General features: G+C 38.7%; 2 protein-coding genes and 1 long non-coding RNA gene across 4 annotated transcripts; 2 read left to right on the top strand and 1 right to left on the bottom strand.

Annotated features, from left to right (window-relative positions):
* Window positions 1-6097: 6097 nt before the first annotated feature.
* cbln4 (cerebellin 4 precursor) lies at window positions 6098-13607 on the top strand. 2 transcript variants are annotated; one of them, XM_031742024.2, is made up of 4 exons: window positions 6098-6233; window positions 6358-6753; window positions 8053-8169; window positions 12139-13607. In XM_031742024.2, the coding sequence occupies exons 2-4, from the start codon at window positions 6487-6489 to the stop codon at window positions 12334-12336; spliced, it is 582 nt and encodes a 193-aa protein (XP_031597884.1). In that variant the 5' UTR covers window positions 6098-6233; window positions 6358-6486; the 3' UTR covers window positions 12337-13607. The 2 variants fall into 2 exon arrangements, with proteins under 2 accessions (XP_031597884.1, XP_039460765.1); XM_039604831.1 differs by having other exon boundaries at window positions 6098-6753.
* A 3552-nt stretch (window positions 13608-17159) lies between these two features.
* On the top strand, window positions 17160-24449 carry LOC120435112. The gene is made up of 4 exons (XR_005609524.1): window positions 17160-17285; window positions 19852-19967; window positions 23149-23263; window positions 24256-24449. It is a non-coding gene; the product is annotated as an uncharacterized LOC120435112 (long non-coding RNA).
* Window positions 24450-55389: 30940 nt separating this feature from the next.
* Window positions 55390-56967, bottom strand: LOC116321972 (probable N-acetyltransferase camello). Its single transcript, XM_031741920.2, has 2 exons — window positions 56817-56967; window positions 55390-56269 (listed from the first exon to the last, which is right to left on the bottom strand). Exons 1-2 carry the CDS (start codon window positions 56833-56835, stop codon window positions 55518-55520), a joined length of 771 nt encoding a protein of 256 aa, XP_031597780.2. The 5' UTR covers window positions 56836-56967; the 3' UTR covers window positions 55390-55517.
* Between the last annotated feature and the right edge of the window lie 15122 nt (window positions 56968-72089).

Genomic DNA, 72089 nt, shown 5'->3' with positions numbered 1-72089 from the left:
TAAAGAATTTAAAGAACATCTGAAAGAAAGGTGAACATTTAAATTCCATTTAAAAAAAAAAACCCAGAAACTAGCTTTGAGCAAATGGTCATAACATTAATTTCACTGTGGTGTTAAAAGGTTCTTGTTCTGTACCAAGAGGGACAAAAACTACGATTATAGGGTTGGGTTTTTATAATGATTAAGCAGCTAGCATCGCTGCTAATCAAAGTTATTTTTACACAAAAATTGTGTCCCATGAAAGCACACGAGGCAGGCACTCGAGTCACACGGCCTAAACAAATGCCTGCTAATGATTGAGAGATACATGCCGTGCATTTAATCACACTTTGATAAATATAAGTGGTTTGAGAGTTGTTGTTTTTTTTCCCTGCATGTTAAAAAGAACACACAGTCCTGAAAATCCAGGTTGATAATAGCTTCCCACTTCTCCACGAAGGAGCAATCTGAAGACATTTCGCTGCTACCCTTTAAGTTTACAAGGTTCAAGACTCAAAAGAACACTGAATAGTGTGTCTGGCTGATATTGATTTGGAGACATATACTCCTAAATTGTTGATACAACCTCAGAAAAATATCCTCAGACAAATGTTAAAAGATCGCTGACAGACCCAGGCGGCCTCTGTTAGTGACTGACAGCTCAGATCCCTGATCGCCTCTGGCCTGCTGCCTATTTTATTACTTTGAAAAGTGGCATATTTATGCTTAATTAGTTTTATATTATATGTAATGACAAATGAACATGAACTTTTCTGAAGAGTAACAAAGTGGTTCCTTGTGTGCGACAGGACTGTTCAGAAGTGTCAATACAGTAGCTTAAATTCAGAGTACATACTCTCTTTTTGACGACTAATTAATTTCCTTAGAGACATTTTTAAAGACCCACTGGTGGGACTTTTTTTTAAATGTATTTTTCCATGTCTGATAATGTAACAATTTGAGTCCCCTATAGACAGCATTTGTTTAAAAGGAAACAATTGCTGTAAGAGACAGGTAAAATATTAATGTGATTTAACCCTATAATGCCCTTTTTTCATTTTTGCTACATGAGTTTCTGAGATCTCTATCTCATCAATATGATCAAGACTTGCCATAATTGCAAAATGTTATGGACAAAACTCTTTTTTTGCCTAAAATTAACATTGTTGTTAACAAAAAGTTGCCAAAAACACCCAATGTATCAAATGCGATACAAAAAATGGATGAGTGACGAAACATTTCTCCCACTGAAACGCTACGTCCAGATGAACAGAATCAACCTTTTGGGATATCCTTACCTGGATGATTGAGCATGCATAAAGACAAGGGTTAATAAACATCTCAGTTCCAAAAAAATCTGAATTTTCTGGCTATTTTTTGATGGGTTGGGTCTTACAGGGTTAAGCATTTGTAGAGACATCTTCTCATCTTTGGGGTGAGTTTAGTTGCACCGTGGTCTGCTGAAACGGATGAAAAGTGTTTTAGATTCGTCAGGTTTTTCTAACACTGAATTACTGAAGTTCATCTCTGCCTGACACCGATTTACAACATGACACGTTTGAGATAATGTTATGTGTGTTCCATTGTGAAGGGCTTTTCACAGCAGGAGCACGGCCATCACTACTGATGGGAACAGCAAGGTCAGACCCAAGGTACTCTAATAGCTGCTGGTGATTTTCCCCCCTCCACAGATGACTGACTGAAAGACAAAGGCTGTATACAGTTATTTCCGAAAATTTGATTCTTTTTCCACAACATTTACACATTCAAATGCTTCTTCAATCAAATTTACAATTATGTTCCAGCGAACAAAGATAGGGCCTTGAGTCTCTTGACCTTGGAGGTCTTGGTTTTATTCCGCTGACAGAGACACTTGAAAAGATTTTTCTTGGATATCCAACAAAATATACAATAATTCATTTTCTCGAAAATAATTTAGAAATCATCGTGGCGAGAAAGTGAAAGAAGGATTATGAGAGCAATCATGAGTTCCACTTCTCATAAAAAGCAAAAATTCTAATTCAAATAATTCACACTGGAGAGGTGACACAGATGTTTCGAACACGAATCTCTGAGAGAACATCCACACAGTCACTTGTGTGCACAGCCTGCACAAAGATAGCTTCAGCTTTAAGCTCGGTGACTGGATGTTTACGTGAAGACTTTACCTTTGGCTTTTTATTTAAAGAAGTAGATATATTCTGATGTAGCTTTTGTGATCATTTAACCAGGAGACTTTTCATGCCAATCCAAACTATCGAAGTGATCCAACTGTGAGTCATGTGGCATTGCAAGAAAGAAATATATTGAACATTTAGTTCCATATACAGGCCCACTCAAATTCACCCTCTGCTTTGCATCTCAGTGGCAAAGTTACTCGACAGTGTTAACCTATGTGGGAATGGAGAGTGCAAACTAGAGGAAGCTACTAACTAACTCGTTAACTGTGTGTCACCGACATTTTTGTTTTATTCACAATGTGTAAACAGCTTCATAAACAGGGAGCGCTTTGAGGACACTTATGAGACAATAACACTTCGGCTTATTTTTAATAAACTGTGTGAACTCGAAATTCCATTAACAAACAAGCCAACAGGTCTGCTAGTTAGTAAGCAGCCAACAAAATCATTAGCCCAGGGAGGTTTTTTTTGTTTGCTTTTTTTGTTCTTTGCATAAATTCTTAATGGAATAAAAAGGGGGCGGATATGGATAGGATTTTATTGACGCCAATGCCATTATTCGTTTAAATACTTTATTAAGAATTGAAAAGAGAGAGCATACAAGGCTTTCTGCAGAAATATCACTGCTGTTTCAGAACTACAGTCATTTATAAACACAGGTTACGATTTTTAGAGGTTCTAGTAAATGCAGTTTTTTTCTTCGCCGCAGCAGATCAGCTGACTCCATCTTACCTCATCCTCCTTTTGTCATACCAACCGTCTGCGTGTCCTCCTGCACTACATCTTCTGTGTAATCTGCCTTTATCTAATCATCCTTTATCTAATATATGCACTGCCCATCTCAGCTTTTCCTTTAACTTTGTTTCCAAACTGCTTAACCTGAGCTGACCCTCTGACATACTCATTTCCAATCCTGTTCGTCCATTGGTCATTCCCAATGAAAATCTTATGTTAACCTTTTAAAACGTAAACCTGCCAGAAATCTTTAATTTTTTGATAATGGAGTGTTTGTTGAACCTTTAGACAAAATATATAAAAAAATATATCAAATTTTAATCTGCATATATGAGTTTTACATTAACCATATTTTTGCAATTTAGTCATTAAAAATTTGTCATGCAATTTATATCATTTTTTGATGATGCAGAAGTCTCAAAAACTCACAAAAACACATGTATCAAATACCATATGTTTGGCTTTAAAGGGTTAATCCACTTGAATTAAAGCTGAAAGTATCCACTTTCATCAAGTCTTTATTTTTTGAGAACAAAATAAAGACCCATTACTTTAAATTAAAATTACAGAAAGATTAAATTAAATAAAAAAATATGGCACCTAGGCAGCTGATCCGTCTCTGACAGCGTTATACGTTCAGTATTTGTATTATTATTAATAATAGTTTGGGGAGAAAGTAGCATGAAATGGGATTTTTACAACATTCACATGCACAGATGTACTTTGAATATTTAGCTCACTGAAGCTTGACTATACACAGCACATTCTCTGACTTTATGCTGATCATTTGTATCTGCAGTTGCTTTTTTCATAATTTCTATAAAAAGATATCTGCATACAAATATTTAGAACTGAGCAACGAAGTACAGAAAGATTTCTGGTTTCTGTTTATACTCTGAGTTGACCAAACATGTTTAAGAAGGCTAATGAAGCTTTATTTTAATAAGTGCTTTTTTCATAATGTATCTACATTTGTTAACAGTGACTGTTGGTTAAAACACAAATCATTTGCCCAAATATCCGCTGATAGACCGGAAGCCCTGAAATATTGGACAATGCCTCCAGAGGCCAAACGATGTTTTCTTCATAATATGATGCACTGGAGTTGTATTTCACAGCTCTTTATTAAAATTTTCATCATGCTAAAGTAACCCGAAGCTCCTTTTAGTTCATAAATTCACTTCAGGTATTAATGGCTGAAGTTGGAGTCTCGGGCCTGTCAACAGAAAATCTGGACAACTTTGCTGCCTAGTGAAAGATTTCAAAGGAAAGTGGTTCTTAGCACATTACAAGCCATCCTCTCCCAGCTCTGCAAACTCCATTGCCATGGAAACATATTGACATGCACGACATTTGGCACGCAACCATTTGTCAGAGCTTGGTGATGACACAAATCTCACACAATGGCAGCTACTACTCAGGTTAGGGTAGTGATGTCCTCAGGTTGTCAAATGGACTGATGCCCAAAATGCCTGACAGGTAAAGACAGATTCATCTGCATTCACAGATCTACGGCTTTCAGTCCAGACAGCAAATATTTCAGTCCGTTTTCAGATTTTAAAAACACAGACGGTGTCACCATGCTCTTTTGTGTTGTAAAACTGTCCAAAACAAAACCAGATCATATTTTTTTTTCCATTTGTTCCACTAGCAGAACACATGTTATTAATATCTGCTTTTTCCATGTGCATTGCACCTGAAATCTGTCAATGACAAGCTCTCAGCATGTTCTGTTTTTAAGCAGCATTAATATGTTAAACACTTGTCACCATATTGTCTATTAGAGCGGGCTGATTTGTTTCAGGGTTCAGCTCCATTTGGTTGCTGGATGCTTGCTTGATTTTACCATTTAATCATTTTTAACAGTGCAACCTTGTGATCTCTCGTTGTTCAGCCACAAAGATCAAAAAGCGGCTTTCATAAGCGAGGATTTAATGATAAAGCAAATGAAAGCCTAACACCAAATGTGCTTTTTAGAAGTCAGGCTTATTTTAGTTTAACGGCACTGTCTACAGCTTTCACTATCTAGCCGTCGCTCTGTGGTATATTGCAAGGCTACTGTCTGTAATGGTCTCAACTGATTCATTTTCTGTATAGTACTTTATCCATGTAGCTAAATTAATCAGTTTGCAAAGCCTGACTTGACTTATAAACCCTCACCTCAGAAAAATTCGAAACTAACTGAAACTCTAAGCTATTTATCGTTGACTTTTAAGGTGCAGCAAGCTCAATTAAAACTGAAAGAGACAGGCCATGTAACACTTTGTAAGTCAGAGGAAGGACGTTAAAATTGATCTGCTTTTTTATGGAGAGCATATAGTGACACAAGGACAGAGGTGACGTGCTCACATCTCTAATCTCTTGTCAATATTCTCTCAGGACACTTTGGGTGTCTTGTTGATTTAATGCAGCATACAAAAACAGACAAGTACAATTTTACATCAGATGATGCTGAGTGATAAATGTATGAAGCCCAAATCCTATTATACCAAATCAAAACAGCCATTCAGCTCACAAGAGATGCAGGTAAAATTAGTGAAATTAAAGTAGAGGTTTTTAATTAGGTGTGGAATGTTTTTGCCTTCCAGATTCAGAAATCAGTTGAATTTTATTTATTTACATATTTTAAAGCTGCAAGTAGTGAAGACAGCGCTGGATTCAAGAATGATAGCAACAACATAAAAGTCCCATCAATGACTTATGTGAAAGATCATAGTACCATGAGTCAAATTCAGCCCACCTGTGCAATGAGATTATGATGAGTCACCACATTACAGTGAAACCTGCAGCCGACTGGACAGGGAGATACCAGGGAAGTGAAACTCCTGCTTGGTGACAGATGCATGTACTTCCATCACAGAGTCATTTAAAACTGTGAAATCATCAGAAATATGTTTGGGGATAATTATTTAAGGAGTTTGTTTCTGGATCAGAGGAAAGGACCGGCGGAACTATCAATGTATGTTCAGTGTCTGTTCAGTTTTCATCATTAACACGGTCATTTCTTGAATGTATACTTTGCTTTGTGGTTATTTTATGAGGAATTAGAGGAATGAAAGCTATAGGGAATTTACGCAGCGACCGTTAATTATAACTTCTAGCACACGTGCGTGCGTAAAGTGGATGGCTGGGCGCGCACACAAGCAGCATATCACTGCGGGAACAGCTGTTGTCAGACGCGTTATTTGGAGTGGGAGTGAAGGCTATGGACGATTTATCGACTGATCCCCTCTCGCACTGGATCCACCTTCCATAGAACATCTCCTACGGTCTACTTTTGTCTGATCCACGAGCTTTTATTAAAGTCTACCTGAAAATGAGACGCATAGAAAACAATCGGTGATTTTTCGTGTTTTTCAGTTTTTTTGTTTTTGTTTTTTTCTTCAAAAGAAGATTTAGACTTTAAAGGGATTCTGCTTTTTTGTTTGTGTTTCACTTGGATATGGCATATCTCTGGATCCAGTAAGAGAATTTTACAGCGTCAGACGCGTCTGCAGCGGGGGAGAGCAGTGGAGGGACACGGAAACTTGTGTGGTGCAGGAGACGGTCTCTGAATCTGCGCTGCCACAGTTGTCACAGACAGAGAAGAGCCATGGTTACTTCACTCCTACTGATGCTCAGCTGGACTGTGATCTCTGAGGTTGTGAGAGCTCAGAATGACACGGAACCGATCGTCCTGGAGGGCAAATGTCTCGTGGTCTGCGACTCTAATCCGGCAACGGACTGGAAGGCTTCATCCTCTCCGCTCGGCATCTCGGTGCGCGCCGCCAACTCCAAGGTGGCTTTCTCTGCAGTCCGGAGCAACAACCATGAGCCATCGGAAATGAGCAACAAAACAAGAATAATCTACTTCGATCAGGTTAGGACCGTTTTTTAATTTTTATTTTTTTTTAATGAACAACACTAATGCCAAAAGTGGTTAAATACATATTAATATCACTTTCCAAACCTTCCCTGTCTTTTCCATAAAATTTCCAAATGAGCGAAGGTACTTGGGTCTATTGTTTTAGTACAAACATTTATCTTTAAGCGCAGTTTTGACTTTGACAGAACATGTTTGCAGCTTTAAGTATAGCTGCAGCTCAGTTTAGTTTAAAGCTGGCTTCAGTTGGCATCGGTTGGCATGTGGACACTGTTCAAGTGCACATAATCACACGCAAGCAGGTTTGAAAGTGACTGGATTATGTTTGAGGGCGGGCATCCTGCAGAGCCTGAACACGCACCCATCATTTTGCCTCAAGCTACCCCCGCCACGCACGCGCGCGCTCGACTACGCGCGCCATCCACACACATTCACCTACATAAATACACCCAAACAAATCAAGCAGCAGCGAAAACAACAAGAACTCGATTAGTCATGCATCGGTGGGCAGTGTAAGGTGTTTGTAACAGTATCACACAACTGATCCTCTGCCCTCTCATTTACATGACATTATATAACGTGATCTTTTGGTGTCATACTGCACTACCAGAGATATGATTGGTGTGGATCATGCATGCTGTTGCCATGAAAGCAACCCATGTCAAAGGTCCTGGCTGAGTCTGCATTGGTCTTAACAGGTGGAATTCAAGTGTATGAGATTCTGCAGGAGCCTTTCATGCCTACAGTGATAACCCAGTCAAGTTCACATTCCATATTATTTTAAATATTCTATGTTTATGACTGTAGGATGAAAATATCTCCTTCATATACCAGTGTGTTCATTTTGAATTGTTTTTAACATACAGAAGTAGCCAATGTTATTTCTACTGTATGTATCATATTAGAAGTAGTTTCTCAGTCACTTTAAATCTGAACAAAAGAATTTCTCTTGTTTTTTGTTGCTCCAAAGTGGAATTAATCTATAAAATCTGTTGTTGGGTTCTGGATATCATCTAGTTTACGCATCACTTGTTTTTTTGTGGAGTTGGAAATTCACTTGCCAGGTTTAGGTCTCTTGAGAAGGAAGCCTGAATTAAATGTTTTTTGAAGTGTGTCACACTCAGTTTGTGTCCGATCAGGAAAGCGACCTGGTAGCCACAACAATGAAGTGTGCTTGGCTGACTTCCTATTTAAATATTTAATCCCAAAGCCCATTTGAAATTAAAACCTTTATTGAAGTGCTGAGTATATAAACAGCTTTGTCGCATTCTTTGTTTTTCCCCCCTCCTTTCACAGGTTCTTGTGAATATAGGAAACTACTTCACATTTGAATCAGTATTTCTGTCCCCGAGGAAAGGAGTCTACAGTTTTAACTTCCACGTGATTAAAGTGTACCAGAGCCAAACCATACAGGTATCATTTTATGTTCATTTCACACATCTGTGCAGTTGACTCAATTGTAAGACCCCATTGGAACAAAATATCTTTCTCTGGGACAATAAAGAAATTATTTGTGCAGGGAAGAACATCTTACTTCTGGAAATAGGAAAACAATGAATTGCATTATTATTCCAATTTATTATTCGGACACTACCACTGACTCCAAATCCCATCACACAAAATCTCAATAGAAAAGCATTGGCACCAACTAATACTACGAACAACTACTAATGAAGGCAAGGTGGACCTAAAATTCAGCTTCATTGTTTACCCAGAATATTCTAAGATAATTATTTCTATTTACTTATTTATTTAATATATTTTTGCATGTAATCTGCAATAGAAAACATTCAGCCACATTTTAAAAAAAAATGCTGTCTCATTATCAAAACCTCACTGATTGGATTAATTGTTTTATTCCATGAATCACCACCACTGCATTTCCACACCCACACACATTAAACAAAAAGCACAAACACCTCATACTGATATGACTTGAAAAAATGTGTTAGGTTAAAGGTTTGAATAAACCTGCTCGACGCCAAGGTTATATTTTCAGTGACTAATTAACAAGAATTTCATTTGAATTTAAAATGACCATGTTGAAATTAAATGGCTTACAATACAATTACCTCTGCAAATATTTAATTGTACAAATGCCAAAGTTCATCTGCCTTGAAAAGAATATTAAGTAGCTAAAGTGAAAAAAAAATGAACTAGTAAGGTAACGCACAGTAGTTGGTGATATGCATCAATGCTGCTCTCAGTTTTCTCAGATACACGTGATACATCCCCATGTCAGTGCATTTGTATCATTAGTATCAGGAGCCTTTGTATTGCATCAGTTTGAAGCTTCTTAATAAGTAATTTGCTGTCAAATTCTGATTTTAGGTTAATCTGGATCACACTATCTCACCTAGTGATTCCTCCATTAAAGTATTATGATGGAGAGAGATTTTATCCCCATCAGCACACATGATTTTCTTTGGTGCAATAACAATTTTGCTTTTTTGGAGGATTCTGATGGGCGAAATTCATGTGTCTATGAGCACATCTGTAACCAATTTGCTTGATGTTCCTTTGCCCCCAGAGATGCTGCTTAGAAAAGAAAACAGGAAACTAGTGCAGCATTTCTTCCCCTTACAATTTTGGTTGTTTGAGAGTTAATAACACCCGAGTTTGCATTACTGGCAAGCCAGCGTTCTTGTGAAAGCAAAAGAAAGATTAATGTTGCTAAAAGTTTTGTTTTTCTAATTTAAACATTTTTAATGTTTTACTCCTTTATTTCATTACTTTGAAGAGTAAATGTCTCTTTTTGAGTTTTGGGTGGGGTATTTGATACATTTTACTTTTTCAATAGAGCACTAAAGAGAATTTTTCTTATATAAAATGCTTTGCCAGTTGTCAGTGTATGGATGAATGGTAACGTCAGAATAGTCAGTAAGTCAATAAGTCAGAATAATATGATGTTAATTCTGGCTCTCTGATGCCTCATTCAATAAGTCTTCCACTCCAATAGAGTGACAACAGTGAGCAACAGTAGCAAGTCTTACCTGGGAAATGAAGTCTACTGATCATCAACTAGCGCAAAACAGACTAAACTAAATTGTAGCTAGCTAGCAGACTGTAGCATCCTTGCTTATTGAAACTGTTGCTTGAAAACTTCCTCACAAAATAACTAGCCAGCGTTTACATTTAGGTGCAAACGCTAGTTAGCTAGCTTCTAAAATGATCTTGTCACTTAACAAATTCATTTTTTAATCAGGTTCATGATGCTAACTTGTACATTATATCAAAGCTGTGCAATATTGCGTTGATACTAGAGCTGGGCGATATAAGATTTTTTCATATCACGATATGTTTTTTTCATTTCAGGCGATAATGATATATATCACGATATAAGCCAAATAACTATATTTGTAAGATTTAAATGTGGCGTTGCTCACAAGTAAAGTGTGAAATAATCAGCAGCTTGTTTTGATTTAAATATTTATTTCCCATAATAAGTTCAACAGGGTAGATGTACTTAAGGAACATGAGACTTCAGTTTCAGATAAATAAAGGCAAATATTGCAAACTACACAAAAGGCAGCCGCTAAAGCGTTTAAGTTTCAAAATAGAACAAACAAAACAGACTACTAAATTGTCAATTCCATTTAGAAACAAAATATTAATTCTAAAAATAAATCTTAGGTCGTTTTACAGAAGAACAGACAAAATTGACTAACTTTTTTCAATATCAAATAAACTGAGAACTAAAAGGAAATTCTCAATCTCTCCTTGTTGTATAGCTTAGCTTTTCAAACAGTTTTAACAGTTACTTTAGTCTGACAAAAGCCAAATGACGAATTAGCGCTTTCAGTCAGAGATTGAGCATGCACCGCTTTATTGTATTTCCAGACTTGCTTTCGGCACAATTTACAGTGCGCGCTACTCTGTTTTTTGTCAGACTTGAAATAGCCGAAATACCTTCACACTACGGAACTTCTGTGGAACGGAAGGTTCGACAAGCTCTCTGGCATTGGAACCATCATCTGTTTTTTCTCCGGTAACCTTCGCTCACGCTCTCGGTTGATTTTTCTCTAGTCGGCAAACTCATTTCCTTCATTACCCGGGCTGCACGGCTGCAAAAACAAATACACATGTGCGCCTTGGCGCTTGTGCTGTACGTAACAAGTCACGTGACGTGACGCTGCGGCTGTGATTGGTTCAGCTCTGCGCTACTTAATTTGGATTGGCTGTTCTTTTTTTTTTTAAGAGGACAAGAGAGATGAGGCCTATCGCAATAGTTTAATTTTTCTATCGAGAAAAAGTTATTTCGCAATACATATCGTTATCGTTTTATCGCCCAGCTCTAGTTGATACAAAGCACAGATAAGCTATACAGATAAAAGTATTGGACCACACCTCTTAATAATGCTTTGACTGCCATTGTCATAAGTGTAACAAACACCTAGCCATGCAGTTTGCCTTTACAAACATTTGCCAAAGAATGAGTCGTTCTAAAGAATTCACTGAATTTGAATACTGCGATAGGATGCCACTGTTGAAAAAGGTCAGTTTGTGAAAAAATTTCCCTCCAAGATATTCCACAATCAGCTTTAAGTGGCATTATTAAAAAGTGGAAGCATTTAGGAATCACAGCAAACCATTTAAATGACTGAGTACTAATGGTCCGTAAAAGCCCCCAACACACTGACTCAGTAACTGAGAATGGAATTAAAATCTGCCGGGAGCTTCATGGCATGGTTTTCCAGGGCTGAGCCGCTCCTGTAGGTGTGATATGTAGGTAGCCCTCTAATCTCACTAATCAGCATATATCTGCCATAATTAGCATCTTCATATTTAAAGACGATAGACCACAGACAATCAATGACATTCAGTGGCACTGAGTGAAAATTGGTGAAAGAACTGGTGTCAGTGCAAAGCAGACCAGTACAAAGCTAAACGGCTTTGAATAAAGTTAACTTTATTTAACTTTGCAACAGTTCCTTGATGGTTGCAGCAACTACCATTAACACAAAAATGATACTGCTGATTGACACATGACGAGGTGCTAAAAACGTTAGAGGATGAAGCGATCCAAAAAGTGAAGTGCTCCTAAAGTCAATTTTGCACTGTTTGTTAGCCACCGTAGCTACCTTATACAACACATGCAGACATAATCTCATGTACGTCTCACTGTTGCCTTTAAAAAATACTCAATTTGAAAACTCACTGCTCCAAAAGGGGTTAAAAAAAGGAGAAAAGACTTTATATTCCTCCCTCTTCCACACAGTAAGTGCACTTAAGTGTTTGTATAGTGGGTTTAACATTACTGTCTCCATGTAAGAGGTCAAGTAACATAATTACAAATAAGAAATAAACTATGCTGACCCACATCTTAGATTCCTTTTTTCCTGCTGTATTCTTGCTAATTGTTACTTCTGTTGGATCATCCAGGTGAACTTGATGTTGAATGGGAAACCAGTCATCTCTGCCTTTGCGGGTGACAAAGATGTAACTCGCGAGGCAGCCACTAATGGAGTTCTGCTCTATCTTGAAAAAGAGGACAAAGTCTACCTTAAGCTGGAGAAAGGAAACCTAGTTGGTGGATGGCAATACTCAACATTTTCTGGCTTTCTTGTGTTCCCTCTGTAAAAAAAAAAAAAAGAAAAGAAAAGAAAAGAAAAAAAGAAAAGAAGATTGTAAGCTTACTGACTTCTTCATAATGTGTTGTCACAGTATAATCAAAACATTGCTGCTGCATCAGTTGGGTCTTGCCAAAATGTTGAAAAATGATAGATGGAAATGGATCCCAACATAGAGAGGAAAATAAGACTTTGGAAATGGTTCACGTTCGCTGGAAGTGCTGTGTCCCCGTCCAGATGAAAGAGAGACTTGAAATGTTCCCTATCGCTACTGTATGTTCCTGTCACTCAAGCAGCCTCAGAGAGGAACACTAAAACATCTCAAAAGTACTTTCCAGACTTTCACTTGTCGGAATATGTTTAGCATACTGATGTTTTTTCCCATGACAACGGTTGCATTCAAAGACATCTGCCTTTTGAGAGTAAACCGTATGCCTGTTACCTGTGTAGCTTGTCATCAACCAAGTATTTGTATTGCTAAGTAATGGGGAATGTCTTTTCTGGAGCTAATTGTTCCAGGATACGTGAGGGATAGCAGTAATGTAGGTCACTGATTGCCTAAAACAATGCTATTGGAAATTCCTTAATGAAACAAAGTAATTTAAAATTGATTTAAAAATTGTTAACTTGGCCACAAGACACATCACATCGTAGGCTTAACCTTCAGAATTTTGCTAAACGAGGCACACGAAAACAGAAAATTACCACAAAGGGCTTTAAATTACCATGAAGAGAAAAAGATCAAATGATCCACAAAGACATGCAGGTAAACCACAGTAGCACAAAAAGATGCAAAATGACCACAAAACATACAAATAGACAAAAACAAACTGATTGAAAGGACACACAAAGAAAACGTGAGGAGTCTGCTTTCAGTCGGTTCTCATTCCTGGCACGTTGACGCTCAAGTTTTGAGATAAGTACAGGGTGTCCTTTGGTGTAGTGACGCATCAGGTCACAGGGGCCTGTGTAAAAGTGAAACCATGATCTTTTTCTGTACCTAACCGAGTTTTGGTACCTAAACTTAATCGATCAACAAGCGAAAACAGAATAAAACAAACCTCTCATTTGGAACAGTCATGTCAGTGAAATATGATTCATGCCAACTGTTTTAATAGGACACTTTCTTCTCCGTGTTCAATTACGCCGGGCAGTCAGTCTTATTTCAGGTAGGAATTTGGCTTTCAACCACAATGAAAGCAAGACAAATCTAATAAAACAATTCTTTTGCATTAATTTTTTGCTGTGAAGCTCTCGTTTTGTTTGGTGGTATTTTTGACCCTCTGTATAAACCAAAAGTTCCGTGCTGTTTATTTCAGCACAAGCTTAAATTAAGAAACGAGAGCTTTTAGTCAACAATATCTACTTGGAAGAAGTAAAAGTCCTAAAGTTTCTTTAGGTGAGTCAGCAGAAGGACCATTAATGGTTGCCTTCAGCTGCTTTTGTCTCCAAGGCTCTCTCAACCAATCTGCTTTCAGCAGTGTGCAGCCGAGGTGGCGGTTGATTGCTTCAGCTTTCCATCACTCTTCCTGTGATTACCGCGCAGATCTCAGAAGGTGCAGAAATCCTCTGCTGCCTGGGCCTTTTGTTGTGCCCTGTGTGTAACTTCTTATATCTTGTGATGGAAGCTTCTGGCCGGTTGCCTTTACAAGAAAGGCTTTATGGTCAAAAACACTCCTTATTCTGTCCTGTAGGAGATCCTGGTATCCCGAACCAACTCTATGCCTTTATTTTTTTTTTGTCTTTTATTTGAATTTTAAATAAAGGACTATTTTTTTTAGGTAAATGCATGATGTTTGTTAAGTTGACCATGCTAAATAGTCAAGATAACAATCACGATCATGGATTGTAGCATAATCAAGCAGTACAGTTTTGCCTCATCCAATGCGTCAAGGCACCACTGCTAACCCAGAGTTAGTGGAGAACCAAAGCAGAGCAAAAAGCAAGAAAGATGGTAGACTTAAATTTATCTAGGGACTAGTGCTGCTCTCGATTTGCTTAATTGTTTAATTAATAGGCAACTGTGTGCCAAAAAGCTCACAAAATCAACTACGATAACGACATAGGTCAGTGTTATGTTTACAGTGTGTTCGTTTTTCTGCCCAGGGGGCAAAAAAAAATAGAAAAATAGAAAAAAAAAAGAAATTAGATACTGCAGTAAGGGAAAGATTATGGCTTTGGTCAAATGTGAATAAAGTAAATCGTGCTTCATGTCTCTGTTGCCTTTTTCTATCGTGAACAAAGACCATAATCTCTCCCTGACCTTAACCAAATGCTGAGTGCCTCAACACAACCATGGAAAGTGTTAAGAATGAATCCGTGGCGACGGCGGATATTGTTACTGTAAGAGCGCATAGTACTCAAAAACAAATATGTTTCTGAGCCTGCAGATAATTGGATTTGTGTTCAAATGCACTCGTTCAAAATTCAAAGCGTAAAAAACAAAATTCCTACATGTGCTCTCCTAATAGATCTTACACAAGTCAACTGGTTTATGGACCTTAATAAAGTTTAATGGGCATCTGAGAACCTTAATTAGTTAACATGCTGATAATAAACAGATTCCTGTCACAGTCTGTGAGCATAAGCCGTTTCCACTGGGTGGCCTGGGATAACTGATGAATTAATAAACTCCTTAATTGTTACTCTCCAGCTCAATGTGCTCTTACAGTATATAACGGTTCCCCTCTTCATCTCTACAGTAGTTACAGCCCTTGCTGCAGTGTGTGCTGCTGGTGCAGTGTGCATCTGCATTGTTAAAAATCAACCCTAGGAGAGCCTATTTCCATCATTATTTCGCCCTGAAATGAAAAGCTACACCCTCATCAGCTTGAGCCTCTCTGAAGTGTTCTAGATGTTCACTTTCACTCTTCGAGCGTACGTTCCTGCCTGTTGGTTGTTCACGTATTATTTGTCAGTGATTGATAACTTTCCCTTGGCATCACTGTCACATTTTGTAACCAGAAAGGGAACATTGAAGAGGATGATTTTTCATCTTTCAGTTAAAGCTAAGAATGAAAAAAAAATAAAATGTTCAGCTCAACAAGGCTCCCGAAAATTGACAGTTACAGTTGTGTCACACTTCATGCCGACAGCTGCACAAGAAAATAATGCCGAAATTAATACTGCAAATATATTCACCCAGAGAGTTCTGTTTAAAAGTTTTTTAAAAGTACAAGACTGGCAGCATTTATTAAATTCCACTATGTATATTTATTTTGCTGAATTGAAATAATATTTCTGGTGTCTAAATTACATTTGTGTTTGCTCACATTGGTGGAATCATAATGACTGTGGAAGCTGGACTGTGCCCCTGAAATGCTTAAAGCTTCACCTGGTAATAATTTTACTCCTTAATTTTGTATTTGAACATATAAATGTAAATCTATGGGTTCAAAAGTTTTATCCTGATCATTATTTTTTTTAATCAATGTATTAATTGTATACATTAATGTATAATTAATGTATTGACGAATCTGCCGTTAAATAACAAATAAAAATTGTGGGTTTTTTAAAAAAAAAAAACGTGGCTTTATTAAGTAATTTTTTTTCAAAAACTGGAAAAATCTGAGTTTCTGCTGCTGTTGCTTGTGATGGAGTGCTGCTTTAAGAAGTCCAAATCTATGGATGTGACGGAAACACAGAAAATAAGAACAGTAATAGCACTCACTGTGTATATAAGATGTGATATTGCCCATTTGTTTGTAAAGCGCTTTTGTGAAGCGTGAAGATGAGCGTGTCACATTTGCAGTTTTTACTTCTGTAAACCTGACGTAATTGCTCTGACAGAGAAACTAAGGCACTCTGTATGCTCATAGGCATATGATTTATCATAATGTAAAAAATATAAAACTTCCTGTTATATTCATATGACTTGAAACTAGTGAGTCCATAAACCCATCAGGAAGGTGGACAGTGGCAGTGAGAGCTCTTTCCCATAGACTTCTGTAGAACCTGGTTGTTCTTTTGCTTTGACAAGAATCACCCCTATCTCACCATTACAAAGGATGCAGGCTTAAGACACAGCTACACTGGTTTCACTTTTCAACCATGAGTTATGTCCATCATTTATAAACAGTATATGTGAAAAAAGTATAAAAGAAACCTCATGTCAATATTGGATAAGCTTTTAACATCCGTCCATAGAGCCACAAAGGAACTGGAGCTTATCCCAGCTGTTGAGCTGTTGCTGGTGAGAGGCAGGGTACAACACGAACAGGTCGCCACTCTACAGTCAATTGAAAATAACCTAAATTATTCGAAATTTCCTCACAGTCTTTGGACTGTGGAACCCTAACAGGCGCAGGTAGAACATGCAAACGCCAGAAAAGCCCCAGATATGTTCAATCCCAGGACTTTCCTGCTATAAGGTAACACTGCTAACCACCACACCACCATGCCGCTCACACTTTTAATAACGGATAAAAAACTGCACACATTAAATTTTCAAAATTTCATGAATTTTCATCTAACCTGTGCCAGACTGCATAAATACAACATTGTGTGCAATTACTTATTTAGTTTACATGCTTATTTCAGTATGGTATAATAGACTGTACTCATTCTGATACGACCCATTAGTTTCTGAATTCCCATTCCCATGAAAGTTTTCACCATCTCCGTCTTGATATTTTTTTAAGGAGTGAGTTTAACTGTGAAAACTGCATACTTATTGGTTAATGACTTGTCAGTCACACTGGTGGCCATTAAACATGAATGCAGGTTTAAAGAACTTTTTCACTGGCTACACGTAAAAACCAGAAAGCTAAATCCATCCCTACTTTTACAAAACTAAACTATCTCAATATATTTAAATACATTCCACAGATGGATTAATGTATAAGTAACAAAAAAGCAGTTGGATGTGGCGCGGTGGTTGGCATCTCACACACTGTGGTTGAAACTAATTTTGGACATATTGTGACATCTGAAAACCTGAAGATCATGCTTTTTTTCCAGGTAAGACAGGCATGCTAATTTGTGCAGCTTGCATCAGAGTAATTTGGATAAGTAGCTCAAAAACTGGAGGGACAAGTAATGTTGCATGTGAAATACGTGTCTGTGAAGAACAGCAAAGATCAGGTCAGATTAGTAATCAGAAATCTCTCTTCATTCTTGTTGCTCTTCAGCAAAAAATTATTTTTCTTCTTATTAAAGGCGGACACTTCTTTTGTATCTGCACAGAATTTTCTTGCATGACAAATGCAATTCACGTTTTTTCATGTGTTTTGAAAGTATTTTACTTTGCCGTTTACCACAAACAGAGCAGTATTGCATTTTTCTGTTCATTCATTCTTGGCAGAAATAGGCTGTCATGTGAATGAATTGCTAGGTGATGATGGCATTTTCTTCATTCTCTGAAACAAGAAAAGCAAAAATGTTGATTCATGTGTGGTTGCCTTTTCTATAGGCTATAATGGCTTTTCCCTCTCAGAGCCAACGTAAAATATGATTTTATACATTTCAAAGAACTTAAAACGATGTGAGGTAGGCCAGGGTTATTCACTTCAACCAACGATGTGTAAAAGTTGAGCTCAGGAAAATGTCCTAAATCAAAGAGGAATAAAGGAATATTCTAACTCAGGCTCTGTGGAAACTATTAGACTATCTCTATATAGTCTAATAGTTTCCACATAGCTGTTTTTATAAAATGAAATTTTTGTTTTTTCCCTGTTTTATTGGATGGCAAATGCAGTGTGGCATTTAAAGCACAAGGAATGGTGTAAACATGCTATGAAACAACCACAGGGGGGTTTAAAATTGTAATTTTTAAGCGATTCTCAAATGATGTGAACAACAGCCTATGAGAGAATGATATTTTGGAAATTAATGACACAGTAGAGACAAAATTTCTTTCAAGTACAACTTCAGAGGGAAAAGGCTGACCTGATGAATTAGACCAAAACAAAGAAGATTATATATCACCACTCTGAGATAACACGCATATTCATTAAATAGCTCTAAGTCAGTAATCTGACATGCGTTAGATTGTCAGCCAGTGTTGTTTGGTGCAGGAAATACTGTGCAGCTATATCTCTATGAACAGCAAACCGTTTGAGTTAAAAGAAGATGTGCAAGTCGTGTCATTTGTAATTGTTATGTCGTATGAGTAATGAACAAACACAGGTTTCAGTGGCCTTTTATCTAACGTGCATTTATTTGAAATTCAAGCAGTGGTAAACATGTTGAATCCTGCTCTCTAACGTTTGTGTTTCGTGTTGAAACAACAATAATACCTTGTGTTAATGAATCTGATCCCAAAATCATTTGCAGAGAGATTATCTGCCACTGCAGCTTGATTTGTTTCCGACTGTGTTCAGGCTCTCAGATTGACTGTTTACTAGATAAGAAATATCCTGCCACAGAGTCAATTTTAGGTAAACTGCATATGTCTCGAATTACGTGAATTTCATTAAACAGCAGGCAGAAGGCCATCCTGAGAACTTTACACTCCAAATCCACTCCAAATGGTAATTTTATGTTTGTGTAGCTGTGGGACAAAACTGCTGCAGAAAAGAGGATTTAAGGAACACAGGTTGTTGCTTTGCTCAAAGCTATGGTGGCAGGTGTGCTGTGTTGAATTTCAAACCTAATTCTGACCTTTACCAGCATTTCAGAGGACAATATTGAGATGTGATTGAATATACTGTCTCTAAATAGTGTAGCACTTTAAGAAGATTGTTTTCAGCACTTGGGCTTAGATATGCAGAGCACTATTCACTTTGATTGTATCCAATGGGACACATAACCCCTGAACTGAATTATAACTCAGCATTAACCCGAGTAAAACAAAACACGAGCCTCTTCTAAACGTAAAAAACTCATCAGAGATGTGAGAAAACCTTTAAAAAAAACAGTATTTTTCATAGTATTTTTCCAGTACAAGTCTTTTTTCATAGCTTCACACAATAACAAAAAAACGGTGCACATTTTAAACATTTATGTATGCTACTCTAAGATTTTCTTCCTTATTGAGCATCAAAGTAAAGCAAAGTGCAGACATTGCAAAAGACCTTTAGTTCCTTCTTCTATACTGCCCTGCGGATTTTTCTTCTTTTACGTTCTACAAGCATTCAATTGACAGTTTGTTTAATGCTCCTCCTGGACACAGCTTTCACCAGGCATAGAAAACAATGCGCATGGCCTATAACAAGGAGGAGCATATACTTGTTATATGAGGAGTTTGGAGAGCATATGGGAAAACTGGCTCTTAATTTCTATTTTTACACCCATGCCCATCTTAGCAGAAGAAAGCATAATTTTCAAATGGCTAAGTCATGGCCCAATTGCATTACTTTGTCGATATACAAGTAGCAGTAAGACAAGTCTACAAGTATAGACTTTAGAATTGTGATAGTAACTCTGTCATGTGCTTTATTTAATTGGGACAGCAGTACCAAGTGATACGTTCCCCGCATAAATGAAACATAGCATCTTGACCACTGAAAGTACTTTACATTACAAGCTGCATCATCTGATTCACACCCTGATTCCTTCTGAACATTTTAAATGCGTTCCAACTTAGAGTCGCAGTTATGGAGCAGAAGGCGAGGACTCATGAAAAACCTTGAAGGCATAGGGAGAACGTGCCATGTGTACACAGAAAGACCCGGAAAAGACTGGACCCAGAACCTTCTTACTGTAAGCCAACACAGCCTAGGGCTGCACCACCGTGCCTCCCAAGTATGTTTTTAGAAACAAAGCACATTCAGATTTTATTTTACTTGACATATTTACACTGTGCTAATGGAAACACTTAGTCTGACCTGTAAAACCAAAAACAATATTCTTACTGGTTTTACTGGTTACGTAGCAAACTAAATTTTAGCCTCTGCATGGATATGTGGCTCTTTGATGTCATGACTGAGACACCTTATCAATATTTTAAAAAGTCATCTCATCAGCAGTTGAAATTTGAAATGTCCACATCTAGTTTTTTAAGAGACTTAAATGCTGTTAAATATGCCTCCATTGTGAAATTAAATTACATGGTAAGGGGCTTAGCAGACAGTCAGTTAGCATATTCTTGATGCCAGAGACTCAAATGAAATATATGTACGTTTCTTTTTCTTTTGAAGGTGACTTTTCTGTCCTTGAACCTTCAAGACACAGTATGACAGTACAGCGGTATGACGTTAGGCTTAAAACATGTTACATACATTTACATGGTGGCAGTTGCTTTCTCTTTGGGTTACATCCTTGACTGAATCCAAAAAAGAACAATCCCAATGGTGTTTTTAAAAAAAGTGTTAATTCCTTATAATCTTCTCCTCTCTATGACTGGAGGCATCACTCAGTTCTTGAATAAGTAAACAGCTTTGGAGATAAGACAGCTACGTGCTTCAGGTAGCAAGAGATGAAGATGAGGGTTACATGAGTCATGAGTAGTATCTGAATCTTTGTGCTGTCTGACTCAATTTGTTGCCACATGAAGGGGGGTGAATACAATAGCAGGAATAAAGAAACTTGTTAATGCAATCCCATTCAACTGCTCTACAATAAACACTACCTTTGAGAATCTCATTCATTTGAGAATATAAGAGTAGACATGCCCACCTTCCCCTGGATTGTCAACTACCTGACAGGCTGTGGGTTGTCTGACTAGGAAGAGCTCTGTCTGATTGAGAAAGTGAGCAATAAAGATCTCTACAGAGCACACAGTGTGCTGTGCCCATCCCCGTTCACCTTTTATACCTCAGACTTTTAGTGTTACTCAGGGCCATGCTATTTGCAGAAGGTTCTCTGATGGCTCTTTAGTGGTAGGATGCATAAGTGTGGGAGGGTTCGGAGGTGGAGTACAGGGCACTAGTAGTGGATGATTTTGAGGAGTGGTCTGGGAAAAATCGTCTGCTCTGAACGTGGATAAGACCAGGGAGAGGGTGATTGACTTCAGAAGGAAAAGGATGTCTGCAAAGCCTTTGTGTATTCTGGGAGGCAATGTTAATGTGGCGAAGGACTACAAGTACCTAGGCATCCACTTTAACAACAGATGGAAGTGTAAGAACACCGAAGCTGTGAGGCAGTGGTGTCAAACATATGACCCAGACATCAGAAACAACCCACAAAAAAAGGTTGTATCTGGCCTTGGATGATTTCTTTTTAAAAAATTTTAATGAAATGCACTGCTGTTTATTTTGTGGTGAAACTAGTTTCCCTGTAAAAATATCTGAAAAGTTAAAAGTACTAATACATGCCGCTGCTACCCCATTGTTTGGTCTGTGATAATATATCAAGCATAGCTCAAGTTTGGTGGATCTAAATTAGATGTTAGTGTCGTGACTTGAAATTATATACTGCCTCTATAAGATGTTATATGTGCATAAATGCTACAAATGGGTCACTTTAGGCGGTTGCCAGGCAACATGATGACATGATAAAATCTGATATTGATACCTTCAACATTCTTTTTTTTTTAATCTAAAGAACAGAGGAGTTTGGTTTTACTGGTCTGGCCCAGTAAAAAAAGGGCAGTATAGAAAAGATATCAACTTAAATTAACTTAGTGTGGTATTAACACACCAATTTGTTAAGAAACTGAGATCTACATGTGTAGAAAAATTGTAAAGTGTTTGATTTTGCGTGACCAGCGGAGTTTAGTTTCCTGCAGTCATCTGGGGAAGCAGCATCAGAGCCGGCGACACCAACAGACTTAAGAAACTGATCAAGAAGGCTGTCTTTTTGATGACTCAAAGCCAGATGCATTTGCAGTTGTGGCGGAGAAGGACACTAACAAGCTGTTATCCATCGCGGATAATCCTAAAAAACCTTATCCACTGCTTACGGCGAAGCACAGCTCAGTACAGCTAAAGACGTGTCAGACAGAGAATATGTAGTACTCAGATTTATAGTTTCTGTTTTAAAAGAAAACTATTCAACCTCTGATTTATTGTCAAGCTTATGACTCTATTGCATTTCGTGCACTATTATTTAAGAAAACAAATGGATGGACTGCTTATTAAGCCATTTTACTATCTATGCTACAGGTATGTTATTTTATTGGGCCATCTTGCTTTTTCGAGATGCTCTGTTTTGTTAATGGTGTGGTGTTTTCTCTTCAGCTACTGTGACAGAATAATCTCCCAATATGGAGATGCAGAAAGTATGTCTGTGTCACTAAACTGTTTTTTAATGGCGTGTATTATATTGTAGAATTGTTCCTGGAGTCAAAATTACAATCCTCATTGCTTTAAAAAAAATCTAAGAAAATTCAAAGATGAAATGACCTATTCTAAAAGGAGAAAAAAAAAGCCTGCAGTTTATCTCTCTGCTCAAAAATCAGCTGCAGCCAGCCAGCCTTCCAATGTTCATTGTTAGAAATGGTGCCAGGTCACTTGTGAGATTTGAAGGCTTTGATTTCCTCCTTGGTGGAGTAAAGACTCACCACCACACAGCTGTTGTCATGGCATCAGTCTGTAAAATACTTGAATGTTGTGAAGGAAAAATACCATATTACCACCTAACTTTGAAAATTAGTACATGCCAAAGTATTCTGAAGATTGTTTTTACAATTCTGCAGTAGTGAGGCAGCTTTAGCGTCACTTGAGTGATAGTAATGGTGATGGCAAACCAGATTTAAAGCAGGTATAACACACATTCATGACTAACTATGTGTTCATAAACCCACAGAGAATTACACCTGACTCTGCAGTTCCCTTAGGCTTCGCTGAGCTTTATGATGCACTTCAGTTCGTTGCTTATTTGGTTCACAACTCTGCAGATTTGGTTCACTCTTACAGCTGTCATCTGTGCCGTTCTCCCCCAATAGCAGATGGTAGCTTTTAGTGAAGAAACTCTAATATCCCACTTTGCACTACCTAACCAGCACCAGATGGCAAACAGAGATTTTGTGACCAGTCTGGTAGTCCATCGGCTATCATCTGACGATTTGGCCTCTGGGGGCAACAGCCAAAAATCTCTGGAAGGTGAACATCTTGCATGTGAGTTTTTCATTTATTTTTATTAATGCGGATAAAATTTCTTTTCTTACTCGCAAATTGTGTTGCAGCGAAAGCCAGCTAAAACGTGATTGGTGTAGACTACAAGTGGAATACAAGTGCAAAGTGCAGCCTTTATCAGAAACGCCCAATAGAAGTTCATCAAATATTACGCTTGCTAACAAGTTCAGAGATCTATTAAAATGTGTTGTGCTTATTGAGGGATTCTTTATTATAAAAAAGAGCAAAATTAACTTATTATTATAAATTACACCTGTTGATGTTCAGCAGAATAATTCTGTGATGCCTCCCTCATCTAAACAAACTACCTTAGCACTTCTTATCCTTATTTAACCTTTCATTTTTGTTTCTGTAACTCGATTATTAATGGAATCATTTCCAATTGTATCAGCTTTAGCATATTTTCCGGTACTTACTACCTTAAAATGTGGCACTGTTCAATCAAAGCATGAATGTTCGCCAGCATATTCTAATCAGATCTGCTAATCTTGGTCTTTAATACCAGTGCATTATACATTAGCCGAATCAAAGTAATGGTCATTAAATAATAACATGTTTTGCCTTCCTCAAATCCAGACAAGATATGCATGAATGTGTGTATAGAACCTCAGTCTAAACTGAGTTCCAAACAATTTCATAGGCATCAAACAAGGCTGCTGTGAAATTTGTACTTTCATGCTGTGCACATAGGCAGAATATGTGAATACTGTATGCAAATAAGCTTGGAAGAGAATTGCTAGTTTGTTGGGCTTAAAGATTGCAAAGCCACGTTTGCATGCAGTGCAATTTTTCAGAGCACCTCTGTGCCTGCAACATGTCTCATTCTGATTTCTGAATAGCAAATGAAAAGCTCATTTGGTGAGGCTCAGAGGCTGGGGTTAGGGTCACGGGGGCTTCACGGGGTAACTCAAAGTCGCTCTATATGATGAGATTTCAGTTGGTTCATTACTCACATTGCTACCTTTGTATTTCAGGCAGCTGTCAGTATCCAGTGGGACTGAGTGCTGAGGAGAGGATGCTAGATATTTTTGGCAAGGCTTTTCTCAGGAATCAGAAAGCAAGAATGGAAGAGCTAAATAACAATATGTCCATCAGTTCCAGGAGGGGTTTATGGAACTGTGAATATTTGTGAAGTCTCCATGATAATAGTTTGATTTACCAGGTCAGAGAGCAGAACATACAGAGAATTTTGTCTATATTACATTATCTGCCACTGTTCATTGCTTCTATTTCAGGCTTTACAAAGATATACAAATACATTCTTAACACATGAGACATGCTGCCTTTGTCATGGTTATATATCTATTAAATTTTCTATAAATCAGACAGAAACAAAGCAAATACCCCTGCTAAACCAGTGAAAAAAAATACATAATGTTTAGCATCTGTTTATCTAAAAAAAAAATCTATTTTAAAAGGCTGTGAAATGCAGGTTGTGTACTGTGTGGGCTCACACAGACACCTGAATTGGAGTGGGAGTAGAGCAGCCGCGGAGGATTGTCCCCACAGAATAAATCAATATTCTGTGTTGTATTATTACATTTTGACAGTATATACACTTCACGTTTCCATATAGGCTATTTTTGAAATTATATTATAAATCTTATTGCTATATGATTTGGCTGATAGAGTTGGGAATCTCGTGTTAAATACACATATAGAACGGACGATTTTGGGTAAAACAGCTCAGTCGTCTTCCGCTCGACTCGCTCTGGATGTCTTGATGATAATAACCACAGATGACATGCCCAGCTCTCAGGATATTGTACTTTTCCTCTGAATGCATTTGTGAGCAAGACAGGCCGCATTTCATAAGGAAAGAAGCTGCGCATTAATGGTAATGTGGATGCCACGACGAAGATGAATTGCCATTGTCTCTTCATCTGTCTCCTGTGAAACCCAGAACCCTTGAGGTAGGTGGGTGGTAGAAGTTGAGGTGGGGGTGAGGTGGGTACTTACTGACATGGGACTCAGTAATGACTCAAGTCAAAAGTGCATTAATGGCTTTGATGGACAATAAGACTGAAAGTTGTGAAAGGTGGTGAATACATCAGCCAGCCTGAAAAGACCAACATTCAGACAATCTGGAGATGGATATATGAGCAAATAGCAATAGCATTCAAACGATGACCTTTAAGACTACGCCGAAGCTGATCAGGATGCAGCCGAGTAAAAGTGGAGCTCGGTGTTTGTCCTTAAGCAGCCTAACAACTTTCTAAACTACAGGCCAGAGTTTAACAACTAATTTCCAATTCCTTGCGCTGCATATCATCGATGAAAACCATCTCCTGCTTGCTCAAATGACACACATTTAATCTTAAAAATGTAAAACTAAATCTGAATTTTAAAGAGCTTTTATCCAAAGATGCAAACAGGCTCTCTAATTTCTTGCCCTGTGACTGTGTTTCCACATGGTGTCACAGACCTAATTGCAGCATGTTGTGAATGTCTGCAGCAGGTCCTCGACATGATGAGCTTAGAGTGTACTGACACACTGAGCATCTTGACGACACTCTTTCAACTTGAGCTGATTGCAGTGATCATGTCTCAGCTGTAATCTCATACATATCACCAATTTATTTTTTACTTTAACAGATCTTCGCAACGCACCGAGATAAAAACTTATGCAACACTGTAGCAAGTGTCATTGTTCCAGTGCCGTCTTAAAAAAATTAACTCTTGATAGTTTTGCAGCATTTATTTTGTTCCAGTACAAGTGATTCTAATGAACTGATCAATTCTGAAACTCACAGGTTTTGCCCCTAAACATTTTTTGTAAATAATACCACATGTGCCTGTTTGAGGTGGTCGGAAAAGTAATACAGTATATATACTTGGTGTTATGTATCAATACAAAGACACTAAATGTTGATTTTTTTTTAAATATATTAAAATAAGGGACTACCGGGAACAAGAGGGATCATCTCTTGCATCACCATCCTGACATAACCAGCAAACTTACATTAGCTCAAAAGCAAAACCATTCAAAACTGGACACACTTAGCTTGACAAAGCTAACTCCTAATTCAGAGCAAGGAAATGGCTCAGTCACACAAGTTGAAGCAGACAATAACCTCTCTGCATCTACAACAAATAAAAAAACAAAACAATAAAATTGGTTGCTGCCTCGAGAGTTGAATCGAATTGTTTTGCAAATACATTTGTGCCATTTCTCTAAAATTAGAAATATCCTGTCTCAGAGTGACGCTGAAAAACTAGTTCATGCATTTATTACTTCTAGGCTGGACTACTGTAATTCATTATTATCAGGATGTCCTAAAAAGTCCCTGAAAAGCCTTCAGTTAATCCAAAATGCTGCAGCACGAGTACTGAGAGGGACTAGAAAGAGAGAGAATATTTCTCCTGTATTGGCTTTCCAACTGAATTCAAAATCCTGCTCCTCACATACAAGGTCTTGAATAATCAGGCCCATCTTATCTTAATGACCTTATAGTACCATCACCCTATTAGAGCACTTCGCTCTCGCACTGCAGGCTTACTTGTTGTTCCTAGAGTATTTAAAGGTAGAATGGGAGGCAGAGCCTTCATTTTTCAGGCCCCTCTTCTATGGAACCAGCTTCCAGTTTGGATTCGGGAGACAGACACCATCTCTACATTTAAGATTAGGCTTTAAACTTTCCTTTTTGCTAAAGCATATAGTTAGGGCTGGACCAGGTGACCCTGAATCCTCTCTTAGTTATGCTGCAATAGGTGTAGGCTGCTGGGGGATTCCCATGATGCATTGAGTATTTCTTTTTCAGTCACCTTTCTCACTCACTATATGTTTATACACCTCTCTGCATTGAATCATTAGCTGTTATTAGTCTCTAGCTCTCTTCCACATCATGTCTTTTGTCCTGTCTTCCCTCTCGCACCCCAACCCGGTCGCGGTAGATGGGTGCCCCTCCCTGAGCCTGGTTCTGCCGGAGGTTTCTTCCTGTTAAAAGGAAGTTTTTCTTTCCTACTGTTGCCATAGTCCTTGCTCATGGGGGGGTTCTCTGTTGTCTTTGAATTATAGTAGGGTTTTTATCCTACAATATTATTTCCCTATAAAATAGGAAGGTTGCAGGCAAATACAACAGTTAAAGTCAAATTTCTCTTAAATGCCTTATATGTGATTTTCAATGATTAATCACCTGTAATTGCTGAATAATCAGAAAAATGCATGAAATTGTCAATTTCACCCCAATCAATTGCAGACTGATAGCAGCATGACTCTGTCTTATGGCTACATTTAAGTTTTAGTGAGAGTGTTTGTATGCTTGATATTTTCATTTTGCTGCAAAAAACAAAGAACAATCATTATGAGTAAACAGGTTGCTGGTTCTTTTCTTTTTTACATCCACAGGGTTGTGCACCATGAACTCATCCATAGTCTCAGTCTCCCATTGCAGAGTGATACTATGTTTTGGACATCCATTGCATCCATCTGAGTTCCCATTATGAACTGGCACACTGAGCATTGCCAGTCAAAAAAACCCCTCATTTCATGATCACAAGAGTATAAGATAGAACAAGTGGTATAGTTTAATATTGTAATGCCAAGTGTATGATTTTTGTGAGTTCTCTAGTCATCATGAAATGACACAGGAATAAATTGCACAAAAATGCCTGTTATAACAAATATAACACAAATAAGTTATATATGCTTTTTTGTCAAAAGATTCAGTAAATACTGTAATACAGTTAAAAAAAATCAAAATTTGTGGCAATTGTTTCATGGTTTAGGCTTAAAAACTAAATATGTAGCCATGCCCACTCAGCTGATAAACATTTTTCTGATAAATGTTGGGTGATCATTAATTTGTTGTTAAGGGTGAGTTAGGCATCAAACAACAAGTTTATGTAAGGTCATATTTTTACAATTTTCAAATATTAAAAAAAAAGCTTATCCAACTAGTTTTCATAACATTTTTATTTTCTCTCAGTTTTACTGATGAGTTTGGTAGTACATGACGTACAACTACTGCTGCTGCATGTTGGTGGATTGTTAAGTCGGGGTTGGTGGGAGTGCTCTGACTTTCTGAGTTGGAAATCCATCTTGAGGGGGCATTTCGAATTAAAATTCCAACTGGGAACTCAAAAATTCGGACTTCTGATGTTAAATGGAATGGACTAAAAGCTAAAATATGTGTTGTATGTAAGACTAAATAATGCTACGAGAAAAGCGGTCAATTGAAAACTCTGCCAAGTAAAGCTACCATTACGTTAAAATACGTTTTTTGTTTAGATTAGGGGAGCTCATATCACGGTTACAGTACTAATTCAAATTCCTTTACAGCTTGAATAAAAATCACTCAAAACTGAGAGCTGCTGAAGTCTGCCAACAATTTACTGACACATAACTGCAGCATCACACAGGGCACAGCACCTACAGTATGTGAGAGTCTGATGGAACAGCATGATTTGGGATCTTTTAATGATGTGCCTTGAGAATACTGAAGCCATGCAAGTAAACATCTGAAACCTTTACCGCAATCTGTAAAAGATGGTCTGCTCTAAAGGAAAGTATTCTTTGAATTTCAATAACAGATTACTCATTCTCCTAGGCTTGGCAATTACCCACACTTGTGTTTGAGAGCTCAAAGTGTCTCATAACTATTCTTAAAAATCAATACAGAAAAAAAAAGTTCAAAAGCAGTCATACATGGATTCCTGTAACGTTTTCAAATCCAACAATTAATCATTTTTCCTCCAAAAATAATTCAACCACGAAAAAGAACTGAAGTTCTAAAGCTTGAGTCGATAGATTTGGCCGAAAGTTTAGCACAAAACCGCTTTTCCCTTTTAAGCCTACTCACTAGACTCGTGCATTCATATCCATTTGAAATAGAAAATAGATTCATTTTTATAAGAATCTTTTTTAAAATTGTACTGCAATCCATCTAACCTTACACTATGGTTTGAGATTGTGGAATTATATAGCGTTATATAGCTTTTTAGCATTATACTTTTCAGCATTATACTGTTTGAACATTATACTTTTAAGCAGGCCCCTGTGTGACCTTAGGAGTAAGAATAGTTGAAGCAACATCACAGGAAAAAGATGCATAGGCGACATACTAAGAAATAGCATAGAAGTTGCAGTAGATAATGGGGGCAAAAGGGCAGCGTTAAGAACAGTCTAACACATTGGATAAGTATAGACCAGAAAAGCAGAACTAAGGAGGAGAGCGTAAACCCCCGGCGCAACACACACTCGACACATACAAAGCGCACACTCATGACACTTGACATGACCCACACACACACCCACCTACCTACAGTGCAGACAGGAACACACACATTGCAGATAGAGACATGTACATCACACACGCACATAAACAATTAAGATATGCAATTAAGAAAGGGGTTAAAGATAGGTCAAGACCTTAAAAGGAAAGGTAGAAGACGATAGATGAGGAAGAAGTTGTTTTGATCGAAACTGTGTATGACGTATAGGCGAACGTGATATCAGAATAACAGGAAAGGTGGGAGGTAAATAAGTAACTTTGGAATAATATAAATGTAACAGTTCGAAGGACTGCCCTTTGAATCCGCAAGAGGCTTTATGCTGAGCTGATTCCCTCCTGCGCAGGGGTTGAAATAAAGACGTTGATTGAATTGAAGAAGTCTGTCTCGAGTCGTCTGTTTTTCACCAGGTCAGAAAAAAAGGATCGGGAGCGGCATCAGTACGCCGTCAACATCCATCTTCCCAGAAAAGTAAACGTTGTGGCGATGCAAACTACCGTATTTTTCGGACCATAAGGCGCACCAGATTATAAAGCGCATTAAGCAAAACAGTCAGATAAGTCAAACTTTACTCAACTCATTCTTCTTGCTTCCTCCAATTCCGTACCATTGATTCATTAATGTTGAATTCTCTCGCAGCTGCTCTATTCCCATGTTGTTGCAGTATATTAATGACTAACCTCGTATTGTGGATGGATTATCTCAGTTGTTCTCTTGACTGAAGTTTGGTCCGTTTACAGCATCCTGCCATGCGATTGCATTTGTCCCTAACCATCGGGAACCCTCACGTTAACTTTTATCGAGTGGAAAAGTGTAAGTGTTCATCCTCCAGCTTCACTGTGTTTATGTTATGCTAACATAGCTGTGTTGCTAGCGATCACGTAGCACATCATTATATACCAGTTAGCCGAACTTCAGTAACCCTACAAACGTCACTGCTGTTTAGTTTTCTGTCTTCATTTATGTTGGAAGTGATAGCAGAGCTGTACGTTTTAATTTTTTCAGAAATCTCTCAGTCAGAACATGCTGATATCATGTTTAAGTGGAAACTAGCGAGCCAACTCCCTGCTAACTTCTAATTCCGTTAAATTTCATAAATTCTGTTTTCATGGATGCCTGGATGTTAAACTTAATTGTTACACCTGGTAAAGCAGCAACGCTGATCGTTGTATTAAAGATGAAAGAATTTAGACAGTTTTTAACTCTCAGTGATGCTGCAGTGTTCGTTTGACTTTGGGACCTGAAGTGAGTTTGGACCCAGATTACTCTGCGAGGCTCCTGACTACAGTGGTAGCTGTTGTGGAGATGACGCCGGTCTCTCCAGTCCTTTTGTCTTTGTAGAGATCTCGCAGAGATGTTTCCAAGTTTCACACAATCCTTTTATTATCCATTTTCCTTACAGATGCATCTGGAGATCAGCACACTGCAGTCCTATTCTAAAGGCTAATCTGAAGAAGTCCACACAACACCTACAGTTATAGTCTCTGGTCTCCTCCCCCTACAGTAAACACCCCCACAATGGAAAAACACTGGTACAGTGGTCCCGGGGTGCTGATACCCTGACCGCCATCTCCTTTTAAGATAGTGTCCGTTTGCCATTTGCCTGCCCCTCACCCTCAGTAACTCTTGCTTTCCTGTCCTGGGGGTGGGAGTTAATTGTGTACCCCAGTTCTTTGTTCACATCCCAGGAATATCTTCTATTTGTATTCTTACACCCTAGCAACCACCATATTATAATATATCAAGTCTCTCTTAACATTGTGCATTCAGCAATCTATTATCCTCAACACCGTAATGCTCCGACAATCCATCAAGCGGTGCGGCTTCGTAGTTTACTAAAGACGTACTAAAACATTTTTTGACAGATTTTTTGAGCGCCGTGTACCACATAAAATCGATTTGAGGTCAGTGAGCACAACCAGACTTCATACATAAGGTGCACCTGATTATAAGGCGCACTGTCGATTTTTGAGAAAATTAAAGGATTCTAAGTGCGCCTTATAGTCCAAAAAATACGGTATACTAATTAGTGCAAGAATAAACAACAAACAACATGAATATTACAACAGGCTGCAACTATATCTAGCTTGTATAGACCCAATGGATTCTGAAGTCTGAAGTCTTTTTTCTATACTGCATTTTGGAAAAAGTAATTTTAATATTTCTCATCTCTTTTTAACATGATGGCTCATTTTCACTTTACCTCATGCAGACACACCAGAGCAAAACTCTGAGATATGCAGGAATTTGATGCTGGACTTTAAATCAAGATTCAGCTCTTGATTTTAATTTCTCTTTAAGATTCAGACTTTTTTTTTAAATTGAAAAAAATATTATCTTCTCGCTGAGTGACAGGAAGCTAAAATATATAATGGAAACCAAAGAAAAAAAGAAAAGACTTTTTTTTTCACTTATGTGAAAGACATTATACAATGTAAATGTAAAATGTAAAATAAGATCAGAGAAGAAAGATTTTATTAGTCCCAGTAATTCACATTATTACAGCAGCAGAGTGGACAGAGCAGGGATAAATAGATGTTGCATAACCTAACAACAATATTTAATAGAAAAAACAATAAAAGAAAAAAATAAATAAAGAATTAAAACATTTTAACTTGTTGTGGAAACAACATGCTCCAAACCTCAGGATGGATATTTCCCATGATAGCAGTTAATATCTTACAGCAGTTTCCATCTGCACTGTGTGCTACTGACTTGAGCACACAATAACTCTGGTTAATTTCTAAATGTCCATAAAAAAAAAATTAGGAATGACTCCATTTTATGAGTCTGCACTTATGACAGTAAATCGGGTACCAGTCCATTTAAACTGGAACTTCAAAAAAATAAATAAAAATCAGGAATTCAGTGTGAAAAAATGGCCGATTGCTTTAACCTGGCTCTCGTTTCAGGCATCGTACAGTCAGCGGCTGCTTAATTAGGCACACTTGTTCTACTGCTTGTTTACATAAATATCTAATCAACAAATACATGGCAGAAACTTTGTGCATTTAGATACGCAGACATAGTCAAAAGGAAATTTAAGTGACTTTGATTGTTGGTACCAGATGGGCTGACCATGTATTTCAGAAACCTCTGCTCTGCTGGGATTTTCCCACACAACCATCTCTAGGGTTTACAGAGAAGGGTTTGAAAAAGAGAAAATATCCAGTGAACAGCAGTACTGTGGGTGAAAATACCTTACTCATGCTGGAGGTCAGAGAACTATAGCCAGAATGCTTTGAGCTGATAGGAATGCAAGAATAAGTCGAATAAGCATTTGTTGTACTCAAGGTATGTGGAAGAGTATCTCTGAATGCATCACTAAACATTTTGAACCTTGAAGCAGATGGGGTACAGCTGCAGAAGACCACACTGGGTGCCATATCTGTCAGTGAAGAACGGGAAACTACTGCTGCAATTCACACAGGCTCCCCAAAATCGAAAAATGTTGCTTGGTCTGATGACTCTCGATTTCTGCTTTGACATTCGAGGGCCAGGGTAAGAATTTCCAGCAGGAGAACACAAAGCTCAGATCGTCTGAAACTGGTTTGTTGAACATGACAATTAGATAACTGCACTCAAATGGCCTCACCAGATCTTAGTCCAAAAGAGGAACTTTGGGATGTGGCGGTTTCACGACTAACGGGATGTTAACTGACAAATTAGCAGCAACTGTGAGATGCCATCATGTCAATATGGAAAAACTACATACTTTGATCTGAGGTACAGAGTGTATTATGGAAAACAGCCCAAACAGAGTCCTTAACCTCCTAAGACCCGATTTCTTGCATGCATTTTTAATTTCTCGTTGCTATTTGGCTTAATAGTGTTCGATAGAAACAACAATTGTGCCCCTTTGAGCAATATGGCTCATTTGAAAGAGCAAAATTTAGTATTGTCTAGACAACCCAAAATGTGACGTCCCCATATGTGGACGCCAGGTCCTAGGAGGTTAATGTTTAAGAACACTAATGAACAAGATTCTGTCGGAGCTGAAAATGAATTGAGACCAAGTAAATTCTTTGAACTTTATTAACAAACCTTTTGCCTACTCCATACTAAGCTCACTAACAACACTGAATAGTTCAGTTAAAAAGGTTACAATTTTTCATGCCGATGGCCTTTCACTTCACTCTGGGATCCTGGAGTGACACTTTACATTCTCGCAAAAGAAGCAGATCTTTCTTACCTTGATTTTTTTTCCCCGTTAGCACTGATCAGTACGAACACCATTACGGTTAACAAACTCTCTCCGCAGGCTGGTTCCACACAGAAAAAGTGCGATTTTAAAGCATGCCATTTTCAAGAAAAGTGCTTTGAATTTAAATAGAATATTATAGATTGCTCACACATGTATTTCTCTAAAGTAACTTATATAACATCCACTTAATAATCAGATGTGACTCTTGTACAATAGTTTCCAGTGACGTTCAAGAGTTGTGGTTCATGGATTTTGATTACTGGAGCAATAATCTTAATGGTAAGTAAAGAAACGCTCCACCACAGGCAGGCACTTACAGCACACATTTTCGCAGGTTTTTATTGCTTCCTGTGGTGTTCTCCTCTGATGGGGGCTAAAAATGTGACTTTAATACAATAAGAGCCCAATTATACAGCACCTTGTGTTGAATTAAAACATGTCAGAATTTGCATTTGGGTTTAACATAATTCACCTTAATGTGGATGTTCTTGTTAGGCAGAAATGTAAATGAGAAAGTGAATAACTATTGAGACCTTTCTTGTTAGCGGTTTCGGCAAAGCCTCATGGAGACAGGCTTGTCAACCACTAAATCTCTGACGTTGAAGGCTTTAGTCATCAGGCTGATAGCTATCCAACCTAAGTATTTCCCTCCATTTGCGATGGCACTTCAATCTAACATGCCCCCAGGATCAATGACATCGCCTCTGTGACTCCTAATTTAGGTTAATATCAATTTGTCATATAGTAAGCAAGTTTGCTGTGTCTTTCCTTCACCTGCTTAGGGTTAGAGCAACCTTGCTGTTGCCTCACCATATTACTAAATTAAAAATGTGAGTAAACAAATTCAGTGTTTAATCGAATAGATTAAGCACTTCGCCGCACCAGCTCTCTCTCATCTACTATCTTCTATCCCTGCATTGCACCACATGAAAAGAAGCAGGTTAGTTGAGTGGTGTCGAGAGCCCCGTCAGTTTCAACATCTAGATTTGGGCTCCGTTATTAGGAATCAATCCATCCTGTTGAAGTGTCCTTCAGCAACACATTGCATCCTAAACTCGCACGTCTCTAAAAAGAGAGCGCAAAAGCGAAAGAGAACCTCCCCGTCGGGACCAATAACACATCGTCAGATCATTATTATTATAATTGGCAACCCAAGTGGGATCTGAGTCACACAATATGAAAACAATGTCAGTAACACTTGGATACCTTCATTGTGAAGCGTATTGGCTCAGCTTTCACTGACAGAGCTGCAGTATTTACGTCGTGAGGTGCGTGCTGAGTGGATGGCAACACAAGCTCTGAGGTCTCCTACTGTATGTGCCAGGCTGTCATAACTTTATAATAAAATTAAAACATCCTGTGCAGAAATATCGTGCTCGTGGTGAGATATCTTAAATGGCACAATAAAAAGGGAAATATCAGCTAATACCAGAATATCATATGATACAATACAGCCACATAAAAAGGATGGAAACTGAGAAAAGACACTCGTGAAAGTCTAGCTTATTTTTAAGAGACGAGCAGCGGGAATGCAGGTCTGTTATGGCACAGAATGCAGTTATTTTCTGTACTGTTGAGAGTTAATTTCCTTTTGTTTTTCCACAGAGATATTTATAAGGGTAGATAACAGTGTATACATGTGTTTCTATTGTTGTTTCAGACTGATAAACCGGCCAAGATCAGTTCAAACGCTTGGAATGCTTTGAGGAGCCTCGCCTCAGTCCTTTTATCGCACTGTTTACCCCAACATGTTTTCTCAGGCTTTTCACAGCAATGTTTTACTAACATTGAGAGCACTGAAATGTATTTGTACTTAGTTATGCAGAATAAATAATTTTAGCAGCTATGGGATGGATTGCTCTGAACCCTAATGGTTTTGGTGACATTGATCTAAGCTACATTGTTAAGACATAGTGGATACAGATGCATCAGTGCCAACCTCCAAAGCTGAAACATTAAGCTTCCAGAAAAGGCTCAAAAATGTAAGTCCTTGTGGCCACTTGAGACTTGCTCAAAAAGCATAGACTCACATCTTAATATACCCCATTGTACAGCAAAATAATGTTTGCAGCCTGGTACAGATGGACATGTGCTGGAGTTAGGGGCATAGCTGCTTGGCGTAACATCTGTTATATTTCAACACACTGAACTAGACCTATTCAGCGTGCTTATTTGAACCTTCTTAAAACAAATAGGTGACATAACAGTGGCGACATCCATGTTTTACACAGTGTATTAGATAGACATGCACTATATGAACAAAAGTACAAGGCCACCTGCACAGTGGACCTGCAGGAGCTGCATGGCCATGGAAACCAGTCCATGAAGCTTCTGACACACAGTTTCTGTGCTGATATTAATGCCAGAGGTTTGGAATGCTACAGTTATTGAGTCATCAGAGCTCTGTCACTTTACATCATTTGTCACTTTGTGGCTGAGCCATTGTGGTTCCTAAATGCTTGCACTTTGCAATAATATACATTTGATTGTGGAATAATTAGGAGGAACGAATGTTCATGTACTGACTTGTTGCAAAGGTGGCATTCTATTGTATCATTTTAGAAAAGGAAATGTAATCAGAAGATTAGAGAAGCTCATGAATGAAGAAACTAGCAGAGAGCGGAGGGAGGGTGGAGGAAAGTTAGTGAATCAAGATGTGCAAAGAATTAGTAAGGAGGAAGTGAAGGCAGCTATGAAGAAGATGAAGAGTGGAAAGGTGGTTGGTCCAGGTATGGTGATGTCTAGGAGAGAAAGCAGTGGACTTTTTCTGTAATGATGAGTGGAAGAAGAAGAAGGACAGTACTGGTACATATTTTCAAAAACAAGGGTGATGTGCTGGGTAGTAGTAACTAAAGAGGAATAAAATTGATGAACCATACCATGAAGGGAAATGGTTGTTGGAGGTAGGTTAAGGAGAGAGGAGACGATCAGTGAGCAGCAGTATGGTTTCATGCCAAGAGAGAGCACTACAGATGAAATGCGAGCTTTGACAGTGTTGATGGAGAAGTATAGAGAAGATCAGAGTTGCACTGTTCCTTTGTGGCTCTAGAGAAAGCATATGATATAGTGCCAAGAGAAGAACTGTGGAAGAGAGGCAGAGAAGTACGTGAGGATGGTACAGGCCATGTACGAGGACAAAGAGACAGTGTGAGGTGTAAGGCAGAAGTGGCAGATGGGTTCAAAGTGGGGGTGGGATTACATCAGGGATTTGCTCTGACCCCCTTCTTGGTTGCAATGGTGATGGACATGCTGACAGATGAGGTCAGACAGGAGTCTCTGTGGATTATGATGTTTGCAGACGACACTGTGATCTGTAATGACAGTAGGGAGCAGGTGGAAGAGAGCCTGGGGAGGTGGAGATATGCTCTGGAGAGAAGAGGAATGAAAGTCAGTAGAAGCATGACAGAATACATGTGAGTTAGAGAGGTAAAGCTGAGATGTTCTGGAGTGCAGAGGAAGGACAATGGATACATTGGACAAAGAATGTTGACTATGGTGTTGCCATGCAGGAGGAAAAATGGACGACCACAGAGAAGGTTCAGAGATGTAGTGAAGTAAAGTGAACACTGGGGATAGGATGAGACTCAAATTCAATGAGGTCTTTAGAACAACTTGTTCTTTGACAAATGTTTGTAAAGGCAGACTGCATGATTCGGTGCTTGGTGTTATACATTTGTGGCATTGGGACTGAACACACCTAAATTCAATGATTCCAATGTATTGCTTAATCCAGCACTCCCCAACCCCCGGGCCACGGACAAGTCGTTTGGTACAGGGCCACGAGAGTTGAGGCTCGGGTGTGAAATTTACGGTTTTCAGTGTTTTTATCGTTAACTTTGTTTCCCTGGGCCTTTTCCCGTGTTGTAGTTGTGTGTCTTATTTTGAAAGAACTATTTACGCATTACCATAGCGACCAGAGAGCATTAAGGGGCAGAGAGGAGGATGTTACTCTCAATGTTGTTGGCGCATTTCAGGAGGACGCTGCTAATAAAGTTACACAATTACACAGTGAATTTGCATTTATTATTATATTTGCAAAATACCACAGTTTTTGTCTTGGTCGTATCATTTTATTTTGTTGTATTTATCGGCGACACCTTAAAGGCCGGTCTGTGAAAATATTGTCTGACATTAAACCGGTCCGTGGCGCAAAAAAGGTTGGGGACCGCTGGTGTAATCGTTTTGTCCATGTAGTGTTCATGCACAACAAGCACACCATTTACCACCTCAATTCTGTATTTGCTAAGTAGGTAATAAACATCACTGTCAATTCCTCTTTTCTTCTTTGTACCACATCCAAGGATGGACACTTTGTAGCACTGTTTAGTCTTACCTGAACATTCACACCACCCCTTCACTTATCAGTCACTGAAATGCTCTGCATGTCTTTCCTCCAGTTTGGGATTTGTTTTTCAAAAATAGGGAAATACTATTTTCTACTAATAAAAAGTTTTTTGTTTTGTTTTTTTCAATTTTAAACATAACATTTCTTCCCAAATGAGCTATTTGTTAGAGAAAAAATTATAAGTGTAACAGTTGTCTAAAACATTTTAATGTTACTATGTGGTAAAGATGCTACGTGGCAACATGAAGCTTGAAGTTACTGAATTATTTTGGAACTTAGTTATATAGTCTTTTTTTCCTCTTTCTTTTACATGTTTTTGCAAATATTCTTACTCTGCACCTCGTGAAATTTATAGATCAAATCATATCAGGGTTTTGGGCTTTTTTCAGTTTTGAGTTCTTTTTTTAATTAAAATCCCTGCAGCTAAAATTTTCTAACTTTCTTAATAGTAGTATTTCCATTTAATTTGACACAGATATTCATGTTCCATCACATGATGAGCTCTGATAACTTTAGTGTTTGCACGTCATCACATTAAAATATTAAATAGCTCTCCAAATATTGCTAATTTTGAACATTTCCAAATTTAATGTGAGCAGTATATATGACAGAAAATAAATGTAACATGGACCCTTTAGTCTATTACTGCGGTATGATCTAGAATATTTACGTTAATAGTGTGCCTCTTAATTTTAACCCAACATGCATATAGTAGGCTATTTAAAACTTATTTCACTCTTAGTGGCACGATGAGCCTATAGTTCACATCATGCTGTTCTTTTTAAATCATTATAGGTTTTATAGATTTTAATCTTAACCTAATTTTGAGGACATTTTGCTTTCTTGGCAAAACCGCCTGATTATTTGCTAATCCTCACAAAAATCCTAAAGAACACTAAGAGATGAGATCTAATCACTTCCGTTATATAATTCTGTGCAGTTCAGAAAAGCTTTGCCGGTTTATAGACTGCATAAAAGTCAGACATGCAGAAAAACAGAGCAAATTTAAGATGCAAGTGTGGCCAGTGTACTGTGGTTTGTGTGTTTGACCCTGAGGAGGAAATGTGACTGATGATGCCCCTCAGATAGTGGTTATTTTAGTCTGATCAGCTTTTTCCATAGTCATGAATCAGATGATGGGATGAGAATAACAGCAAAGGAACCCTGCTGTGTGGAGGTTACAAAAGCTGCAAGAGAGGTAAACTTTCTTGCAGCCTGGCAGGAATCACATAATATGTCCGACAACAATTAAGTCTCCTGAGAAGTGAGCAGGAGGATGTGCTTATTCAGGGTCTCTCGGCTCGGACTCAAACCCAGTGATGGTACACAAGAAGAGATCCAAGGCAGACAATGCGGTCTCTTTGCAGCACACAGAATTAGTAAATATCAATCTGTCTATCCTCTGTAGCTGACACCCAGGCTGCTGGGTTGCAGTATGTTGTCTTTGGGTAATAATCGCGTGTTTTCACCTCAGAGCACCAGTGGAGACAGTGTTGAGGTGTAGCTTGGTCAAATTAAGTGGAATTGGTGGGGTGGTACAGCTTTACAGTGGGACACAGACAGAAACGGTGCCAGTAAATGAAGGATGAAGGTTTGTCTAGAAATCTATGTGTGTCTCTGTGTGTGACAGGAGTGACAGTGAGACTGTGTGTGTGTGTGTGTGTGTGTGTGTGTGTGTGTGTGTGTGTGGGAGGATAGATGGGTGGGCTTCACCCAGTTGGAGAGGGAGACTTATTGCTGCATTTTGAAGACAGCGTCTCCACCATGCAGGATTGCTTCACTTGCAGTGTTATATTTCTGGAAATCATCATATTTATTTTGCAGTATCATGTCAGCATATTTGCTTGATGTGTGAGTACACAGCCTAGTTATTACAAAAGCAGTTTTTCCTCTGATTTTGAGATCGAATTTAGTGGAAACACCATGGAGAGTCCTTCACACCTCTAAAATATTTAATCTACAGTTCAAACCAAAGGCTATCAATGATGTCAATAACTGCAATACTTAAACTTATGCGATCAAGAATAATAATTAAGACCTTGGTTTGATTGTGTCATTTAATTGTCTTACAAGTGTTTATATTTGCTTGTAGCCCTCTAAGTGGGGGTGGTAATCTCTGACGGCTTGGCTAGAGAGAACAATCTGTCTCCTTATAAGCATATTCAAATCTCCAAAGATCCATCACTGTCTATTGTTATTATTAGTTTTGGCATAAAAAACTAATTTAGCAATCACAGTCGGATAATTAAAAATCCAACTAAATCCATTCCCGCAGGAGTGAGTGCATTGGATGGCTGAGACTGTGTCGGGATGCATTTCATTTTCTGTGATGTGAACCTTTTAAAACCCTGGTTAATCTCTGTACATCGCTGGAAAAGTCTTTTTTCCTGTTTTGTTGTATTACAGTGTTAAATAAAATCTGATTTTGACAGTGATCAACACAGAAGACCTGCTAAATACAGCTCGCAATTTGTCACAAACAATATCAAATACATTTTATTTATTCCAGAGTTGGTAAATTCTTTGACAAAACAAATGATGTGTTTGAATAATTATTTATCCCCTTTATTAATGCACCACATACTAAACTGTGTCATATATTAAAAGTGACTTTAATATAAAAGGGAAGTTTTAAATGATTATAGTAAGTAATAAAACTCACAACAAACACAAGAGAAAATGCAAACTCCACAAAGATCGAATCCAGGAGCCAATCCGGTCTTGAAATCTGACATCATTAGCCATGTCTGGGCCCAAAGTCCACTGCAAGTCCCAAAGTCAGACGATCACTACAGCATCACTGAGAGTTGAAAAACTGTCTAAATTCTTTCATCTGTAATAAAATGATCAGCGTTGCTGTTCTACCAGGTGTAACAATTAAGTTTAACATCCAGGCATCCATGAAAACAGAATGTTTTAAATTTAACAGAGTTAGAAATTAGCAGGACGTTAGCTCGCTAGTTTCCACCTAAACATAATATAGCATGTTCTGACTGAGAGATTTCTGAAAAAATTAAAACCTACAGCTCTGCTATCACTTCGAAAATAAATGAAGACAGAAAACTAAACAGCAGTGATGTTTGTGGGGTTACTGAAGTTGGACTAGCTGGTAAATAATGATGTGCTAAGTGATCGCTAGTGACACAGCGATGTTAGCATAATAAAAACACAGTGAAGCTGGAGGATGAATGCTAACTTTTTTCCACTTGATAAAAGTTAACGTGAGGGTTCCCGATGGTTAGGGACAAATGCAATCGCATGGCAGGATGCTGTAAACGGACCAAACTTAAGTCAGGAGAACAACTGAGATAATCCATCCACAATACGAGGTTAGTTATTAAAATACTGCTGCATGGCTGGGCTGTAGTTACATGTAAGGTTTTAAAAACTGAGCTTTAAAATGATTAGCAGTAATAAAAACCGAGAGAGGCCAACAGTGATCACTGACTGTTTTTAGGGGCTTGTTGAGATTAAACAGAACAAGATTCAAAACATTAAAACATGTTAAAAACACAACAGCCTTATTAAACGCAGAGTAGTTTGGGCCCGGAAGCAGGATTCATCACGTCGTCACTTAAAGACCGGATAGCGGCAACCACCACGTGGCCTACTGTTTTATTATATTGAAATTAAAAATATTTTACAATTATATTATTTTGTTTTTATATTTGTATTCATCATTACTTAATGCATAAGAAAATATTGCTGTAACCTCAAAAGCTGAGGACCACTCGTGAATTATGCAAAAACATACAGTGGGAACATATCTGCAAACATGTGAGCATATATGGATTGCCTTATTTTCAGATAACTATATGATTTTAACAACAACACCAACATGCTGACCAAAAAATCAAACAAACAAAAAAAAAACCCCATAATATTTAGTGTTGTTACCTAAGTACCAGTGCATAGTACAGCATAATTTCAGGAACAGAGTTGCAACTTTATAGTGATCTACCTCAAACTGTCTGGAGTCTGCCATTTGGTAAGGCGTGTAATCCAAGCAATTATGAAATCAACAAACTTTACAGGATAGAAAACACCTTTACACTCATCTGCTGAGTTTCCCTCAGATACAAGAAGAATCCCCTTTATTAAAATCTTCCCTTGTTAGAAAAAAGTCATAGAAGTCACATTTGTGAAGCTTGCTTCAGATACACACATTCTCCTGACAGGCTTTTAAAGCAGTCTTGTTTTTTTCTGACAGCATTTTTCAGATTTCACATTTGACACGTTGCTTTTTTTCTGCCATAAAAACATCAGAAGTCTAGCCCACTAACTTTAAGCTACAAACAACCCAGAATGCAATAGAAGGCTGGTGACATCAACATGCAAATACTCAATAAATCTTCTCTACATCCAACCATGTTTTCTAGAAATGATGTGTAAGCACTGCTAATGACTAAGGATTTGTTTTTCTCCCCAATTTATCTGAATGTGTGTGTTAGTTGTTGGGAGGTGATTGGGCTAGACTGTGGGTGCACACTGCATATGACTTTATTTCAAGCATTTTGTTTGGTTGTAGATATTTATGAATGAAAAACCGACATTAGGAGCAAACGTTTGGTAAAGAATCCTCTTTTGTTCTTAATTACTATGACCATCCTAAGACTCAGCGCAAACCACAAAGGTCTGTGCTTTTTGATCAAAATGACTGACAGCAACCAGGCATTACACTCAAACAATCCATCAACTGACAACCAGTTTTGATTTAGAAATATTGCTGACTGCTGCTGAAGTGAGTGTGACCTTACTTCATTTATGAGTCACATCCTATTTGAAGCAGAAAGGAGAGCACAAGGAAAAAACGAAATAAACAAAGCCTCTCCTTCAACCAAACAGTTTTATTCCTTCCAGAGAACATTGTGTTCGTGTAGCATGACAGTAGTAACTAAGAAGCTGATGCAAAATATAGATTCTGGGGTCTTTAACCTTGTAACCCTTATTTTAGTGACAGTGTGGACACAGGAGGGACCGCTCATTCAAGTAGTGAATGTTCCCAATGATGTCACATCGTCATCGTTTCTCTTTCTGCTTTGATTAGTGCTTTTTAAAAAACACAAATGCTTTAGAGTCCCAGGTGACTCGCCCGCTTTATTAAACGGAGCTATTTATTCAGTTAATGTTTGCCACAGGTACCGAGTGGGTATGGTTATTCTGTCAGTCATTTTAAAGAGGAGCGGCTTTATCACCTGGATAAGGAACTTTCCAGGCTGGAAGTTTTCCGAACATTGGTGATGTTGTCAGATCTCTTTGAGACAGCTGAGCCGTGCCCTGGTCATGCCACACATGAAAAAGAAAACTGATGTTGCTACACTGCAAGCCTCAACCCGAGCAGCAATGACCCTCCTGGGAGCGAGAAAAACTTCACCTGCTGATGTGACTGTGCAACGCTTGGCTGGAAAATCTGCTTGAAAAAGGGGTTACCTTTGCTCCTGGAGCACTGACAAGAAGGTAGCAAGTGTTTGTTCCTCCTGTCACTTGCCGGCATGCCCTGAGCAACGCACGAGATAAACTGTGTGCTATCAGTGCTTGAAGTGTGCGTTTAGTTTTAGTTGTTTTTTATTGTTTCTGTACAACCGTAGCGAGAGATTGGTTCACGTTGCAAGCAATGAATCAGAGTCATTCCTGGTGGGTGTTGGTCTCCACCAGGACGGTAATCTGTCAAAGGTTCTGCTCATAACTTTAATGGACAGACTTTTTCAGTGCAGCCAACAGGAGGAGGGTGTCAGGTTTGGGGGGCTCAGGATCTCATCTTTGCTTTTTGTAGATTTTGTGGCTCTCTTGGCTTCCTCAAGCAGTGACCTCCAGCTCACACTGGGGTGCAGCTGAGTGTGATGTATCAGGAATGACAATTAGCATGTCCAATCTGAGGGTATGGTTCTCAGCCAGAAGAGGGTGGGGTGCCCACTCCGGGTCAGGAATGAGGGGCTGCCCTAAGTAGAGGAGTTCAAGTATCTTGGGGTCTTGTTCAAAAGTAAGGGGAGAGTGGAGCATGAGACTGACAGACAGATTACTGCTGTAATGTGGATGCTGTACTGATGTGTTGTGGTAATGAAGGAGAGAGGAGGTGAAGCTGTAAATTTACAGGTTGATCTATGAGTCTACCCTCAGCTACAGCCACAAGCTCTGGGTGGTGAAAGAACAAGATAGCAAATAGAAGCAGATGAATTCTGTTAGCTTGAGAAGCACAGCCAATCCGGAGGGACTCAAAGTAGACCCAGTACTCCTCTTCATCGAACGGACCCAGATGAGAAGGTTCAAGCATCTGAATTTGATGCTTCCTGGATGCCTCATACATAAAGTGTTTTAGGCATGTCTGCAAGGAGGCTCAGGGGAAGGACATGTTGGAGAGATTAAGTCTCGGAGCTGGCCATTTGTTCTTTAATTTCAGTTCTTTAATATTTAGGTCAAAATGAGCCCAGCTGGTTTCATAATACAAATGCAACAATAATAATATTTACTTAAAATGACTTAAAGCATGACACCAGAATCAAAAGACGGTAAAGTGGATTATACTTTGGATAAAAGCTGAAAATTGTATTAAAGACAAGTACAGAACTTCATTTTATAAAATATGCAAATGAATTCTAGCTATGCAAATACAATATTTATCTTTTTTTATTATTTAGATGAGGTCAATTTGATGACGAATAATGCTCTGAGTAAAGTGTTGCTATTATAATTATTTTGGTGTTATTTGTTCTTGGTGCCTTGAATCAGTCGTCAGTGTACAGGGTTGATATCCACCAGTTTAGGGTTGAAGATCTTACATACCAAATGTCTGAGTCTTCTGAACTGGTGTAACTTCTATAAGAAGCAGTTGGCATTAATCAAATCCCAATCCTAATCCTAGCCCTAGATGGACTGCTAACGGCCTGTTGGATGTTGGTTATGGTTGCAGAAAGAGGTTTCAGTTAAATGCTACAGTAAATCACAGTGGTTAGCACTGTTGCTTGCGTGGGTTTCCTCTTGGGGTATCGGCTTCTCCCACCATTAAAAACTTAATTAAAACCTGAGGTGATTCGCCTGTTATTGTGCCCTTGTGCAAGGCACTCACCTATGGATGCAATCAGTCTCTGGGCGTTGCACAGCTTCTGCCCACGGCATCTGATGCTAAAGATGAGATTGTCCTATATATACATACACATTTATCCAAAATACTGATATTTAAAACTGCCATTGTCATTTAGTGTCTTCAAACACATACTGCTGGAAATCTGAATATAAAACTTTGGCTTCTGATTCATAGTGTAACATTTTGCAACTTGGAAAAACGTCTATTTAAGCCCAGGCAACATTATGCTGGTGCTAGAAAAAAGGAGCATATGAAAGTGAATTTATAGAGGGGCCAGGTTTGCCACTTGCCCAGCTGCTGGACCAGCATGTCCTATCTATCTTTGCTTGCATCCATCCATCATCTTCTTCATTCTTATTTTTGTAAGGAGACTTATTTTGAACCTGTGATCTGCCTGTGTGGATTTTTTTTATGATGCTCAAAGCTTCTTTTTTTTTCTAATCCACACCGTTGTTGGAGGAACTGTACTGTAAAGCCTATTTTCTCCAAGCTGGTATGTCTGTGTTTCATTTTGAGAAGAAATCCATTTCGGCCCTCTGCTCGAGAAGTAAGAATCCATCCCAAAATGATCCTCCGAGACACCTGAATTGTAGCAACCGCAGCACACTGTTTATAAATATCTTCTAGGTTTGTCAGCTTGTCCAAACATTAATACCCCTGAGAAATAGCATCATGAAAAATGTAAGTTGTTTCTCTGTCTGGGCCTATTAAATCCCCTATTAAGCTTCCAAAGGCAGTCAATACCCAGTGTCTGAACCATTTGATTCACTTTAGAGATCACATCTCACCTTGCACATTCTCCAGTCACACTGCGTTTTGTCTTGTTGCTCAGTGCTGACAGTGACACCCGGCTGAGAAAAACACAAAGCTTTTAAGACAGCTTTTAAGATGTATAAACATCCCACTGTGCTGTCTTATAACCAATAATTTATAAAATGCCAACATCCCAGCCAATAAAAGCTTTAATTTGACACTTTAATAGTCTTTTTGAAGTGTGTGCCAGGTCCAAGAATTGTTCATACATGTAAATTGCCCAAAATAAGAACGAAAGCTTCTGACGCAGCCTTGAAGGCGCAGAAAGGTTAGACCGAGCTACCTAGTGTTACAGCTGCTAATACAAACAGCAGCACGGCTAACAACTGCATAATCTGTCTCGATATGACAGCTGGCATGTATGGAGTTACATAACAGATGGCAACAAGCGCTCTATAACTGCGAGGCTGCTGTGCATCCTTGCAGTCGTTTCCTCGAGGAGAAGTCCATAACAGGTCTATTTCTCTCACTCGGAAGCACAAATCTCATCACCGAAGACTGAGACGTTATCCCTTCCTCACTTTAATACTGTGACACGTGGCAGATATCCTCACCGCAGCACAACTTAATCCGTGACTCACCGAACCTGCATGATAAAGTGCCGTCGTCCAACTTCCTTGTCAAATCACTTCTTTAATTAATACAGATATCGATCAAAACCACATTTTTTAATGGTTTATGTGGGCCAGTTGTGATAGGGATTATTTCCTCACTTCCTTCAATAACTTTGGAAACTCTGAGATATGGTGTACATCATCAGAAATTATTGATTTTCCCAATATATTGGATCAGGACCTATGCTGTCATTTAAGAAATATAGAAAAAATATCACGGAGCAAAGACAGAGATGTGGATTTATGTTTCACTTGAACATTTATTTATGGTGGTTATTATAAAATAACACAGCTAAAAAATGCTGATGCCCATTATAATGTCTTTATGTCATCAGTTATTTTGTCTCATTAGAAATCGAAATTTTTCAGAAGCAGAAGAAATGCAAGTCTTCAATAATGGCTGTACGTCATCTCTCAGAAAGCGATATTTCTCAGCAGGCTTCTTTAAGAAAGCACAACTACAGAAAAATGTCTCATAACATTACCCCGAACTGACTATCAAAATGTCCCCGACTGCTTCGACCAATGAATGAAGTTAAATCAAACAGGCCGGCCATGGCTGCTCGCAGTTTGGAACACGAATATTATCAGTTAATCAATGCGGCACCTCTTCTTTAGTCCGTAAGTGATGTGTTTTGACATTTAGTGCTGAGCTCTCATCTGTGCTTGCACTCACAAAAGATCTTACGTAATCACTCGGAGTTAAATGCCAATAAAAGTTTCCTCTTAAGAGATATCACAAGGCTGAAGCTTCCAAAAGTTAACAAAACAAATCATCCCGCTTTGATGTGGTAATACCACATAAAGCACCAATTTTGCTAGATTATTCAGGAGAAATCACAAATATTTATGTATTTTTGCAGCTAATGATTATTTAATGTGAACTTAATGAACTGTCGAACAAATTGGGGCCTGAAGAGTGCACTTTTTATTTGATGAATAATTCTATCAGATAGCTGAGGCTGAGATTATCAGCGCTGCAAGCTTTCCTTTTCCAGTGCAGAAGTAGTATATAATTGTGAAAACCATCAGCGTCAGTGTTATTGAATTTGTTAGTGAGTCACATCACCTGCAACCAGTGTTGGGGAGTAACAGATTACATGTACCAGCGTTACGCATTTAAAATACAAAATATGAGTAACTGTATTCCGTTACAGTTACCACTTAAAAACGTGGTATACAGAATACAGTTACTTTGTTGAAATATTTTTGATAATTCCACGCTGGTGGAAACCCAAACAAAACACGGATTAAGAGGCTCTAATGCCTGGGTCTCGATCTCGCGGCCCATGTCACCTCTACTTGCAGCCTGCATAATGACGTGAAGAAATGTTTTTAAAAATTATTATTCAAAAAATTATTTAATATGAAGGCAATAGGCAGAGTGTTACAGGCATAGCCCTAAAGAATGTAGCCTCATGGGCAGTGTAGTCCATGCTGCAGGGAGAATGGACTGCCATACTCGTTATGTGTCTGTGAGCGTGAGGGAGGGAGAAAAAGGTGAGTTGAAAAGTACGAGTTGTCACCGACCAGAAACGGGAGATAGTAGCATGTAAATGTAATAATAACCACTGCAGCTAAAAAGAGTGCCTGATGAGCCCAGTGGTAAGTAAGCTATTAAGACTCGACTGTACACTGTGTTCGTGTTTTCCTCCCAAACATTAAGTTCCGTTGGAGCAGCCTTTCAACGCCTTTCTCTGTCTCTCACTAGCAAAGTTTACCCAGACAACAAAGTAAAGCTAGTTTTCCACTACGAGCCAGAGGTCCCTTTACTACGGTTCGGAGCCGCGAACCTGTTTTGTATACGCACGGAATAGTTTTCTATACGTGATCGCTGCAAAAAGTGCAGCCTTACCCAATGTCCACCCTACTGTTACTCATTTATATTAAGATTTAAAAATCTAGTTGGTATTGCTATGGCGAGTATCCTTCAGTAATAGTAATAAATCACACAGCAATAGTACATTCATGTAGTTGTAAAAAGCATGATAATATATTAAGTGATCCAAAGTATTCAGAATACGTTACTCTCATTGAGTAACGTAACGGAATACGTTACAAAATACATATTGGGACATGCATTCTGTAATCTGTAGTGGAATACATTTTAAAAGTAACCTTCCCAATACTGCCTGCAACACATATGGGTTCCAGGTATTGCGGGTTTCCTACTGCAAAAATGTCTTAGTGTTTCTAGACCAACGGCTGGCACGCCCAATATTCTTATTGGTTTCTCCCAACTTGGTCAGGGGCCATTTTTATCATTAATAAGACACTTTCTCCATATGCATATTAATGTTGTAGTTGGACTATATTGCCGACATTCTTTGATTGTCACAGGTTGTCACAGGGAACCTGGAGCAGGTTTACTTAGTTAAAACAACATGTAAGACAGACCTCAATGGTGTCAGTGAGTCATGGCCGCTCCATTCATACAAGAGGAACCAGTTGCAATCTGTGCATTAGTAATAAGATTTCAAGTGGAGAGAATATAGCACAATCGTTATTATGATCCTTTAGCGTACCCTGACTCATTACTTTTTGAGAGGTACCACTTCAGCCAGGAGGGACTAATTCACAAACAGGGTTCATTAGCACCCATATTAGAAGCCAAGTGTTACATTTCCTGCCGCTGCTGCCAAATAATTATAAATGAGTAAAAAAAAAAAAAGATATTACACGAAGGCCCGTGATATGACACGAACTGCAGGATGTCCAATGAGCTTACGTTACCTGAAATGGAGTCACCACTTCTGCAGTCTTCCAGTCGCTCAGAAGGAGCGCCGTCCTTCCTTTTACATCTTTGAAAATTTGCTGTTATGATGATTTCGGTTGATACCCAAGCAAAATGTGATGTCACATTAGACCCATCTGGTTCTGAATTGTTTTTCTTTTGTTTGTTTTTTTCATCCTGTCCTCTTTATATTTGCTGTAACAGGGAAGAAACCCTTAAATGCACTTAAATGCACCTCTTTAGCATAAAGTGTACATAAATGTAATAGCTTCAAAGGAAGAAAACTGAAGCCAAAGCAGAAGTGCCTTAAACTGCACATAGGAAAATAGCCTTTGGGATTCCTTTATCCATAACCTTGGCGAGTTTATGATCTCAACCACTAGTTCAGAGTCTTATTTAATACAGTAAGAGCTCCATTTTGTGCCAGGTATTTAAAAAAAAAAGAATATATGTCAGGTTCTGGTAAAGAGGAACGTTATGATTGACAAGTTAGCACCAGATGAGAGTGTAGTGTGCATCTTGGATTATTCAGATACAAATTAGCATAAGATCATTAACACCATGGACATATAAAGGTTCAATACAAGTAACATTTTGCTTTTGGAATTTGATTCTTCTGCTCCAATTCTCACACTTGTATTTTTCTTAGTTTAAACTATCCTTGGATTTTTTTTTTTTTTTAAGAGGGCTTTTTCTGTGAAGGTTAGGCTTTGTTACCTTAGAGTTGTTCTAATTTCTGTTTCCTTTTTTTAACTACTATTACTGGTGGGCTGTAGTAGAAGCATATTAAAACGAATGAATTTCCTTAAGGTGAACTGTTTATCTGTTTACTTTGTCTGACGCCACCACTTCTCTTTTGTTTGTGCCGCTTTTGTGATTCCTTTAGGTGAAATTATCTGGTTGAATTCCTCTGAGCCGTCCAATACAAGTTCTTATTCACTTCAAGTGAAACCTTTGCCCTCCCATGTTATTCCTTCAGCCAGAGAGTTGTCAGTCATGGTTTCCATTGCTGACTTACACATTCCCTTGTTAGTCAAGAGTATGCAGGCACCTCGTACGACTGAAGACATCTATTCTTATCAAATTGTCATGTGGCTTTGAAGAACAGAGCAAACTGGTCTCCCAAATGAAATTGAGTCTTTGAAGTGATGTAAGCAGACCAGGTTCTTTGCACCTTTCACATTTGTTTTGATTATTTGGGATGTGGACTGAGCTAAAGGCTTGAATAGGGCAACAGCTATAGCTGGTGACTCTGCTCAAGTCACACAAGCATATAGCTGGTCATGATCACAAGATAATATTAACACAGAACGTGAGACCAAAATAAATGTTCTGTGTAAAAAACCTGGAAAAGGTGTCATTTAGCCTGCTGTTGCATATCTATGTTTTTCAAATAAGCAACGTGAAAGACTGCAAAAATCTGGTCAGAGCCGTATTTACGCCTTCTCGCTGATAATCATAACCATTTGTGTAGCTACTTTTTTATTAAATATTGTAAGTAACACAGCCATATTTGTGCCACAAGTACAGGCAGTTGTTTTTTGAGATACTGGTGGGATAGAACCAAAGAACGAATATGAGTATGTATATGAATTATATCACTGGGGAGGTTTTTTGTTTTGTTCGGCCTTTTTTTTCTGTTGTTGTTAGTTTCGTTTTTTATTAAAACAAATTTAACATTCAGCCTCCTACTCCAATAACTTTCATGTAAAAGTCTACAAAAGTATTTCATTTCAAGTCGCATTTGTACATTCTTAATAATATGCAAAACTCTCAGTGTGATTGAGATCTGAGTCTCAAGGTTCATTATCCTAAAATATTGCAGAATTATTTAAAGCACAAGAGGATCCGACTATAACTATTACCCTTCACCATATTGGAATGCAGCTATTCTGGGTAACTTGGCATTGCGTCTGAAATATGAAAAAAATTGATTGTCCCATATTTCTCCTAATTATAACAGCTGTGATCAATTTTTCCATTGTTGTTTTGTCCAATTACTTGCTTGACCAAATCCCCACAGTCCTCTTGCATTGAAGCTGGAGCTCAGCAAACGAGCCACTGCCTAATACTGTGAGGAACATTTATCCATGATGTAGAGGTTCGCTTTTCGTGTAAACATATTTAATACCAACTCATTAGCTACATCTAATCCCACATTTATCCTCATAATTTTACTTCCAATCTTGAATGCTAATGAGACAGTAATTGTGCTTTCATACATGTTCCAGTCCTTAGGTATAATTCAATGGATGCAGTCAACACATTTGTCCTGATTTTATGCTTTAGTTGTTAGTCTCTCAGATTGCGCGCTGTGGTCTAATATTCTGCTGTTATAGAAAAAAAAAGTATATTTATCATTCTTGAACCATGCAGCAAATAATTGACCAATTATTCAGTAAAAAGGAAGTGCACACTCTGCATAATGTCAGGTTCCCAAAATGCAGCAAACCTGTTTGTGTAAACGCTCAGTATGCTGTTGTTACTTGTGATTTAACAGCTAACAGAATGGGCCAGGTGCTGTCTTCTGCAGTGAATTACAGCAGAACGGCCAAGAAAGTAACTTCCAGTGGTGAAACGAAGAAGATGAAAAGCGATTATGCGAAGCTGTGGTGAATAGTATATGATGATGTATGAGCCAAACAAATCTACTTTTGGCTCTCAGACAACAGCACATAGGCGGCTGTTACCCTCATGTAATTAATCTCCATAATCTTTGCCTTTTCAATAAGGGTGCTAATCTAGAAAAAGAGACACACCTCTTCACAAGCAGACACTGTTTATAATGTTGATTACTTCCTTTGTTATTGTCAGAGTTTGCCTGAAGATACATTAGCTCCTTTCTTATGATAAGCTAGATGGCGTAGATCTCGATACAAGTCAGATCAATAAGATACTGAAAGAAATACGTTATTGTTAAGATGCATGCATGCAGGAATTCCCAAGATAATCCCTGCCCACACACACACACACACAGGTGCGCACTCACCATCCCACCCTATAGGGGACAAAAAGATGTTTTCCTAATCGGATTTCTGAGCTCATCCTATGATGAGAGTCTGCCCATTTTATTGATCTTATGTTATCTCAAATTGGGAACCTTTGGTCCAGTAATGAGAGATAGATGGAAGGACTTTTTAAAGTTTCTCTATTGACACCTCAAACCAGGAAAAAATAAATAAATACAAGAAATTTCATAGTAATGCTTTCCTACCCTCGGAGTTCCTCTGTAAAGTCGGTACTCTAATTAAGTATGCAAATAAATCCGTTTTTCTCTGTTGCATTTAATTTCTGTGCATGCATGGAAAAGTACATTTCACACCATATTTCACTTCATTTGATACTTTCCAAATATTATTGTTTTACAACACAAATCTAACCAGAATTAATGTCATATTTTTGATCAACAGAACAACCTTTCTTTACTGAGTGATAAGGTTTCCATATTTATTAAAAGCTATTAGTACTTACAATTAATCAAATGAGAATCACTTCTGTGCTGTGGAAATGGTTTAATTTATTAAAGTGGATATGGAAACTGCAGCTTTTGCAACACAAAGCTACTTAGGAATGGCTTAGCAAGGGTCAATGCTGTGGAGTTGCCAAATCTAAATGTACATGTGTGTGGCAGCTTTGAAGACAGCAGACAGTCAATTCTTTGTTATTCCTCTTCACATTTTACTGTTAGATTAGCCTAAAAAATAGAACAAAAACACATGTAAAGGAAGCTTAGACCCCATTCACACAGACCTAGAGGCCAGTCACTGACTGTTACTAGGGAAAAATGTGTTTTCTGAGTGGTTGGCGAGTGTTTGCTTGAGGTTGCGGGCTGTTGCTTGGTGATATTGATCAGGAAGAGATATATGATTCTACAGTGAAAACATCTTTGGGATTGCTTTGGTCGTTAATAGAGGTTGCCAGTAGTTTGCACAAAAGATGCCGGCTCATCTGAAAACTCACCAACTGCTCGTCAACAAGTTAGAGGAAAAGTTAAAATGTGGTCTGAGAGCTAATATTGGTTATTGGTTACACACAAAGCACGTCACCATCTTTTTCTTCAAATGAAGAACAAACAGAGCCTGCTCTATCCCCCTGAGCTTTTTTATTATCTCGTCTTGGTACTATATGTGCATTTTATTCTATGTCAGTGGTCCCCAACCTTTTTTGCGCCACGGACCGGTTTATGTCTGACAATATTTTCATGGACCGGCCTTTAAGGTGTTTTAAATACAACAAAATAAAACCTGTACCAGTACCAAAAAAAGAAGATTTATTCATAACACACGGGAAAAAACCCAGGAAAACTCAGTTAACGATAAAAACGATTAAAAAAATAACGCTAAAAACCGATAAAAACCATGAATTTCACACCCGAGCCTCAACTCTCCCTGGTCTATGTTGTAAATAAAGAATAAAAATCAGCCTATTCATATGCATAATCTGATATAAAAATGGATAGCTTTGTCCAGAGAATAAGTTCTGTCTGTCTTTCTTGAATTTATACATCTGCCTCACATACTACTCCCAATTTGTATTTTACATTTATGTTTCGCTGTTAAAAGGTTATTTTCTAGTGATCAGTGCACATCAAGTGTGTGACATCATTGTTATGAGGCAATAAACCACGACAACTTCTGAGGGGCTGAATACTCTTCATAGATATTGTGGCACCAATGATTCTGACGTTACGGAGAGTAGTTGCAAAGCAGCTTCATCTCATATCATTGTCCCCAAAATGGCAACTGACTCATCTGTGCAGCATGTGTATGAGAGGAATTACAATCAAGCTGTCATTACCTTGAGGCCAATTGTACTGGTAATTGTGAGAGGATGACAACAGGTTGGTCAGAATTAAGGCTCATCTTCCTTTGGCTAGTTCAGCACCTGCCTGCTGGCCACCGGCCGAATTTTTTTCTGACAGCCTCAGCAGGAATGATTGATGCCTGAAGGCCTCTGATGGGGGTGTGTGTGTGTTTCTCAGTGCCAAGCTGCTTTATCCATCCAGCACCCTCTCTTGAAGCTCATTTAGGCCGCACCTGTCATTGCACACATTGGTTGCTTGATGTTTTTTCCTTATAGGCTCGTCGTCCGTGGACACATACTCTTTAAAGACAAGCAGCTACTGTGCGGTGCTGATAATATTCTGGAAATTGTAATCACCTTTATGAGATTTCTGGTGCAATGTAGGTTAAGAAATATGTAAGTATAAATTGTTTAGCTGATGCTGCACCATGCATGTCACTAGGTTTTTCTTGCATCAGGTTCTATAATGAAAATAAAAGCTGTTATTTACATTGTTTCAAAGTCAACGATCACATTTTTTGTTTTATAAAAGAAAAATTTCCATGGGCTTTCCACCTGTATTTACCCAATCCCTCCTCCCATACACACACACATACCATAGGACCACCAATAAGGAAACAGTTAAGCTTTTTCTCTATTGTTTGGTGTTGATAATCTCAGTATTTGCTGTGTGTACAATGACCTGAATGCACTGCAGTATACCAAAGTCTTTATCCTATTTTTATGCCACACACACACACACACACTCACTGCTCTTTTAGCTCCAAAGAATTTTAAACCTCCCAATGTCCTGATACTATTGCATTTTTCATTGGTATTTTAAGCAAAGAGTTGTGAGGTCTTAGAAGTCAGCTGGCATTAATTCCTCTGAGGCAGAGGGATTCAGCCTCTCCCTGGAAAGAGGCTTAAAAGAAAGTTCTCCTGCTTCCAAATGACTACACTTCTCCTTTCTCACATACATTTTTATATTCCTTAGTGGACAGGAGAACAATAGATAATCGAACGTGACTACGTTTAAAAATACAATAAATTCCTTTAATAGAAACTTACTGGGGTGTACTAGACTTGCATATGCAAATACGTTCATTTAACTAACTTTGAGAAGTTGACTAATTGTCTCATTGTTCTCTATGTTTGTGGGCAACAGACTGTCAGGGGTGCAGGTGTATACATAATAGATCAAAGCGAGAAAAAATACGAGGAAACTGAGATCGTTAATCCTGCTTTGTGGAAAAAAACATGAAATTTAATATATTTTTCAAACTACCATATAGTAAATTTGAGAAACAAGTGACCAATATCACACAGAGAGGTTTTTCCAATGATGGCATAAGATTAAATTAAGTGACATATTCATGATATGCTGTACATTTTAGGTTCTAATAACTGCTTGCTAGAGTAAATTTTATCTTTAAATTAACTTCTCCATTCGCATCACATTTATTCTGGCGAGGTTGGAGAACCAGCGGTTGGCATGCGTGTTGCGATGGGATGAGGTTTGAACAAAGCCGGCTTTCTCGAACAGGGAAATGGCTGCTGTCTGTGGTGAGCTCACATCCAGGACGAGACGGCCGAAGCCTCGCTCTTTGCAGAAATCCAAAGCCTTCCGTGTCAACTGCGAGCCCAAGTTTTTGCGGCGCCACGGAAATGCCACGACCATGTGACACATCTCCCCGTAACTTCCATCCCCGGCATCTTGAGCCAGCTCAGAACCTCCTCCCGTCACTCCGCCATTCCAGTCTTCAAACCTTTCGCCTTCTTCCTCTCCCCTTTTTCCAATCACTGCCACCATCCCTACCACCTTGGATTGGCCATTGATGTCTGCCTCCGCTACCCAGAAGCCGTTATCTGGGTTTTCCAGGTAGCTGGCCTGAATGTTGGCCATATCTGTGCTTTGCCTCCTCATCATGTAGCCCTCATAGATATCATGGCAGCAATAATAAATGAGGCCAGCCCATGCACTGCCAAACAGTAGGGCTTGGAAGTAGGAGCTGCCTCCCAGCACATAACCAGCCATCGAAATGCTCAGAGCAACACCAATATGGTCTGGATGGCTCATGGCCTTGAAAAAGGCTGGGTAAACATGCTCAAAAATCCCCTCCTGAAATAGTGACATGACCACATGTTGATCTGAAGGTCTATATTCCCTGATGGAGAACTGAACTGCATGTTAGAGGAAAAGAGAAAGAGAAGGGAGGGAGAGAATGAGAGCTCGGTGAGACTAATCTGCCTGTTTGTTGCAATCAGAAATTCCTGCTGGATTTCACAATAGGCTAAATATGCTCACGTAACCTGTTAAATAAATATAAAATAAATCACTATGCCCCTCACTGATTCTTACCCTTTTCATTTTTAATTCATTTCTATTCCACATAAATATGAAAATGGCATTTTCATGTGACAACCTGAGGTGAAAATCACAATTAAAATTATTACTACTATTAAGATTCCAAGAGTGAGAGTCATTCTGGGGATGCAATACAATTAGGTCTCAAATGTGCTAATGATCGGAATCAAACGAAGGTGATCCTGAGGCAACAAACAAAAGCGTTTTAGTTTTATTGAAACGTGTTTATGTCATTAAGGCATGTTAGTACTGCCATTCATCTACACCCGTGCTGTCTTATTAGTTCTCTTGTTCATAACCAACATGACAACGACAACAACAAAAATAGCATAAAAGATTAAAATAATCAGAAGTTTAACTTACAATTGTTTTTCTGGGCCATGCTGATGCCTTCCCCTCGTCTTTTGGTCTTTTTCTCACTCTGACAGACTTAAAGCTGCCCCAGACTTAATCTACGGATTGTGATAATCAGCCATTCACAAAAGGGATTGAAATTAGTCTGAGCATGCTCACCTATGAGTTCACACCACACACACACACACACACACACACACAGTGTAGACCTGAAATGACTTTGAAGTATAACTGCTACTGTTTGTATTAAATATTGAGGTTTATATAAGAAATTTTACACTTTGATTTAGATTCAGTGGAAGCGTGCTTTAAGTTAAATTGAAATTAAACACAGGATTGTTTTGGTTATTTAATTTTTTTAACTTATTTGGGCTTCATCAACAGAGTAAAGAACTCCATCACTGGATTTCTCAGGGAGGATGAGCTCAGATCCTGAACATATTAAACCAGAAAACTGATCAGAATGTGAATTCGGGACCTGTTCGAAAACTTCAAAGATACTTCCAAGAATAAAATGTTCTTATTAACCTCTTTTTTGGGTGCTTCAGTTTTGGTGGTTTTCTCTCGGGAATCTGCTTTGGATCTCCAGACCGCTTCTTCCGCACAATATAAGGTGAAAGTAAAATTAATATTGTCTAGGCCCCTGACATAAAAGTGTCCTATAGCGCTGGTGACAGTGTCTTGTGCAATAACCCGGTGGCCCTCTGACATGATTAAATTTCCTCGGCAGGAGAAAGGCCTTTACACCTGTTTAAATCAATAGCACTGCCTCATGAATCTGTGAGCGCTGGAAGGTCAAGCAACTGTGGAACTTTCTGAAACCATTTCACATCTGCAGTGTGAATACTGAATGCAGAAATGAAACCTCCTCCACTCCTGTAATCACGTTCGGTAAGCATGTATTTTTCTTCTGTTTACATTCAGAGGCCTGTATCACAAAGTCCTTAACTCTCATCTGCATATACAGTTAGTTGCATAAACCATGACACATTTACGCACTAATTAAAACCTTTAAAGTCATGATCTTTGGTTATTTGGCCTATGTAGACACATTGAATTGAGAGTCCTGAGACTGATGTAAAATTTAATGCAACGCTAGGTTAAATATTAAACTTACCTAATAAACTTTTTACAAAGTTATCACCTACCATGTTTTTAAAAAAAAAGTAACAAGCTGCTTTAAGTTGTTCGGTATTCATCGCATGTAGGGTTAGTCCTTATTCTTTGTGTGATGGTGAAAAAATAAATACCCCTCTGTACATCCATAATGATGATCCATCCAACAAGGACGGTTAACCTGAATGAATATCCAGACTGAATACTGACCTACAAATGTACTGAAGTGCAATTGAAAAGTTATACAAGCCCAGTCCTGGCACTGAATGAATCTTTACAAAGTAATTCAAACCTGCAAAATAACTTCTGCTACCCAACAATAGATGGTAACATACTTACCAGCTTGCTGGTTTGTGTTGATGTTATAAATGGAATGGAAACAATTTAAATAATTTAAAAGGTTCACAATCACTGACTATGAAGTTCAGTTTTGTCTGGTATTAATGCTTAAAGATAGTTTTTTTCCACTAAAGCAACATACTCTGAAATCACATCATCTTTGAAAGACAAATTTGTAATGAAATTCAAAGATGTTTACGGCGCAGTCTTAAAAAGGTCATTTTTCATCTTCGTCCATTTGTTCAGTTCAAAGTTGTGGGGAGGCTGAATCCAATACAGTACCAGCTATCTTAGGGCAATAGGTGGGGTGCACCCTGGAGAGACTGCCAATCTTTTGCAAGGCTAAAAAAATCAAAAATATCCCACATTCACAACCAAGGCTAATTTATACTTACCAGATAACCTAACACATGGGAGGAAGGAGTAGTTACACAGACAGAACCCACGCACAAACTTTTCATTTTTATATGTCTTTACTCAACAAATTTGACTTTTTATGCTATCCTCAAAGTGTCACTTGGTTTATCCTGACTTTTGGTGATTTTCTGGGGAACATAATCACAATCAAAAAACATGAATACGATGAAATACTTGTTTGCCATCAAAGGCTACATATGGATTCTAACAGAATGATGTGTGGACAAATATCTTAAAACGACAACACACAGTTGTGGTGTATAAACTCTTCAGAAAAGCAGCTGACAACAGCTCTTGGTCACCAGATGGGGGTAAAAGCTACAGATTCAGTCAGTGTAGTAAATTCACCTGCGTGATGACCTTGAAGACAAGCTTCTACTCCTACATGCTGATTCATACTGAAAACCTGAAAAGTAAATGCTCTTTTCTTGGGAAAGAGTAGCATTCCGTAATAGTGTAGATCAGGGTCAGCAAATGATGTGTGAAGGACAACCTAACTGTAAAAATCACTGTGTATTGACAAAAGTACCTAAGGTGACCAGCATTATACATTACATGTCTGAAAAGGCCGATTATGTTCCTGGAGTCACCACCGTTCACGTTAAAGTTGAATAAACTATAGCTGAGCATCTTATTTCTAAACACAAAAGTTAAAACCATTATTTGAATTAATAAGAACATGCTGTAGCATTCATCAAGTCACACTTGTTCATGAAGTGTCACGAATTGCTTTCAGTACATAACACCTCATCATCACAGGTAATATTAATCTCACTTGATAGAATTAGTTAAGAGTGCTTCAGAATTGATTGCACATTGTCTTGAAACAAAAAGTCGCAAATTAAAAAAAACCTATTGAAGTTGCCCTGGAAACTAATCACTCTAGACAAACTACATGCTCCATTTATAATGAGCCCATGGGAGCCCATAGAATTGCATTTTTATTCACGGACATGTACTTTCTCAAAGACTGTAAAGTAATGAGCCTGTTTCGTATGCTTGTCATAGAAGTATGACATTAAGACATTAACCCATTATATTACTGAGATTTTCTCTTCCTATCCAGTCGCCCTCATTTGAAAACACCCAAGAAAATATTGTTTCCAACCCACTGCGTCTCCAACAGTTCTGAATTTAACTTTGCTTGTCATCTCCTGTGACACAAAAGTACATATACACTGAGCTAACACTCTCCAGAGATTTCCATTTAGCCTTGCTATAATGGTAGACAGTGGTATTTTTTATCTTTAGGCTTTTTACTCAAAGGCAGCATTAAAATAACATGCGTTGAGAACAGCGGGCAACATGTCATGTGACTGTAAGAAAGGAATAACATCCACATTTAAATTAGTGTATTTACCATTATGTAATGAGTTTCAGAGGTACATGCAGGCAACTGCTAGCTGCTTTCTTCTGCGCTTTGTGCTAAGCTAAGCTAGCTGGCTAACTGACCTATATTTACTTTGTGTCTATAAAGGCATAAATTCGTAAAGTTTTTATTAATATTATTAGCAAAAGAAGCCCTGAGATGGAAAAAGACAGCAACTTAACAGAGCTGCAGAAAAAGTCTGTCAATTCTCCATCCATCTCAAGCCATGCATTGCAATTTCAGATAAGTTTACAGTTACCATTACCGAATTTCTGTCACCTAAAACTGCCATAGCCCCTAAGCACCACTTAAGCAGTGTTTGTTTTTGATCTTGCAAAGCAAGATCCACTTACAGTTCAAACAGACCTATGCATTTTTGATCTTGATGGATCACTAATGCTTCATTTAGTAGGCATTAGTGACCCATCACATAATTAGGTTTTGGATAAGGGAGTAATATTTTGGTTAGGTTAGCACAAGCCTCTGGTTTAATGCTAAACCGAATAGACTGAAAACTAAATACAAGAAAACTAAGCCAAAAACTAGAAACAAGGAACTAAAACTAGGAAACTAGAAAACTAAGACTGGAACAGAGAACTGGGAATTACAAGGAGGGCGACGCAACAACAAGCAGAGGATGACAGAGGACTAAATACATAGAGGGTATGAGAAACAGGAGGGAAACACAGCTGGAACAGATCTAACCGAATGAGACGGGGAGGAAGCAAAACAGAATACAATAAACACAGGACAAGGGACTATCAAAATAAAACAGGAAACACAAGAAACACACTGACAGACAAACTGGGACTGGGGAAGAACAGACATGCGAACATAACTGACTAAGGAGACAGAAAGACAACACAGTCAGGACACAGGAGATGCACAAACATAGAGACAAGGGTGACTAGATGTGACACAGGAGAGGCACAGAAACAAAACCTAAAGACTAGAGACTACAAATATAACCAGAAAATAACTAAGAGAACTAGAAATACAAATCACTACACCATGAATAACACCAAATCCTCACAGGGGTTGAAAGAGAGTGTTTAACTGCAGTCCCATATTTCAGGCTTTGGAGGCAACTGAGACCAAACTGAGGGGCTAGACCAACTGAACAACAGCCATTTGAGTATTTTGGCTCAACCAACCTTGTAAAATTAACTGGTGGGCAGGGTAGGCAGGCATTGATCTCCTCTAACTGAAAAAAAACGTGTAAGGGTAGTTCTGAAAATGCTAACCTACTACACTTTAATGCCATAGAATCATGCTTTCTGTCACTGTCGACCTACTTGATTAGCTTAAGATAACAACTTTAATCTTCAAAGAAAATCAAAGTCATGCCAATATTTGTTTCAATTTATGTGTGAATAACGGGAGACGCCTAATAGTAACTGCACAAAAAAGAGCACAATGTCTGAATGCGAATCTGCAACTTTTCATTTTGTTTTTTTAATCACACATTGCAGTATAATTGTACAAAGAAACCAGGGTGCACGCTTTGGTTGTCTTGGACCACCCTTTTAGATTATGAGAGATAAGAAAGCATAATGAAAGTCTGGAATCACAACAGCCCCAAGAGGGGTGGAAGGCTGCCTTCTATCAAATCTTACTTTATAATCTTACTTCATCACAATCCAAGTCATGCTTCGTTCTTGGTAACTGCTGTGACACTTCACCAACTGTATGCAGACAAAAGCGATTGTCTCACCTCAAAGTGAGAATCCCAGGTAATTTTCAGAGTGGAAATAATAGGATTTCAGTCAGACATAACTCCCTGTTGCTATTTTAAATTCTACTGAAGAATAAAGGAAAGCTGTCTATAAACATATTGTATCGCAGAGGGATGACGGGGTCAGTTGTAAACAAAGCACGGATGAAGGATGATCAGTACTGGAGACGACCAAGCTTCCATCCAAGGCTCACGGATGTTTTTAGGGTTTTATTTGCAGCACTGAAGATTTTATACCGGAATAGTCTAAAAGTTAGTAATAACCATAACAGCCCCGTGAGGGGGTATTCGCGTTATACAACAGACAGTCCGAGGGCTCAACAACAGAGGTACATGTTGTTATTCTGAGCCATCCATGAGGCAAAAGAGGAAAAAAAAGAAAAAAGTTTGGCCTGGGGGTTGTGACAGAAAAAAGGCCACACTGTACTGCTACTTAAATCAAAAAGATTTATCCTCTGGGTGACATCAAAGTTTTATTTGTATTTATTTTTTGGCCTCAGGGTGGTGCTTTAGGAAAGGTTATTGCTGCACACGTCTTTTTAAATTTGGGGATATTTTTGGGATGGGACTCGTGTTTCTCTTCTGACGTGTTGCCAAGAATAATAATAGTATGACAATTTGCTCAATAAACGCAGGTTTTTCATGCTATCCCCTGAGTTGCTCAATTCACCAAGAAGTTGGCTGCACACTTCAATTCAATTTTATTTATATAGCGCCAAATCACAACAACAGTTGCCTCAAGGCGCTTTATATTGTAAGGTAGACCCTACAATAATACATCACAATGTGAGTAAATGTTATCTAAAGATGTCTAGGAAATGTTAAGTGTGCACATAAAAAAAACATGATAATAGAGTAAAACACCAAAAAAATATTAGTTCAATATAATTTATTATTATTTTTTAATTATATTTTGTTAATTATTTGTGGTGGCAGTGAAAGCTGAGTTCAGTGTATTTACATACCATGCCAAAACACCACTTTAGCTACGCTGCAACCATCAGATCTTGCAGTTAAGATTAACCATTTCACAGCAATAACACACTGTAAGCATAAATGGAGGCCAAACCAAACAAAACTGGCATTCCTTCAGCCATTATATCGTATGTTGTGATCCAGATTATTCTAGAAATTTTGCTATCAACACGGAACACCAGAATCTTGTTAGGATGTACATCTTACCATGGATCGGTGTAAGAACTTTCCAGAAGCAACAGTTTCGATTCCATTTGTTATCAGTATTGACACATCCTCGACAACAACTCCCTGTTTTATATGCTTTGCAGATTAAAACGCATTTTTGTAAAGAACTAAAAAACATGTCAATCAAATCAAATACATTTTCTATGATGCAACAGATTGGCGTTGCACTTAAGAGCATATCTAAGTTATATTACACAAATGTGATATCCACTGGTACATTTTACATGGTTTCTGCTTCCAGTTCAAGGTCTGTTTTCTTCTTTTGAAACTGACCTGAGAGACAGCTACAAAAAAAATTTACCGTTTCCTCACCTCAGAGCAGTTAATGTATTAAAAGAAAAAAGAAAAAAATAAATACATTTACTTTATTAATGTAACTGTTTTCAGTGCAAGAGCAACACAGCAATGGCAAAGTGCTTTATAGATGAAGCAGTTAGTCAGTTTATCATCAGTGAATTTTGATTAATAATTAATTAATTCTTTGTAATTTATAAATGTGTGACTAATTAAACCCACGACCTTGCAGTAAGACAGCGATTCTTCTGCCATGGCCAACGTTTTTCGCTGAAGGTTTGACTCTATCTGCTACATAGAAGGTTGATCTGAAGGGTCATCTACGTCACCGACTGGTTCGTGAAAATAGTGTGACTCATCCAGCATTAAATATTAGATTAAAGCGTTCTCCACCCCACTTTGAAATGTCATAGTGCAGTGGTCCCCAACCCCCGGCCCATGGACTGGTACCGGTCCGTGAGTTGTTTGGTACCGGGCCACAAGAGTCGAAGCTCGGGTGTGAAATTTACGGTTTTCAGGGTTTTTATCGTTAACTCGGTTTCCCTGGGTCTTTTCCTGTGTTGTAGTTGTGTGTCTTATTTTGAAAGAAATATTTACGCGTTATCATAGCGACCAGGGAGTATTAAGGGGGAGAGAGGAGGATGTTACTCTCATTGTTGTTGGCACATTTCAGGAGGTCGCCGCTAATAAAGCTACACAAATACACAGTGAATTTGCATTTATTATTATATTTACAAAATACCACAGTTTTTGTCTTGGTCGTATCATTTTATTTTGTTGTATTTATCTGCACCACCTTAAAGGCCGGTCCGTGAAAATATGGTCTGACATTGGACCGGTCCGTGGCGCAAAAAAGGTTGGGGACCGCTGGTATAGTGCACAAATTTCTGGTGTATGCCTCAGTGCCGGGCAGCACGGTGGCACGGTGGTTAGCACTGTTGCCGCACAGCTAGAAGGTCCTGAGTTCAATTCCACCATCAGGCCGGGGTCTTTCTGTGTGGAGTTTGCATGTTCTCCCCGTGTTTGCGTGGGTTCCCTCCGGGTGCTCCGGCTTCCTCCCACCGTCCAAAGACATGCAGCTTGTGGGGATATGTTAATTGGATAATCGAAATTGTCACTAGGTGTGAATGTGAGTGTGAATGGTTGTCTGTCCCTGTGTGTTGGCCCTGCGACAGACTGGCGACCTGTCCAGGGTGTACCCCGCCTCTCGCCCTGTGACAGCTGGGATAGGCTCCAGCGCCCCCCCGTGACCCTGAAAAGGATAAGCGGAAGCGAATAGATGGATGGATGGATGGATGCCTCAGTTTCCTCTAATGGGGTTTAAAGCAATGTATTTCTACCCTTTAGTCGTGCATGAAACCATTTTTAGTCTGAATATTTTGCAGCTTATAGAGTTTACTTTTTTATTTCTTTACCCAGATGCATTGCTCTTGTAGCTTGATGAGCCACCGACTCTGGAAAAACCACTGCACATTCCAGTGGCCCAAACCTGCTTCTGGCGCTTTTCATAATATTTCCAGCTTCTCCTCGATTTGATACTCTGCTGTGTCAGCAACTTGAAATTTCACACTCCTACCAATTATATATATTTCTTTGTCTCTATACTCACAAGTGCAGTAACTTATCAAATCAGGATGTAGTCTAGGGGGGCAAGGGGTTTTTTGATCGTGCCATCTGTAGGTTGAGTCCTATGCAAGTATTATGCCCTTTAAAACATGTGATTATTTAATATAAACTGATTTTAAACACACCTTCATTGTCAGTGACCTTTATTTCCCAGGTTAACAAGGACTGTTTTAGATAAACCAGTAAAATTGGATGTCTGCGCCTTCTTTGTTCAAATTATTGTCAGTTTAATCTAAATACAAATGAAAAGGCTATACAAAGTCAGTGATTCAGCCAAAAAAAAATAATCAGGTAAGAGTGGCTTGCTTGCTCTTCTTCTGAATACAGATTGAACAACAGCAAAAGGCTTTTCAGCAGAGCTATATTGTGGCTCAGGCTCATCCAAGGCTCTCTGGGGATGGCTGGGTCAGAGAAGGAAGCAGCGGCAGCAGCCTGAAACTAAACTCCATCTATCACACTTAAAAAGCTGCCCACCTCCACCTAGCCGCAAATATGCCAGGAGATGTTGGGGGATTATAGAGGGATTTTGCAGCGAGATAAAGCTGTGAATAACCATTGGCTTGTTTTTTTCCATTAAAAGAAGCCGATATTGTTTAAGGTTAATTACTGACTTGGGGACATGGTTCAAAAGAATACAAGTCCCTGCATAATTGCGGGGTATATTAAACAACTGATTTGTCTCAGACAGGGTACATTTTGAAGAGAAGCGACTTAAGGTAAGTCTGACAAAAGAAAAGGCAGGACACTGAGGACTAAATGAATCAGAATAAGATTAGAGAAGTAGTTTTTCCCCTTCATTTAAAGTCTCTGATAATTTTACACTGATTAGGCCTAATACACATGTAAAGTACACTTAGTCAGATTTTGTTTCCGTCTCACTCATGCCACTGGAAAAATGTTTGCAGGGGATCTTTTGTGGCCTCGTGTCCTGATTTACTCCTGCACAACTTCCAACACCATAAAGATGAATTCAAAAGGACCCAAAGCTTCCCAAAAGAGCTCTATACTCTGACAAGATGATCAGTACTGGTCTATTTACCCGTCAGAGGTTTTAATGTTTTGGTGTGCATGATGTGTGCATGGCCTTGCTGATACTAAGATTATAAGTACAGGATTACTTAAAAAACCCTTGAAATAAAAAAATGTTGAAGGCAAAAGAAAAGATTTATTGCACCCTTTTTGTATTTCGTTTTTGAGGAGGGGCAATAAGCCTGTTCAAAGAAAAATTTGCAATGAATCAGCTCTAACCTCCGTTAACTTTTGTGAAATTTTTGACCATCAATCCCTCTGGCAAAATGATTAGAAAGCACTGGACCTATATCTATCTGCAAAGGCAGGTGACGCAAATCAATTCGTTAAATGATAAGCATGTCTTAAAGCCATAAAGGCCCGAGCGACCTGTAATTTTCTACTTCTAAATTCAGACGCAATTAAAGTTATTATATTTTAGCCCTATTACATTTAGAAAGCCAGGTGTCCTACCAGATAGATACTCAGGACGACATTACCTTGGCCTCCAGAACAGCTGTCCTTTAACGTGCATATTAAGCAAATTAAAGAAAATCTTGAGGGCCACCTTCCTTCATTGGCTCAATATTGTCTAAATTAGGAACATCCTGCCTCAAAGTGATGCTGAAAAACTATTCCAAGCATTAGTTATTTCTAGACTGGACTACTGTAATACCTTATTATTAGGAAATGCTCCAGGGTGAGCACTAAAGGAAATTAGAAAGAGAGATCACATTTCTGCCACACTAGCTTCTATTCACTGAATCTCTTTAAGATCCAGAATAGAATTCAATATCATTCTCCTCACAAAGTCCTGAATGAACAAGCTTCACCATACCCTAAAGACTTCACATTAATATATTACCCCATTAATGCACAACATTTTCAGATTGCAAGCTTACTTGTGGTTCCTGGAGTTTTTAGAAGTACATTTAAAGGCACAGTCTTCAAGTGTTAGGCTACTTTCCTGTAAAACCAGTTCTCAATTCAGGTTCAGGAGACTGATACCCTCTCTGCTTTTAAGATTGGGCTTAACACTTTCTTTTTTGATAACTTTTACTGCCAGAATCAGGTGACCCTGAACCATCCTTTAATATTCTGATATTGGCCCAAGCTGCCGGGGGACCTCCCAGCACCTCTCCTTCACTCGCTTCTCTTTAACTCATCATGCATTTATATGCTACTAATACATTAACCTTGTAACTTTTCTCTACTGTAGTCTGTGCCATGTCCCCCCTTCTCTCTGTATATACCTGTTCCTTTTTGCGGATATCTCTGGCTCTGGTAGAGCTACATGTTCCTGCTCTGCACTTACTGGTCCCACCAGCCTGTCGAGAATATCAGCTTATATTTGAATAACAGCTGATGTCAGTAATTCATTAATATAACCAAAACTAAGAACACTTTTACTGCTCCCAAATTGCATTAAGAAGGTAAGTTGCAGCCAGAGGTTCAATAACAGAACATCACTCGGGTTCTGACAGGTGGTACATCCCAAACATGCCCCTCCAAGACTCACTGCTATTGCCTACATGAGCATTGAACGCTCCCATTGGGTGATGGAGCAGGTGGAACAGCTTCCAGCAGCTTCAAATATGCTGGGGTCTCTAAGCTGTTGTTTGGAGCATAAGCACAAACAACAGTGAGAAATTGATCCCCAGCTAGAAGGTACAATAAAGCAACCCTCTCGTCCACTTACAAAAATGCAAATGTATATGCAGCAAGCCGAGGGGATGCAAGGATTCACAGTTTGTCCACAGTGAACACCATATTTGAACATAAGGGTGTCCATAAGTGGATGACCATAACCATCCATCCATGCTCTTTCGTTTATCCACATCAGGGTTGCAGGACGGCTGGAGCCTAGGCACACCCTGGATAGGTTGTCAGTCAATCACAGGCTAATATAGAGAGACAGACACCCATTCGCACTCACATTCACATCTATGGGCAATTTAGAATCACCAATTAACCTAACCACACTAAATGCATGGCTTTAAACTGTGGGGGGAAGCCGGAGTACCCGGAGAGAACCCACGCAAACATGGGGAGAACATGCAAACTCCACACAGAAAAGCCCCGTTCAGGTGGTGATGTCGAACTCAGGACCTTTTTGCTGTGAGGCACAAGTCCGATCCACTATGTTGCCATAACCACTGGGTGTAATTAGTTTTTCAGTGGACTGCATAGAGGCCTGTTCTTTTTCTTTGGACTGCAGCAGCATACCTGAGAACCCACAGCAATGCGATGCAGACATGGCAGACCAGATCTGTTTTGTTACACGTGAGAAAGGCAAAAATATATTCAATATGTATAAAAGGTTTCCTCCTGTTTGCCCCTCCACTCCCAATCCTCGTCATTCATATGACTGTCTGACTTCACAGAAGCCTTTTTCCTGTTTCTCACCAAGTGCTTGCTCATGGAGGCACACTGAATCACCGCATTTCCAGTTTGTGCGTTAATATTGTAGGGTTTTTATGCTACAACATAAAGTGAATTCAGATGACTGTTGTTGGGAAATGATGTTATATAAATAAAAATTAACTGAACGGAAAATTAATCCATTTCGATGTCAGTGTTATTCATTTTTTCTTATATAAAAGTTGTCATTTTCATTTGTTCTCTATTGCTAATGTTAATGCACGACAATCTGATGGAATCCCCGCTTTATTGTAGATCTTAATTTTACATAGCTGTACCAACATAGAAGTAGTGTCTGTTATTGGCGTTTTCATTTATTTATTTTTCCATTACCTGGTAGTGCTCAGTGTTCATTTAAAAGTAAACAGCCTCCTCTTTGACTGAGAGGATTTTTTAATGGACTCTGCCTAACCGTATCCCAAAATTGGGTTAGATGTAGAGAGTATTCAAGTGTAAAATGTTTCTATGCATCAAATCATTTTATCTGATATAGCATATTACAAATGCAGATCCCATAATGCACTATGCGTAAAAGCACTACTCTTTTGTCTTTTGACAAGGTGAAAGCACTATTTAAGAATGCAAATTGAACTCTGAGATTGAAAGGATGAACAAAAAAGCAATTTACTCTATCAATTTACTGTATTTTTGAGAATATTGTTAATCATTGCTCTTTGGATAAGGTTCCAGTAACAAGGCAATATTTTAGTAAGTAAACAAACCTAAATAAGTCATTATCACCTTAGCATCCAGCTACTAAACACCACTGTACAGTAAAGAGTCTCCATCTGACCTCTGGCCCAGCCAATTTCAACACCATATCTCTTCCTCACAGTGGAATTATAATTAGTAGGACAGATGCATAAGAAACTGCTGTATCATGCTGTCAGATGGTTTGAAACATTCAGGTTACTGGTCATCATTATTTTCATGTAGAGATACACAATTAAGATTGAACCTGAAAGTAACTTTGTTTTGCTTCTTGAATTTTATTTGCAGATTTAAAAAACAAACAAACAAAAATATACAGAAAAATATAAACTACACATCTTAAGGCAGGTTTGATGTGACCACACTATCAGAACTGCCTTCTCCTCACTGGTGAGTGGAAGCAAGGACAGCTAAGATTAGGGCAACTGATGAACTGGGCATTAATCAAACGTGGCAAGTGTTGTACAAAAAAGTAGAAAAAATCAGAGGCAAAAGTTACTTCCTTACAAAAATTATCAATAGCAAAGCAGATTAATGTCTAGAAAAAAAAACTAATATACTTTGTCTGACAAACAATAATATGCTAAGGCCTTGTCAGGAAGGATGTGTATTGCAAGTGGTTGCTGGAGGTTAGCTAAAAAAAAGAGAGCGCTACACACAAATTTCTTTCTCTTTCTGATTGGAATAATTTGCATGAAAGATGCCATGTTGGCTGCAAACAAACACCTTTTACCTTCCAGGCTTTTTTTTGCGATGCAATGCAAATCAGAAATGAAGAACATTTGCCTTCAAAGTAAAAGCTGTCTCTTACCGCTGCAACAAATACATTTCAAAAGCAACAAATTTTACCTTTACCAACAGAATTTTACCTTCGGTTTGCGTTGCATTGTACAGATTTGCTACCACTTGGAATTTAGTTTGCAACTGTTTGCTGCCAAGTCAGTCTTTTCCATGGAAGCTACCAGAGATGGGGAGTAAGGCATTAAAAGTAACACGTTACTATAATCCTACTATTTTTTCAAGTAATGAGTAAAGTAAGGGATTACTATAGCAAAAAGTAATTAGATTACTGTTACTTTCCCATAAGCAGGTACTGCGTTACTGTGCTACTAAGCCGTGATTTTGTTTGAGAGTGTCTCATGACAATGACGTACGAGTGTGCGACATCTGTGGTAGCAACAGATGTGTGTAGATCCACAATGGATAATATGGAGTGTGGGAGAGAGTACGACCATGCAGCGTTTAAAGCTTGGAAGCACTGACATTACTTAGAGTTTGATTCCGTAAATCAGAATCAGAATACTTTATTAATCCCTAAGCAAATTATGTAAAAAGTGACAAAAACATTAGCGTCCACTGTACACTCTGCGTGGAAAGAAAACTTCTTTCTACAGCGAAAAATTAAACTTCAAATCTGAGCAAGCACCTAGCACACTGCCACGGGAATGTGAAATTCACAGAGAAACCCCCGGTTCCCCCCACCGACATGACAGCTGTGGCTACCACATCCAATTCCACCAGGCAAACCTCCACCAGCCCCACCCCTGCTAAACAGGTGAAAATAGACTTAAGAGCGACAGGACTTAGTGCTGCTGAATCTTTGATTTTATTTCTTTTTTGCTGTGTTTTACTTGCATCTATTTTAAAGAGTGAATGTAAACACAACAAGTTATTTTATTTATATGCTGGAATACGCAGAAAATAGGTTTAAATGTCAAACAAATTTCTTCAAGTCAAAGACAGTTGCATATAATTAAATCTTTGCTTGATGCATAAAGTTAAAAGATTAAAACTAATAAAACAAGTTTTAAAAAGAGACTTTTGATTTGATTACATTTTATATGATGGATTATGCAGAAAAAACAGATTTGGGCTGAAAGCTGTATTGCTTTATTACGTATTCAGGTTGTGTATCATGTTTTTAAAAAGTAACCAAGTAATAAAGTAACTAATTATGTCTGAAAATAAGTAACTGGATTACTTTCTTGGAGAAGTAATCAGTAATTAGTAATTAGGAACTAATTACTATTTTCAAGTAACTTGACCAACACTGGAAGCTACATGCAGCCTGCCAGCAAACAAAGCTAGTGCAAAGAGGTTTTTTGTGCACATATACCTCTTTGCGACCAAGACTTCCAGAAACACTGACCAATAAGCCTCTGAATACACACCAGCGTCCAGCAGTTACCAGGGAGTCACTGACCACTCTCTAGACTGAACTGACTTTAACCATCAACTACTACCAACAACCTCCAGTCACCAATCTCAACTTCCTCGGGAATACATATTTTTCCCTGTCAACGCCAGATGGTCACTAACTGGTATCATGGCCTGTGCGACTGGTACCTGGGGAATTTAAACAGAGACATTCACTTATTGATTCTCAAAACAAAACAGACAGGACACCCTTCAGCCTGAAATGTCACCAGAAAATTACTCCCATGTGTTTACCTATTTTAAAGCTCGTGTGCTTGAACATTTATCCGCCAAATGATTCAGAGCAGCCTACCAGATGCCATCCATCCATCCATCCTCATCCGCTTTATCCGAGATCGGGTCGCGGGGGCAGCAGCCTAAGCAGAGAAGCCCAGACCTCCCTCTCCCCAGCCACCTCCTCCAGCTCATCCGGGGGAACACCAAGGCGTTCCCAGGCCAGCCGAGAGATATAATCTCTCCAGCGCGTCCTGGGTCTGCCCGGGGCCTCCTCCCGGTGGGACATGCCCGAACACCTCACCCAGGAGGCGCCCAGGGGCATCCTTGTCAGATGCCCGAACCACCTCAACTGGCTCCTTTCGATGTGGAGGAGCAGCGGCTCTACTCTGAGCCCCTCCCGGATGGCCGAACTTCTCACCCTATCTCTAAGGGGAGGCCAGCCACCCTTCGGAGGAAGCTCATTTCTGCCGCTTGTATCCGCGATCTCGTTCTTTTCGGTCACTACCCACAGCTCGTGGCCATAGGTGAGGGTCGGGACGTAGATCGACCGGTAAATTGAGAGCTTCGCTTTTACACTCAGCTCCCTCTTCACCACGACGGACCGGTGCAG

This window comes from Oreochromis aureus, linkage group 20, assembly GCF_013358895.1.
Source record: "Oreochromis aureus strain Israel breed Guangdong linkage group 20, ZZ_aureus, whole genome shotgun sequence".
Lineage (NCBI taxonomy): Eukaryota > Metazoa > Chordata > Actinopteri > Cichliformes > Cichlidae > Oreochromis > Oreochromis aureus.
The sequence above is the reverse complement of the archived record's forward strand: the minus strand, read 5'-3'. Positions and strand labels throughout refer to the sequence as shown.

Coding starts and splice junctions, on each gene's coding strand:
- cbln4 (XM_031742024.2), top strand. CDS start 6,487: ATGGTTACTTCACTCCTACTGATGCTCAGCTGGACTGTGATCTCTGAG. Junction 6,754..8,052: donor GAATAATCTACTTCGATCAG/GTTAGGACCGTT, acceptor CTCCTTTCACAG/GTTCTTGTGAATATAGGAAA. Junction 8,170..12,138: donor ACCAGAGCCAAACCATACAG/GTATCATTTTAT, acceptor TGGATCATCCAG/GTGAACTTGATGTTGAATGG.